Genomic DNA, 71853 nt, shown 5'->3' with positions numbered 1-71853 from the left:
CATGCAAAACATTAGCTATTTTTTGAGCAGTTGGAACCTGGACCTAATTTCTTCTGACCCTGCAACCCTCCTATTTTTTTAAATAGGTTTACAAACCCACATATGAATAACCAAATAAAAAATAGGAGGGACGTAGGATCATAGCAAACTCGAACTAACATATGTCGTTTACAGAAACAACACATCACATACCTCATTCAGTCAACATAGTCATTCACTATATAGATTGAAGAGCTTGGGAAATTTGGATAAACTGGGAAATTGATGAAGTGTTGATCTAAAAATATGTTTCCGAAGGTTGCGACAGAAGATCCATTCTATTTAGAAACTTGAAACAGACAAAGTTATTCCGCAAATAAATGAAATTAGTGTTTCGACATTTTAAGAAATGAAAAGCATTTGTTTGTACTATGCGTGAGTGTAATAATTTCTTTTGATATAAATGAACACTATACTCGGAGTTGCGGCTTTGCTATTATGTGTATTTTGCCTCTTCCCTAAAAGTTTATTTTAAAGTAATTACTGTGTGTTTAAAATGTGAGAGTTAATGATTTTATAAATTAATATTATATTGGAATTAAATAGTTTTTCAATTTTAAAAAAATATATGAGCGATTAAAAACACAAGGAAACAACAAAATACATACTACAACATAGAAATACTTTGTGGACCCAACTCCTCTGATATAACTGATTAGATTTTGATTAAACTTTGAAGGGTTGTTAGTAACCATGTGTAGTTTACCATATCAAATTATCATTTGGATTCGATAAATTTTACGAAAGTTGTGTGATTTTATCAACTTTCTGCAAACTACAATATAGGAATACTTTGTGAACGCTACTCCTCGGAGACCGAAATTTCATCCACTTTGCTCAGCAGATGTTTCTTGGGTAGCAAGAATATCAACACAAGTCCAACATAAGGCCGCCCTGACACTCATTTTCCATACGAACCACTCAGATTATGGTTCAAATCTCAGCCATTATAAGGGATTTAGTGATGATAATTTTCTGTCTGGGCATTCGCCGACCAAAAGTGGTGAGAAATTTAAATTGAAATAAATCTGTAGACAGCCCAAGATAAGTGTAAAAATTTTTTATGCAGGTAAGTACATATAGTGATATAAACATCGTTTTACTTGTAAAAAAACATCAATCCCCACAATTATTAGTGCTGGAGGAGTGGTCTTTGGTCAGTGCATGCATCTTGGGTTGTAAGCAACATCCAACAAAAAATTATGTCGCATTGACACACATGAACTACTCTGTTTGAAGTTTCGGTTCTTTAAGTATTGGAAGGATGAAAATTTGCTAGTGAATTGATGTATGGTACTAAGCAACATCCCTACCAGATATAGATAATCTTGACTTACATTTTCTGCTTTATTTACTTTGGCAAAGATTCATATCTTAGCAACTACAAGTATTAACGCATGATATTTTATCTCTTAGGGCAACAACATCCATACTCTATATTTCCATGATATTAATCAAAGAACTGTAAGAGGGTCATAATGAACAGACCTGATATACCGTTAAAATAAGCCAGAATTTTTATAGTACTAATACTAATACTTCGAACTGTCTAACTTCAATATTCATTCTAATTTAAGTCTTGAAAACTATTTCTTCTCACTTTTCATTCCTTATAAATTTTAAGTTTCCCTCAAATATGCTAAATGAATGACCTCGGCTTTTTTAAAAAGCTAATCTTGTTAAGATAAGTGAACAATTCTGTGGACGCAAGGACGCACAAAATTAATCTATGAATTACTTATCTAGAATAAGGTAGATTATAGACATTATTTATTTTGCTGTTTTAAAGACTAAAACAAAAGAAAAGAAGTACAAACCTAACACTTTAAGATTTCTATCAAATAAAAGTCAATCATTATTGTGCAAGAGATTCTCTAAAGTGTGTTATGATTTGATTTGATTTACTTGTTTGTAACCTTTATCAGTTCTAATTATTCGTGTTTACACATTACTCTTTAGTTTATGATGTACTTTCTTCAATTATTTGGTCATTTAAAAATTAACTATATTTTTTACATTTAGAATAAACTCAGTGTTTCAAGGTAGATAACTCAGAAAGTTACATAAACTAATATGGGTTATGTGTAAATAGTACTGTTTTAACACAATAACAAATGTGACATTACATTCTTGAAGTATATTTCAACTAAATAAAATTGTACAAGTTGCACTAATGCAAAAACTATCATTGCCATTTTCTCCTATTCTTGTAATTTGTAAGTCGGACTGAATCTATATGGCTAAACCAGAAGACTTTGTACTTTTAATATTCATTTGAATATAACGCTGAGTATAACATAGGACTTAACTTTTAAAAGTACAGTCCGAGACAAAACCATAACTCGACAATTGAAAACAAATCATTTTGTTGGTGTTTCATTCAGACCCAATACAAATTTGTCATGGACTGATGCTATGAAAAAATACACAGGGCTGTAGTATAACAAAACGAATAACTATGATAATGGCTGAGTATTTGGTGCATTCTCTATTACTCAACCAAAAACCTACGTCAAACATTAAAATCTATTTCTTTGACAAGGGAAGATAAAACTATTATCTAAAGTTTATGACCAATTGTAAGAAATAATTGTACACGTTTTATTTTGCCGTTAACGACTGTATTATGATAATATGAGAATGAAATAGGACCTAATATTTGTATTTATAGCCATCCGCTAGCACCTTAAAAAACACCTATGGCACTCTCATTGTATTCATTTGTTCTGTTTGAATTAATCTAAAGACACAAGTCTTTTATCTTCATTTAAAGAAAAAAAATAACGTGTAGATGAAAAAAATGATAAATCTATAAAATAACGAAAGTATGTTCCTTTTACTACACAACTTGATAATATTACCGATCATAAACTATACATAAATAAGTAGTGCATCGCTACATGTATGTAGAAGTTTGGATCAGAGTTCATGATTGTATTATGATAATTAAGAAACTGATATTGTTGATTTTTGTACTTGCCTTAGCGTACTTGTAATTGTTTATGGCAAATATTATATGCTACAATATATAGAAACTATCTGAACAATGGCAAATATTTTATTTGCTTTAAGTGGCAGTCTTAATAAAAGTCCAGACTTGGAGGTTGTTCATGCATTAAAAAACCCACCAAAGTCATTTTTATTTTTAATTCAGAAACAGTTACAGACCACATAACAAGCCTTAGTGTGTTGTACTATATAGATTATGTATGGAATTGTCACTGTGCAAAAGTCATGGTTGTTAATGTGGTTGATTTTAGTTAGAGGATGAATGTTGATTTTCTCAAGAAGACATAAATCTGAATACAGAAAGGACTATCGTTATGTTTAAATATGGCACATGTATATCGTATATCGTATGTTCGGTGTTTTTTTTTTTTTTTTTCTACACCGTGAATCACTTCAACCATAGGTTATACCACAATCAATCAATCGACCAACCCCGGACAGTGCCTTCATTGTATATGGATTGATTATTACTTATAAGAAATACAAAAAAGTATGCATTTGAATTCGATCACATTGATATCACTGTTTGATGCTTAAATCGGTTTTTATTGGGTTATGCAAGTGACATATTGGGATCACATAAAGCTTCAGTCATAGAGTACTACACTCGATTCATTGAAAGAATATGCAAAGCGTTAAAATTATCTGGGTACATGGCCACTGATTTTGACTAGTACATGCAAGGGCCCCGTTCAGGTCCGGGTTTCAAAAGAATAGGCCTGCAGCAGCGCTAAGCGTGTCGTAAAAGGTGACTAAATAGTGCTCAGAACCCTAGCCGGGGGCTAGGGCGCTCTGCCACAGAGCAAGTGGGTTGTGTGCCCCAGGTGGTGGAATGGGGTACCCCTGGTGTGTAACATGCTGGGGTTGTCAGGCTATAATACGGAAAGCCTGACCGCAAACCATAGTCTTGCACCGTGTTGGGAAAGATGCCACATTCCTCGCTCGCACGTTAAAGAACCCTACTGTGGTATTCTCCCGGAGTAGAAACCATAGGGCTCCGCCACAGGAGGCTAAATTTTCCGACCGTACCCATCTCTCCCTATTTCCAGTGGCAATCAAAATTTGTCGACCCCATTAACCTTTTGTCCCATCCCATTTGTCATCATCATTTCATGTTCATCGCCTGAATATAGCTGAAGTATTGCTGGTCGGGCATTAAACCCCAACAAACAAACAAAGTATATGCAAGGGTTTTTTTCGTTATTAATTTTTTTAATACCTTACACTATATACTAAAACTTTTTTTTAAATACCAATGCATTTAAAAATCTAGTAACGATGTAAAAGAACTGAATAAATGTAATTTAGGATAAATTCAATTGAGATCTCTTAAGCTTAGAGCCAGTATGTTAAATTTGCTTTACTTTTAAGTGCATTGTAATAAAAACCTTATGATATTTGTCATCGAACATGTGTTTTATCTGTATTAACTGATATTTACGTTATTCAAATGAGAAGTACATCTGTATACTACAGTACATACTAGTTCATGACCGGCAACAGTTCTCACTTCTAAGGCTTCACTTCTACTTCGACGTCTGGTGCACGCGAAACATTTTTCGTAAATTACAAAATATGCATTAAACTCATCTGATAATTTTACAACGAACATCATTTTTACAGAAAAGATAACTTGTACTGAAATATACATTTTTGACGAACAAATAGTATTTGGTACAATGCAAAATTAAAAATTAAAATTATTTGAAGGTTTAAACAAAAATCGCAAACCAATAAAATACAACTTTTTAAAGTACTTTATAAGTAAGATAATTAGCGGGAAACGCGTAATTTTTTGTTTTTGCTACTAAAAGAGAAAAAAGAGTTATGACCCTAAGGAATGGTTCGTTTCACAATTTTACAAAACTACATTTTTTTCCAGTTTTCACCACGAATGAGATAATGCATACAGTACAATGATTTTAAGCAAACCAACGAAACTATGTTTGTAGTTTGGTTGCGGCCTCATCTGTTCAGCAATCTCACTATTTCAGCGATTTCACCTGTTCTGCAATCTCACTATTTCAGCGATCTCACCAGTTCAGCAATCTCACTAGGTGAGTGATCTTACCTATTCAGCAATCTCACTATTTCAGCGATCTCACCTGTTCAGTCATCTCACTAGTTAAGAGATCTTACATGTTTATTTATTTCACTAGCTAAGCGATCTCACCTGTTTAGCAATCTCACTAGCTGAGCAATCTTACCTGTTCAGCAATCTCACTATTTCAGCGATCTCACCTGTTCAGCAATCTCACTAGGTGAGCGATTTTACCCGTTTAGCAAGCTCACTATTTTAGCGATCTCACCAATTCAGCAATCTCACTAGGTGAGCGATTTCATCTATTCAGCAATTTCATTATGTGCGCGATCTTACCACTTGCAATTTCAATCTCGCAAGCGAAAACATTACTGAACATGCATATTAATGGTTTGATTTCTGACTTATCGAACAACACAATTATATAACATCTAGTTTCGATACTCTTGGGATCTGGGATCTAAAAGTATCACCCTACCATTAAGAATATACTTTCAATTGAGATTTTTACCTTCAGTTAGTATTAATGCTGTCGTACCAATGCTTTTCCAGGTGTGCAAACAGTTCAGAAATTTAACAATACTGCACATTTTGTATTTTTTTTTTCATCTTTTCTATCTTTTCAGAAGCTGCATTTCGAATCTTACCAATGTAATAGATGCTTCCCACCGGCAACTGGGAAGCTGACACCAATTGATTTGATTATAACTTTCGCATCTTGCTTCCTATTTGTCCCTACATGACTTTGATGTAAATGTTAAACACGTATATATAAGTTTCATTACCTTGCAGCCTGGATGATCAGATCCAAGAGTTTCTTCAAAAAGCGGTCCATTTCATTGAACCCTAATCAAGCTAGTCGCCCAACAAGACTTTCTTGTTTAAAATCAACGATGTAAGCAAACTGTTGAACGGCACAATGATGATTAAACAGAATTTGTCACCTAGATAGGGAGGACTTGGGGTCCTCATATAAAAAACATAAAACAACCCAAGCAAATTTTATACATTTAGTATTTAAAAAACGGAATTCGCTTTACTGAGTTCACATTTTTATGGTTATAACGAGAGATAAAGACTAAATCAGACTAAATGGTTCTGGAAATCGTTGACGCTACGTCTACGTCATTGTTGAAACGGTCAGGGCCATGATGTACATCAATACCTTCTACAAGTTAAATTGTTCAAAGTTGTTCCCTTTTTCTTTTTCAAAGTTCGAAAAAAAAAATAAAGTCTAATAGAGATGGTATTTACAAATGAAAAATGTTTTTTTTTACAAATCAAACAAAACATGAACATCGTTTAAGGGGAAATGTAACATAAGAATCAATGTCACAATTTTAAATTCATTTCAATATTCGCCATTTTAGGTCGCACAGCTTAGGGAATGGTTGTAATCGGCTGAAGAGGGGCACAGAGTTGGTAAAGTTCGCGATCGACTCCGGAGTTTGCAGTGGTTTCACTTCAGTATTCGCCACCAGATGAGGATATTAGTCCTAAAATCACTAAATTTATCAAAAGCAACTGCATATTAATTTGTTAAGATATTAACCGAAATCCGTGAAATAAAGCCCTTTGCAAAAGATTTCTAGTTCATCAACTGACAAGAACCTGTAATCATTAGCTAATTGTGTTAAGAATGATTAAGTGATCTTTTATATCTCACCACAGCTTATATATATGTATACTCACACAATTATTTATGGCATTTTAATATTGTATCATTTTTTACAAATATTTTTTGTTTGCCGCAAAAGTATTTTATTCAGTATGGTTAAATTCAATAAAAAACACGCACACAGATTACTTGTAAAGTGTAGCAAATAATGTAGAACCCCCGAACTTTGCACTTCAGTATATAGCTTTGAACTAGCAATTTCATTGCGAAAATAAAGCTAAACACCAATTAGGATGTAAATAGTCCGTTCGTATTATACTTTAAAATTTGTTTTAGTCAGGAATTACTAATTTACGGTGTTAATTTTTTTTATTAAATGTGTCAATAATAGCCTGTATAAATAAATATATCTGAATCCGCCCCTGACCCTTGTGCATTTTCAAAATTAATTTAGTGATGTAAAAATATCAAAGCTTCACTTTTATAAAAATGAGATAAGAGTTAAAATCTAAGACCATCAATGCAGACCTAAACCCGCCGTGTATTTTGACAGTCGAACAGACGAATGCGTTATCCATTTAGTGAAGATACTACGGTAGAATTGGTCAAGAAACGAAAGTCACAGGTTTGATTATTTATTTACCCAGAAAGCAATATTAAGCTGATGCTTCCTTCTTAAAATGACAGATTGTGATCTAACAGTTTTACTTTCTGTAAACAATCATTAAAAGCAATCTATGTAAATACAAAAGGTTCATCTCTTTTTCTTTTGGCTTAAAAGAACTATGTATTCAATATTTTTCCAACTAATAAGATCTTTTAGATCAATGATAACGTTTTTGGTGTACATCAGCTGTATACGGTACCAAATACAATTGCACGTTGCTCGCTTGTGGTATACGTGAAACATTGTAAAACATAAATACAAATCATTTTAAACCCAAAAACCGGTAAAATGATTATCATCTTCAAATCGACAAAGAAGTTAAAGGAAACGATCGCTTTAAATATTAGCGATTACATGACAAGAAACGATCGCTCTAAACATTAGCGATTACATGACAAGAAACGATCGCTCTAAACATTAACAATCACACGACCCTAACAACAAGCCGATTGTATTAATGTTGCTACCCTTCTGATATATATATAATGCTATTAGCTACCCATCTGATATATATATAATGCTATTAGCTACCCTTCTGATATATATATAATGCTATTAGCTACCCATCTGATATATATATAATGCTATTAGCTGCTACCCTTCTGATATATATATAGGTTACAGACCACCAATTCAACCAATGAGCATTCGGAACGTACACAAAAATAGTCCTACGCAGAAATTACCCCTGTTCCTCATAGTGCTGTGAAAAAAGTTCTCATCTTATTTTAAAAATTTAAACAGTTTCTGAAAGGAAAAACATTTCTGTACATTTTATAGGTGCATTTTGCTTCTTGTGATGTGAAGCCTACTCTCCATAATGATTTTTAAATATACCCCTATCTTGTGAAAACACTGGGATTTCCCATGCTATTTATAGACCCTTCACTTCCGGTGACCAGTACTGCACTGCAAGTCTGCTAACCCCACATGCCATTCTGAGGATTGTGAGCTGACATATGTAGAATCATGCTGATATATAGTCATCTGCAGGTTAAAGTTAAGGTAAAGTCCAGAGAAGCCATTGAATATTGTGAAATTAGCATAGAAGCCTATGGGAAGTGGAATTAGTGGTTTTTAGCCTTAAGCTGAAGCCATGGCAAAATGAAAAGTTTCTTGAAATAGCTTTAAACTACTTGAAGATCTTGTTAACTTTGCCATGAGAGGAATACACTACAAAAATCCTTCAAAATATGCATTTTTTTAAGTTATAGGTCCAAATTATGGAAAATTGGTCTTTTTGGCTGATTTTTATGTCCTATCTTGTAAAAAGTGTAGAAAATTTAGTAAAAATATCAAATATTAAACTTTGAGGGCTATATTTACCTAAATATGGTAGTAATAAGCACTTGAAATCAAGTTTTGTGTAGATTTGAGCAAAAATTAGGTTAGAAATGAGGAAAAACTCACTTTCATTACTGCGGTTAAGGCCATATAAGCATTCCCCTATGGCAACATGGAAAATCCATTATTGAGCACTTTTTTTGCTTTAGGTGCCCTTTACTGGTCATGTTTTAATGTGAAAACACTGTATTTACAAATTTAAAGCCAAATATATCACCTTTTGTGAAAATTTAAAGATTTAGGATTTTTGACATGTGATCAAGAAAAAGGGGGAGGCAAGTCAGAAATAAATTTTTAAAAATAGACCAATTTCTCAGAAAATGATTACTTTTAAAACTATTTCTTCATTAATATTGTTAAAAAACAAGTTGTGATTGATATTTTTTATTTGAAAAGTCAGAAAAAGTTCTTTGCAAATATTTAATGCATTTCAGTATGGTAGAATATTTTCACTTTTTTGCTCGCACAACTTGGTTACCCTATATTTAAAAATCAAATATTTAAAAAAGTGCTTGTCACATTTCACTGAAACTTTGCAAATGCATTCAGTATGTGTGTAGGAAGATACCTGTATAGTTATTTATTTTTTCTAAGACAAAAAGTGACTCTTTAGCTGAAGCCATGGCAAAATGAAAAGTTTCTTGAAATAGCTTTAAACTACTTGAAGATCTTGTTAACTTTGCCATGAGAGGAATACACTACAAAAATCCTTCAAAATATGCATTTTTTTAAGTTATAGGTCCAAATTATGGAAAATTGGTCTTTTTGGCTGATTTTTATGTCCTATCTTGTAAAAAGTGTAGAAAATTTAGTAAAAATATCAAATATTAAACTTTGAGGGCTACATTTACCTAAATATGGTAGTAATAAGCACTTGAAATCAAGTTTTGTGTAGATTTGAGCAAAAATTAGGTTAGAAATGAGGAAAAACTCACTTTCATTACTGCGGTTAAGGCCATATAAGCATTCCCCTATGGCAACATGGAAAATCCATTATTGAGCACTTTTTTTGCTTTAGGTGCCCTTTACTGGTCATGTTTTAATGTGAAAACACTGTATTTACAAATTTAAAGCCAAATATATCACCTTTTGTGAAAATTTAAAGATTTAGGATTTTTGACATGTGATCAAGAAAAAGGGGGAGGCAAGTCAGAAATAAATTTTTAAAAATAGACCAATTTCTCAGAAAATGATTACTTTTAAAACTATTTCTTCATTAATATTGTTAAAAAACAAGTTGTGATTGATATTTTTTATTTGAAAAGTCAGAAAAAGTTCTTTGCAAATATTTAATGCATTTCAGTATGGTAGAATATTTTCACTTTTTTGCTCGCACAACTTGGTTACCCTATATTTAAAAATCAAATATTTAAAAAAGTGCTTGTCACATTTCACTGAAACTTTGCAAATGCATTCAGTATGTGTGTAGGAAGATACCTGTATAGTTATTTATTTTTTCTAAGACAAAAAGTGACTCTTTAGGTTACAGACCACCAATTCAACCAATGAGCATTCGGAACGTACGCAAAAATAGTCCTACGCAGAAATTACCCCTGTTCCTCATAGTGCTGTGAAAAAAGTTCTCATCTTATTTAAAAAATTTAAACAGTTTCTGAAAGGAAAAACATTTCTGTACATTTTATAGGTGCATTTTGCTTCTTGTGATGTGAAGCCTACTCTCCATAATGATTTTTAAATATACCCCTATCTTGTGAAAACACTGGGATTTCCCATGCTATTTATAGACCCTTCACTTCCGGTGACCAGTACTGCACTGCAAGTCTGCTAACCCCACATGCCATTCTGAGGATTGTGAGCTGACATATGTAGAATCATGCTGATATATAGTCATCTGCAGGTTAAAGTTAAGGTAAAGTCCAGAGAAGCCATTGAATATTGTGAAATTAGCATAGAAGCCTATGGGAAGTGGAATTAGTGGTTTTTAGCCTTAAGCTGAAGCCATGGCAAAATGAAAAGTTTCTTGAAATAGCTTTAAACTACTTGAAGATCTTGTTAACTTTGCCATGAGAGGAATACACTACAAAAATCCTTCAAAATATGCATTTTTTTAAGTTATAGGTCCAAATTATGGAAAATTGGTCTTTTTGGCTGATTTTTATGTCCTATCTTGTAAAAAGTGTAGAAAATTTAGTAAAAATATCAAATATTAAACTTTGAGGGCTATATTTACCTAAATATGGTAGTAATAAGCACTTGAAATCAAGTTTTGTGTAGATTTGAGCAAAAATTAGGTTAGAAATGAGGAAAAACTCACTTTCATTACTGCGGTTAAGGCCATATAAGCATTCCCCTATGGCAACATGGAAAATCCATTATTGAGCACTTTTTTTGCTTTAGGTGCCCTTTACTGGTCATGTTTTAATGTGAAAACACTGTATTTACAAATTTAAAGCCAAATATATCACCTTTTGTGAAAATTTAAAGATTTAGGATTTTTGACATGTGATCAAGAAAAAGGGGGAGGCAAGTCAGAAATAAATTTTTAAAAATAGACCAATTTCTCAGAAAATGATTACTTTTAAAACTATTTCTTCATTAATATTGTTAAAAAACAAGTTGTGATTGATATTTTTTATTTGAAAAGTCAGAAAAAGTTCTTTGCAAATATTTAATGCATTTCAGTATGGTAGAATATTTTCACTTTTTTGCTCGCACAACTTGGTTACCCTATATTTAAAAATCAAATATTTAAAAAAGTGCTTGTCACATTTCACTGAAACTTTGCAAATGCATTCAGTATGTGTGTAGGAAGATACCTGTATAGTTATTTATTTTTTCTAAGACAAAAAGTGACTCTTTAGCTGAAGCCATGGCAAAATGAAAAGTTTCTTGAAATAGCTTTAAACTACTTGAAGATCTTGTTAACTTTGCCATGAGAGGAATACACTACAAAAATCCTTCAAAATATGCATTTTTTTAAGTTATAGGTCCAAATTATGGAAAATTGGTCTTTTTGGCTGATTTTTATGTCCTATCTTGTAAAAAGTGTTGAAAATTTAGTAAAAATATCAAATATTAAACTTTGAGGGCTACATTTACCTAAATATGGTAGTAATAAGCACTTGAAATCAAGTTTTGTGTAGATTTGAGCAAAAATTAGGTTAGAAATGAGGAAAAACTCACTTTCATTACTGCGGTTAAGGCCATATAAGCATTCCCCTATGGCAACATGGAAAATCCATTATTGAGCACTTTTTTTGCTTTAGGTGCCCTTTACTGGTCATGTTTTAATGTGAAAACACTGTATTTACAAATTTAAAGCCAAATATATCACCTTTTGTGAAAATTTAAAGATTTAGGATTTTTGACATGTGATCAAGAAAAAGGGGGAGGCAAGTCAGAAATAAATTTTTAAAAATAGACCAATTTCTCAGAAAATGATTACTTTTAAAACTATTTCTTCATTAATATTGTTAAAAAACAAGTTGTGATTGATATTTTTTATTTGAAAAGTCAGAAAAAGTTCTTTGCAAATATTTAATGCATTTCAGTATGGTAGAATATTTTCACTTTTTTGCTCGCACAACTTGGTTACCCTATATTTAAAAATCAAATATTTAAAAAAGTGCTTGTCACATTTCACTGAAACTTTGCAAATGCATTCAGTATGTGTGTAGGAAGATACCTGTATAGTTATTTATTTTTTCTAAGACAAAAAGTGACTCTTTAGGTTACAGACCACCAATTCAACCAATGAGCATTCGGAACGTATGCAAAAATAGTCCTACGCAGAAATTACCCCTGTTCCTCATAGTGCTGTGAAAAAAGTTCTCATCTTATTTAAAAAATTTAAACAGTTTCTGAAAGGAAAAACATTTCTGTACATTTTATAGGTGCATTTTGCTTCTTGTGATGTGAAGCCTACTCTCCATAATGATTTTTAAATATACCCCTATCTTGTGAAAACACTGGGATTTCCCATGCTATTTATAGACCCTTCACTTCCGGTGACCAGTACTGCACTGCAAGTCTGCTAACCCCACATGCCATTCTGAGGATTGTGAGCTGACATATGTAGAATCATGCTGATATATAGTCATCTGCAGGTTAAAGTTAAGGTAAAGTCCAGAGAAGCCATTGAATATTGTGAAATTAGCATAGAAGCCTATGGGAAGTGGAATTAGTGGTTTTTAGCCTTAAGCTGAAGCCATGGCAAAATGAAAAGTTTCTTGAAATAGCTTTAAACTACTTGAAGATCTTGTTAACTTTGCCATGAGAGGAATACACTACAAAAATCCTTCAAAATATGCATTTTTTTAAGTTATAGGTCCAAATTATGGAAAATTGGTCTTTTTGGCTGATTTTTATGTCCTATCTTGTAAAAAGTGTAGAAAATTTAGTAAAAATATCAAATATTAAACTTTGAGGGCTATATTTACCTAAATATGGTAGTAATAAGCACTTGAAATCAAGTTTTGTGTAGATTTGAGCAAAAATTAGGTTAGAAATGAGGAAAAACTCACTTTCATTACTGCGGTTAAGGCCATATAAGCATTCCCCTATGGCAACATGGAAAATCCATTATTGAGCACTTTTTTTGCTTTAGGTGCCCTTTACTGGTCATGTTTTAATGTGAAAACACTGTATTTACAAATTTAAAGCCAAATATATCACCTTTTGTGAAAATTTAAAGATTTAGGATTTTTGACATGTGATCAAGAAAAAGGGGGAGGCAAGTCAGAAATAAATTTTTAAAAATAGACCAATTTCTCAGAAAATGATTACTTTTAAAACTATTTCTTCATTAATATTGTTAAAAAACAAGTTGTGATTGATATTTTTTATTTGAAAAGTCAGAAAAAGTTCTTTGCAAATATTTAATGCATTTCAGTATGGTAGAATATTTTCACTTTTTTGCTCGCACAACTTGGTTACCCTATATTTAAAAATCAAATATTTAAAAAAGTGCTTGTCACATTTCACTGAAACTTTGCAAATGCATTCAGTATGTGTGTAGGAAGATACCTGTATAGTTATTTATTTTTTCTAAGACAAAAAGTGACTCTTTAGCTGAAGCCATGGCAAAATGAAAAGTTTCTTGAAATAGCTTTAAACTACTTGAAGATCTTGTTAACTTTGCCATGAGAGGAATACACTACAAAAATCCTTCAAAATATGCATTTTTTTAAGTTATAGGTCCAAATTATGGAAAATTGGTCTTTTTGGCTGATTTTTATGTCCTATCTTGTAAAAAGTGTTGAAAATTTAGTAAAAATATCAAATATTAAACTTTGAGGGCTACATTTACCTAAATATGGTAGTAATAAGCACTTGAAATCAAGTTTTGTGTAGATTTGAGCAAAAATTAGGTTAGAAATGAGGAAAAACTCACTTTCATTACTGCGGTTAAGGCCATATAAGCATTCCCCTATGGCAACATGGAAAATCCATTATTGAGCACTTTTTTTGCTTTAGGTGCCCTTTACTGGTCATGTTTTAATGTGAAAACACTGTATTTACAAATTTAAAGCCAAATATATCACCTTTTGTGAAAATTTAAAGATTTAGGATTTTTGACATGTGATCAAGAAAAAGGGGGAGGCAAGTCAGAAATAAATTTTTAAAAATAGACCAATTTCTCAGAAAATGATTACTTTTAAAACTATTTCTTCATTAATATTGTTAAAAAACAAGTTGTGATTGATATTTTTTATTTGAAAAGTCAGAAAAAGTTCTTTGCAAATATTTAATGCATTTCAGTATGGTAGAATATTTTCACTTTTTTGCTCGCACAACTTGGTTACCCTATATTTAAAAATCAAATATTTAAAAAAGTGCTTGTCACATTTCACTGAAACTTTGCAAATGCATTCAGTATGTGTGTAGGAAGATACCTGTATAGTTATTTATTTTTTCTAAGACAAAAAGTGACTCTTTAGCTGAAGCCATGGCAAAATGAAAAGTTTCTTGAAATAGCTTTAAACTACTTGAAGATCTTGTTAACTTTGCCATGAGAGGAATACACTACAAAAATCCTTCAAAATATGCATTTTTTTAAGTTATAGGTCCAAATTATGGAATATTGGTCTTTTTGGCTGATTTTTATGTCCTATCTTGTAAAAAGTGTTGAAAATTTAGTAAAAATATCAAATATTAAACTTTGAGGGCTACATTTACCTAAATATGGTAGTAATAAGCACTTGAAATCAAGTTTTGTGTAGATTTGAGCAAAAATTAGGTTAGAAATGAGGAAAAACTCACTTTCATTACTGCGGTTAAGGCCATATAAGCATTCCCCTATGGCAACATGGAAAATCCATTATTGAGCACTTTTTTTGCTTTAGGTGCCCTTTACTGGTCATGTTTTAATGTGAAAACACTGTATTTACAAATTTAAAGCCAAATATATCACCTTTTGTGAAAATTTAAAGATTTAGGATTTTTGACATGTGATCAAGAAAAAGGGGGAGGCAAGTCAGAAATAAATTTTTAAAAATAGACCAATTTCTCAGAAAATGATTACTTTTAAAACTATTTCTTCATTAATATTGTTAAAAAACAAGTTGTGATTGATATTTTTTATTTGAAAAGTCAGAAAAAGTTCTTTGCAAATATTTAATGCATTTCAGTATGGTAGAATATTTTCACTTTTTTGCTCGCACAACTTGGTTACCCTATATTTAAAAATCAAATATTTAAAAAAGTGCTTGTCACATTTCACTGAAACTTTGCAAATGCATTCAGTATGTGTGTAGGAAGATACCTGTATAGTTATTTATTTTTTCTAAGACAAAAAGTGACTCTTTAGCTGAAGCCATGGCAAAATGAAAAGTTTCTTGAAATAGCTTTAAACTACTTGAAGATCTTGTTAACTTTGCCATGAGAGGAATACACTACAAAAATCCTTCAAAATATGCATTTTTTTAAGTTATAGGTCCAAATTATGGAAAATTGGTCTTTTTGGCTGATTTTTATGTCCTATCTTGTAAAAAGTGTTGAAAATTTAGTAAAAATATCAAATATTAAACTTTGAGGGCTACATTTACCTAAATATGGTAGTAATAAGCACTTGAAATCAAGTTTTGTGTAGATTTGAGCAAAAATTAGGTTAGAAATGAGGAAAAACTCACTTTCATTACTGCGGTTAAGGCCATATAAGCATTCCCCTATGGCAACATGGAAAATCCATTATTGAGCACTTTTTTTGCTTTAGGTGCCCTTTACTGGTCATGTTTTAATGTGAAAACACTGTATTTACAAATTTAAAGCCAAATATATCACCTTTTGTGAAAATTTAAAGATTTAGGATTTTTGACATGTGATCAAGAAAAAGGGGGAGGCAAGTCAGAAATAAATTTTTAAAAATAGACCAATTTCTCAGAAAATGATTACTTTTAAAACTATTTCTTCATTAATATTGTTAAAAAAACAAGTTGTGATTGATATTTTTTATTTGAAAAGTCAGAAAAAGTTCTTTGCAAATATTTAATGCATTTCAGTATGGTAGAATATTTTCACTTTTTTGCTCGCACAACTTGGTTACCCTATATTTAAAAATCAAATATTTAAAAAAGTGCTTGTCACATTTCACTGAAACTTTGCAAATGCATTCAGTATGTGTGTAGGAAGATACCTGTATAGTTATTTATTTTTTCTAAGACAAAAAGTGACTCTTTAGGTTACAGACCACCAATTCAACCAATGAGCATTCGGAACGTACGCAAAAATAGTCCTACGCAGAAATTACCCCTGTTCCTCATAGTGCTGTGAAAAAAGTTCTCATCTTATTTAAAAAATTTAAACAGTTTCTGAAAGGAAAAACATTTCTGTACATTTTATAGGTGCATTTTGCTTCTTGTGATGTGAAGCCTAATCTCCATAATGATTTTTGAATATACCCCTATCTTGTGAAAACACTGGGATTTCCCATGCTATTTATAGACCCTTCACTTCCGGTGACCAGTACTGCACTGCAAGTCTGCTAACCCCACATGCCATTCTGAGGATTGTGAGCTGACATCTGTAGAATCATGCTGATATATAGTCATCTGCAGGTTAAAGTTAAGGTAAAGTCCAGAGAAGCCATTGAATATTGTGAAATTAGCATAGAAGCCTATGGGAAGTGGAATTAGTGGTTTTTAGCCTATAATGCTATTAGCTACCCATCTGATATATATATAATGCTATTAGCTACCCATCTGATATATATATAATGCTATTAGCTACCCTTCTGATATATATATAATGCTATTAGCTACCCATCTGATATATATATATAATGCTATTAGCTACCCTTCTGATATATTTTAAAAGCGACTACATGATAGAAAGAAAACGATCATATAAAGTCAGTTCTTTTTATCTTAATTTTCAGTCCATCGAAATATTTCACTTGGTTGTCCGGTAAACGTACAAACATATAATTGTTCTGTTTAATTCACATGCTTTGTGAGCCACATTTCTTACTTGGCATACAACATGTCATTCTGTTAAACATTTACAGAATGAACACGTGACAAGATTTAACTTATACACCCGATGATTTTATATAAATGTATAATAACAATCTACTAGTTCATAAATACTGATTATGGTGTCTTGACATGTATGTTTCAGAATTTTGCCATTTGCCCCGACTCTAAGAGACTTTGACCTTTGGTACTGGACCGGAAACTTGCTAACACACTAGCGGAATATCGTTGTTACCAACCAGGAGCTCCAATATTATAGAAGTCTGAAATAACTTGAAATAGCTTCCACATCCCGCTTTAGACAATATCTCCTTTTGAGACATTTAAAGTAGATACAACTCAATGAAAGGTGATATCAGCTTGTGTTTAGTAGGTAATATTCTCCTGGATTTCTTTCTTTCGTATTGTCCTTTACCATGTCAGAAGTCTCCGCACAATGAAAATTACTGCTGTCTAACAAGGGAAATCCAGACCCTCTACTGGACTGGCCCTATAACAGACATTGATATACATAGAAAATGTAGGTAAACCATAAGTAAAAATATCGCCTTATTAGTCTCGGGGTAGCGTTCTCGCTTCGAGTGTGGGAGGCCGTAGGTTCAATCGCCGATCGAGTCATACCAAGTACTTTAGATTGGTAGTCACTGCTTCTCCGCCAACCACAAAGCATATAGGAGATAAGTGATAACTGGTTGTCTAAGAGTCAGACTTCTCCGCTAACCACACAACATTTAGGAGATAAAGTGGCAACTGGTTGTCTCGGAGTCAGAAAAATGTGTCCCAGTAGGGTAACATGCCTACTTGCAGTTTTTTTTTCATTTCTGTGTGCTAGCACATTAAAATTTGGCTGAGAGTGTCGGACTGATGTAACGCAGGATTAGTTCAAATGGAAAAACGCTCTCGTCCTGAAATCCATTATATTTCCGCTATAGGACGTTAAACTATAATCAATCAATCACTATACGTGAGACAAACTATTAGATTGAATTACTTGGTTTTGTTTACATTCACCATACTTAGGAAGCGCAGAGTCATTAAATTGAGGCTACGAGTTTATTGTTTCAAATTAAAAAAAAAACTGATTTTAGAATACGCAGAACTTGATAACACAAACAGTCACCTAAAAGCAGATTGTACCAAATTGAAAATGTTACATTACAGGAAATCATGAACCATTTATGGACAATAAAGCTCCATAAACTGTGTTTAATAATTAAATCAAAGACTGAAGTCTTCAGAGTCGCTAATCGTCAAATATTCTCTGCCACTGATGTTGGCTTACTTTCAACATCCGAAATAGCACGAATGCGATATGCCTTTCACTAGAATCTTGGTTCCCTTGATATGTATACTCTTTCGTTACCGTGATGACCAGAATGATTTTAATCAAAAGAACTGGTTACCATGAACCTGATTAAACAACTGACAATGCTTACATATAGATATCGGGGTCATGATAATGTATATAACCTATATAGTCAAATGTAATGAGCCCCTTTGTTCGAATCGGAAACTGGGTAATATTTCATGCATTCAATACTAACCGATCATTTCATCTTTCAATATAAACTTCCCGTTCTCATACAAGCAAAAAATACACAAAGTCATGTGTATGATATTTTTTAAAAGCGGTACATTCTAGCGATCTTTGGGTCGCTTATGATATAGACCAGGGAACCAGATTAGGAACTAGATTAAACAACTGGCAATGAATACTTGGGCCTTGCTAATGTATATGACATATTAAGTGTTGTAACGAGCCCTTGTGCCAGAACCGGAAATTGGACAATGTTCAATGCTAACCGATCATTTTGTGTAAACTTCCTGTTCTAACATACCAAAACACGTACAACGCACGAGTATGTTATTTAAGAGGTACATTTTTATCTCGTATGAAGCCAAAACCATGACGCTGTGTCAATCTACAAAGCACAGATCTGCAATATAAGGTGGAGTAGTAATATGTAATTACACAAATCATATGCGAATATAAAGTATTGAAATTACGAGTGCAAGAAGTCGCTAACAATATTAGCGACTTAAACAAGAGGCTCGCAGGAGCCTGAATCGCTCACCTGGTTAAATTTTGTCTTTCAATGGCAATAATTCTAACAAGAAGTAGTCTAACAGTTTTGACTCAAGAAGACCTTGGAAGGACTTAGCATGAGGATCATTTCAGCTATGGAAAGTTTCTTTCTATCTATTAAAGTTTTCAAGATATCGGCTGAAAACTGTATAAAAAAAGTCATTTTTCATCTTTCAAGGGCAATAACTCTTACAAGCATCGTCTGACAACTTTGATCCCTGGATACTTTTGTAGGCCTTATACAGGATAAGTGTCAGAGGAGAAGATTTTGAAAGAAATAACATTAAAAATAGCAAAAACGTCGAAAAAGGACAATAAGCCCGACATGGCTTCACAGATTAAAATGAAAATTTGACCGCAGATAGATCTTATCATGCTGAACACTTTTACAGAGTCGGTCAAAATTTGGCTAAACCTAACGGTTTTGGAGATATATGCGATAAACTACTGCCTGGCACTTATGTTCTATTTTTAGTAACGGCGGTCATGTTTTTGGACAGATAAAAAATCTAATCACAACTTTTGTGCAAGATACCCTATGGAACATCTGTGCAAAGTTTCATATAATTCCGCTCAGTAGTTTCAGAGAAGATGTTTTTTTAAATTGTTAACGGATGACGACAACAGGCGCCAAATGATTGCAATAACTCACTTGGCCGAAGCCAGGTGAGCTTAAAACTGAAACTTACAGCAACCATTGGCATGTCAAATGTATATGGCCTCTCAATAGTTTTCACAGTCTTGCGTAATTTCCTGAAAAATATCAAAATAAAAACTTAGTAAATATCATTTAGTCATTTCCATAGTAAAAAAATGTATATAAGTCTTTTGAATAGTTTTTAGTTTAAACATATTTATTCAAATATAAGCCAAGCAAATACAGTACACACATTTACATACAAACTCATGGTAGGATTCGGAAAGAAGCTAGATAGCTTATACAAAGTTCCGTGTCCTTCAGAGTAAACTTGCAAGAATATTCTTATAAATAAGATGCATGTGGAATGATTTTCATAATTGACTAGTAAATAAGACAAACGAATAGAAAACAAAAATGGAATCACAAAATTAGTGTAGAGATGCAGTACATGGAAGTCATACATTTATAAACCTTTTACTTTCGATAATAAACTTCTGAAGTTTAAGAAAAACTTCTACATTTTGTTCAACATTTAGAATATTTGAGCCATACAACAATACATTACAGTAATAGGTACATCAAGTGCCATATAAAATATGATTTCGTTTCGTAATAAAGTATATTTTGGACAAAAGAGCAAAAAATGGGAAGTTGATTCGACATGACCACAGATGCAATTAGGGGAATCAACAAGGTTACGACTGAACAGATGTTCGTTGAGTGAAGCACTGTTCATTCGCAGTCTGGCATGTAATATTTGCCCTAGTCGTGTACCAATAAAGTAAAGATTCGGACATTTTATCAAAATTTACTGAATAGTTTTTGCCACATCAAAATAAGGAAACTAATGGAAACAAAGTTGCATCACTATATACACTGTTAAAGGACATGGTACTAATATTCGAGAAGCAGTTGAAGCACTAACTTCCACACTCGAGAGTCATTGGATGACTTATTTGTTTAAATTGGTATGTACAAAATGTATAGCGGTCAAAATTGAAATTTTAATATGACGTGCTTCGAGGGTCTTAAGACCGTAGTCGTTATTAAAAAAAGTCCGATACATAGATTTGATTGTCTTGTTTCCGTTTTACCCAATATAATGGCAGTCACAGCTGAACTTTACTCCATAATGATTACTACTTCATGCAACTCATCTATGTCTACACGATGCGTCCTTCCATCAACATAAAGAAACTAATTATATTTGAATCGAAAAAATTCACGGAGACTCCATTTAATCCCTGTTTTACAACCGTCTTGCTAATGCGGGGATCTAAATGGCAATTCCGAGGTAAAACATGAAGTTTCTGTGAATTATTTCTTTAATTTCCACAATTCCTTCTCAGTAATTAAATTTGATTCTCAGTGTATTACAAATGTTTATAGAAACCTGTATTTGAATTGAACGCTATTGTTTATGTTGATTATGACACAAAAACGAATTATCAGATTATATGAGTGAAAATATTCAGACAAATAAATGTCACGGTATAGAAAAAAACATAATGGTAAAAACATGAACATATCTACAATAGAAAAATGGATAATTGTCCAAAATAATAATCAATTGGTTGCTCGATCTCTTTGTTATATCTAAATACAAATGATGCCCTTTTTAATGCAATTTATTGTTACGTCACATTAGTCCTTTCCATATTCAGATCTGTTCTATATAAAGAAAACCATACATTCATCTCATTAATTTGGTGGATTTTTACATGCATGAAATACTTCCTTTTTGATTTTTATGAAGACTGCTTATACATATTTATACAGATCTCACCTTGCAACCATGAAGCACCCGAAGATGGATAACGTAACGAGTATCAATCCAATAATTATTATTACTGCAACTGGCATTTCTGCAAATAAACAACGGTATATTTCAACCTATTTTATAGGACTCGCGTTTTATTGAAAGTGCTTCGTAAGCCTTTTAAACTGGCTAATTTAAAATTAGTTTAAATTATTGTAATACTAGTATATTTTTAAATGACTTTAATATTAATTTTATATTACTAGTATATTTAAAAATAAACGTCTCCAAAACATCGTGCTGGAAAGCCTTCAAGAAAAAAAGAATTGCATTTAATGAATTAAGTACCATTCTGTGTAAGATTCAGGACAGGAGTGGCACATCATTTTTCTCAATTTGGTCTTTTTTTTTGCCTCAAACATGTTTAAATACATCTAGAAAACAAATGAGAAGCTTTTAAAATTTATCCTGAAGCATTGGTGAGGTAGATATTTTTTGACTGCTTATAAAAAGAAAAAGTCCGTGAAAATTTTCCCGCCATTTTACCGTAGTGCATTTCAACTAAATTTGACCTATCAATATTTTAAAAAGGCAAACTTTACAAACACCTTGACAGTTATTTCTTGAGATTATGGAGTATAAATACTTGGATAATGCAATAAAATATATGTTTATTGTTTCTTCATGTGCCACACCTTATACACATTTTGCCTGATTCTCAGACGGAGAACTACTTAAAAGGTCGAAATAATAATCTGTCATAGCGAAATATGGGCACCAATCTCTGTTGATATTGAATTTTTGTTGGTTTCAAAATTGATTTCATTTTTTACACAAATATTTAAAGTCAGCATAAGTAAAACATAAAAATATCAAAACATAACTAGTTTATAGTTTGATTTTGTTATTGGTATTTAATCAACGGTTCTTCCTGAGGACTTTTATAGTCTGTATCTCGCTTACTAACTGTTCTTCATGAGGACTTTTATTTATAGTCTGTATCTCCCTTACTAACGGTTCTTTCTGAGGACTTTTATAGTCTGTATCTCCCTTACCAACGGTTCTTTTCTGAGGACGTTTATAGTCTGTATCTCGCTTACTAACGGTTCTTTCTGAGGACTTTTATAGTCTGTATCTCCCTTACTAACGGTTCTTTCTGAGGACTTTATAGTCTGTATCTCGTTTACTAACGGTTCTTTCTGAGGGCGTTTATAGTCTATATCTCCCTTACTAACGGTTCTTTCTGAGGACTTTTATAGTCTGTATCTCCCTTACCAACGGTTCTTATCTGAGGACGTTTATAGTCTGTATCTCGCTTACTAACGGTTCTTTCTGAGGACTTTTATAGTCTGTATCTCGCTTACTAACGGTTCTTTATGAGGACTTTTATAGTCTGTATCTCCCTTACTAACGGCTCTTTCTGAACTTACATGTACGATTAACTAACGGCTCTTCCTGAGGACTTTAATAGTATGTATCTCCCTTACTAATGGTTCTTCTGAGGACGTTTATAGTCTGTATCTCCCATACTAACGGTTCTTTCTGAGGACTTTTATAGTCTGTATCTCCATTGCTAATGGTTCTTTCTGAACTTACATGTACAATTAACTAACGGTTCTTTCAGAGGACTTTTATAGTCTGTATCTCCCTTACTAACGGTTCTTTCTGAGGACTTTTATAGTCTGTATCTCCCTTACTAACGGTTCTTTCTGAGGACTTTTATAGTATGTATCTCCCTTACTAAAGGCTCTTTATGAACTTACATGTACGATTAACTAACGGCTCTTTCTGAGGACTTTTATAGTCTGTATCACCCTTACTAACGGTTCTTTCTGAGGACGTTTATAGTCTGTATCTCCCTTACTAACGGCTCTTTCTGAACTTACATGTACGATTAACTAACGGTTCTTTCTGGGGACTTTTATAGTCTGTGTCTCCCTTACTAACGGCTCTTTCTGAACTTACATGTACGATTAACTAACGGTTCTTTCTGAGGACTTTTATGGTCTATATCTCGCTTACTAACGGTTCTTTCTGGGGACTTTTATAGTCTGTATTACTAACGGTTCTTTCTGAACTTACATGTGCGATTAACTAACGGTTCTTTCTGAGGACTTTTATAGTCTGTATCTCCCTTACTAACGGCTCTTTCTGAGGACTTTTATAGTCTGTATCTCCCTTACTAACGGTTCTTCCTGAGGACTTTTATAGTCTGTATCTCCCTTACTAACGTTCTTTCTGAGGGCGTATATAGTCTATATCTCCCTTACTAACGGTTCCTTCTGAACTTACTTGTACAATTAACTAACTGTTCTTTATGAGGACTTTTATAGTCTGTATCTCCCTTAATAACGGTTCTTTCTGAACGTACATGTACGATTAACTAACGGTTCTTTCTGAGGGCGTTTATAGTCTGTATCTCCCTTACTAACGGTTCTTTCTGAGGACTTTTATAGTCTGTATCTCCCATACTAACGGTTCTTTCTGAGGACTTTTATAGTCTGTATCTCCCTTACTAATGGTTCTTTCTGAACTTACATGTACAATTAACTAACAGTTCTTTCAGAGGACTTTTATAGTCTGTATTTCACTTACTAACGGTTCTTTCTGAGGACTTTTATAGCCTGTATCTCCCTTACTAAAGGCTCTTTCTGAGGACTTTTATAGTCTGTATCTCCCTTACTAAAGGCTCTTTCTGAACTTACATGTACGATTAACTAACGGCTCTTCCTGAGGACTTTAATAGTATGTATCTCCCTTACTAATGGTTCTTCTGAGGACGTTTATAGTCTGTATCTCCCATACTAACGGTTCTTTCTGAGGACTTTTATAGTCTGTATCTCCATTGCTAATGGTTCTTTCTGAACTTACATGTACAATTAACTAACGGTTCTTTCAGAGGACTTTTATAGTCTGTATCTTCCTTACTAACGGTTCTTTCTGAGGACTTTTATAGTCTGTATCTCCCTTGCTAACGGTTCTTTCTGAGGACTTTTATAGTATGTATCTCCCTTACTAAAGGCTCTTTATGAACTTACATGTACGATTAACTAACGGCTCTTTCTGGGGACTTTTATAGTCTGTTTCTCCCTTACATGTACGATTAACTAACGGTTCTTTCTGAGGACCTTGATAGTCTGTATCTCCCTTACATGTACTTATACAGATCTTATACTAATGGTTCTTCTGAGGACGTTTATAGTCTGTATCTCCCATACTAACGGTTCTTTCTGAGGACTTTTATAGTCTGTATCTCCATTGCTAATGGTTCTTTCTGAACTTACATGTACAATTAACTAACGGTTCTTTCAGAGGACTTTAATAGTATGTATCTCCCTTACTAATGGTTCTTCCTGAGGACTTTTATAGTCTGTATCACCCTTACTAACGGTTCTTTCTGAGGACTTTTATAGTCTGTATCTCCCTTACTAACGGCTCTTTCTGAACTTACATGTACGATTAACTAACGGTTCTTTCTGGGGACTTTTATAGTCTGTATCTCGCTTACTAACGGTTCTTTCTGATGACTTTTATAGTCTGTATCTCCCTTACTAACGGCTCTTTCTGAACTTACATGTACGATTAACTAACGGTTCTTTCTAAGGACGTTTATAGTCTGTTTCTCCCTTACATGTACGATTAACTAACGGTTCTTTCTGAGGACCTTGATAGTCTGTATCTCCCTTACATGTACTTATACAGATCTTAAACAGTATTATTTCGTAGAATGTAAGACACTGCCAATATAAAAACCAGGAAGATCATATGATGTGGATGGCACTAAGTAAAATATTATTATGTTCTTTGTTCCAATGTTACGTTAAACGAATTATTTTGTCAGCCAGATAGCAAAAGTAGATGACGCAGGAAGTATTTTCAAAGTCCCTTAAGAATTATCTGAATCAAAATTACAGCAAAGAGATATTTCTCTTTATTTTACAATAATTATTTTTAGCGTTTTCTGTGTATTTTTTTAAATTCTTGTCTTTTCAGCATTCATTTTAGAAAACATAAATATGTAATCTCTTATGAATTTTATTTATAAAAATAAATCGGAATGTGCCACCCACTGCCTGGTCCTCTAAATGATCATACTTGTATCTTGTGGTATGACGATACACTCAGTTGAAGAAGATTTGCCGTCAGTATTATTCCAGTTTGGGTAAACTCTTACACAAACAGTCTTCATCGATGTCCTTAAAACAAGGCTATTACTATTAGAGCCATACTCTTCGAAATCTGAAATATTCCCAAACATTTGGTGTCGTCAATATCACAAATTCCAATGTTTATGATTTTATACAATTCAATTCAGTGTTTGAATAGGTACAAAATTGGTACATTTAAGCTAATTACCACACGGTGTAATTCAGTAGATTTAAGATTTAATATTTTATTTAAGTCTCACCACTTGTACAATATATAAAATACCATAATTTATACAGCATACTTATGCTTAAAAGTCAACAATAAAAGACATAAAAGTATGAAAAGCAGTATACAAGTGTCATTCTATTAAAAATTATGAGAGACTATTAAGATATATTCACATATGTATACATGCAAAATAAAATACAAGAAGAAATATGCAGCACATTTATAAAAAGTTAACTATTTATATAAAAAACTAGTCCTCCTACATAAAATATTATAGCAGGTTTTACAAGCTAATTGGCACAATTCTTCACATTAAAAATATAAGTAAAGTGTGTTACTCAACTAAATATCTTGTCGAGTGCAAAATCTTATTCACATGAATTGCATATGAATCAATCGAGAAAAAGGTTTTGTTTTCCATTAAAATATCGTAGTGTTATAACCTGAAAATGGGAATCAAAATATAATCTCCGGTTTCTATTCGTAATTCATAAGTACACTTTTGATACATCATAGTCAGATATTCTATATATTCATGCAGATTTTACGATTACACTTTTTAACTAAAAATATCCCACACGTACCTGCGCAGCTTTCGTCGGTACACACTTGAACTATATAAAATCTTATCAATGATTTGAGCCTATCGTAACCACATTTTGGAAACCGCCATTTGATGAAGATATCATTTTTAACAGGCGTTGTCGTTATTTTCAATTTGATGGGGAACTCTGTAAAAAAAAAAGTAAAGACCCCTTCGTTCTGTGCAAGTAGTTCCTTATATTTCATCCTGCATCCATCGTCTTCTTTTACAAGTACAAGGCGTCACATACAGCTGTTGTGTGTTTTATCACAGAAATTTGACATTAAATTGAAATATTACAAAAATATTAAGAAATATATTGTCATTTTTAACTTAGTAACGACGCATATCAATTTTGTATGTGGGACCTGTTATCCATATTTCGATAAAGAGAACCCATATAAAAAGATTGAGATTGTGCTGAAAATCAACTTATATATGAACTACAATTCATTACTAAACAGTTTTGCAATGTTTAAATAAATAGTTCCGTCGGTCGCATGTAAACATTTGCAATTGAAAAAAAAGGTATGATAGTTCGTAATAGCATCACTCTTAAAACTGCAAAATAGGATTTGGTTAAAAATAATCTTAATAGCCACCACAAACCTTTAGCGGTCCAGAAAATGCAATCAGACCAAATGAATCCAGTCGTATGGTTCTTTTCAGTAACGTATGATACACCAAGAAGATACGAAGCTTTGTCATCAGTCGCGTTCTTTATAATATAAGTATTATTATTCTCCGCCATATTTTTGTGTACTACGACTTTCTTAGGCGCCCTCTGTGGAAAATATAAAAATATCAAAGAAAAATTATTTATCATAAAAAAACAAAAGCAAGGGTATTAATACTAAAACATGAAAGTTGAACAGATTTAGCGTTAAAAAAAAACCCACACACAATTTTATAGAAAAAAACCAAATGAAGAATTCAACAATACAACAAATACAACTTTATTCAGATATCTATCGACAGTGGGGAAAAGTGAAGCTTTCCAGTTATCTAAATTCGGCAGAGTCTGTACCCTTCTTCGCGATTTGAGGAGAGAAGAGAGTTCACCCGAGGATTGGCAATTGTTATACTTTCAAACTTAAGCGACTTTTACAGGAACCACTATCGGTTCTGTATCGAATTTGTTTTATTTTGTTTTTTCTCACATTAAGATGATTTTTTTTTATTTCTGTGAAAATATTGTAATGAACAGTGGCATGAACAAATTTGGAAATATATTTTCAAAACAATCAATTTTTAAATGTGAACTACTATACAGACGTTATTTTTTCTTTGAACGATACCTTGCAAATGTCACCAAAAGCATGCTCGCACCAGAATATGATGCTTGATAATGTTTTAACACCCTCTATGGGTGTCCACATAACATGAAAGTTCTTTCTGTCATCGACTATGGCGAATGCGTCTTCAATAAACAGTGAGTCTGAAACAAACCAAAAAAACCCCTGATTAGACTATGATTTCAAAACATTCTAAAACACCTTTATTTAATTTGATGTTTACAGTAAAGATCAGATTAAAAAGCGAAAAAAACATTCAAAACTTAAATATCAAGGGTCATTGTCAAGACAATTTGTTATTTTTACGACAGAACTAAAAACCACTTTGGAAGAAACGCCAAGAAAACAGAGGTCCTTCATTACGTCTTATTGTTATGACAAACCAAGACCATTTCGACATGATTTTTTTCAACATGAAAAACTATGACAATATAATATAATCTTAGTATAATTTGTAGACAAATGTTTGTATTCATTGCCATTTTTTTTTGTGTGTTGTTACCTTCATAAGGGGGTACTCGGACTTCCGTCGGTGTGGAATTGCCAATATCATTGTATGCTACTAATATTCCGTTGTATGTGAAATTCCTATTCACTTCAAATGTGGCGTAAAAACCTCCCCTCCCTTTAGGCAGTATAAATCCTAGTGTAGATTTGAGAAAAATATTGTAAAATATTCTATCACTGTTCCATCTCATCTGATCGAGTGGCTATAAAACGACAAAAAAGTGCATTTACGACAAGTTTAAAATAAGAACGACAACGGTAAATACTGGTATTCCTAAAGTGTGAGAAATACAACAAGGAAACATGAGAACTGAGTGCCTCGTATGATTATCTCCAAGCTGAACAGAATCGCATTGGTCACACTGTTTGTTCTTTTAAGTTATGTTATTGTTCTTCTGTTGGTTAATGTGTTCCCGGTTTTGCATTATAATTTCTGATTGAAAACTGCGCATTTCTACTTTTAAGTTACTAATTCATTTTTTTTTTTATATTTGTACCGCGATATTAGAGTTTTGTTTGTTCTACTTTTGTTAGTAAAGGTCAGCAATATTTTAATACCACAATTCTATATAACCAATGTTTAGAAACCGTATGTCATATTAATTTGTCGAAAAAATCTGTTCATGTTCATAGAAACCCACCTGCCAGTACAAGGTAAGGTTTGTTGTTGGATTTGGCGAAGCTCTCCTCCAAGAAAACCCTCCATTTACCAGCCCCGAGGAACTTGCAGGCACTGTAAAACATAACATTCTGTATAAATACATTTTGTATATATATTTAAGTGTACACCAAGGCAGACGATAATAAGACCAGTGTTTTGTGATATACCAAGGCAGATGATAACAATCCCAGTGTTTTGTGGAACACTTTTTATCATCATTTGCATATTTGCGTCCAAATTTAATATAAAATTATTAACTGGATTTTTCCCAAACTTTGGGTTCTAACCTCCCGAAGGTGTCAGTCGTTTTCCTATTCAAAACTTATGTTACTTACCGGACTTTCGGGTAATTATGGCAATTCTAGCATTGTTACTCCAGAATCCCAACACAACCGGCTTGCATGTTATAGTAACGGTGTAATTGGTATAAGGGATAAGATTACAAATAGTCTTCTCTAAGAAGTCATTATCAGAATATAGCTCCACCATCTAAAATTAAAAGTGAACAATAGTGCAAAACTCCAAGAAAAGAATGGTTTTCAATTTTCAAATTCCAAATCTGTTTACAGCTTATGAGACAATAAAGTTTTGTCTTCTTATAAGCAAGTTGATTTGCTGGCATTATCTAGTCCATGACGACCAAATAATGCATCTGATTTATTTATAATTTTCATATTCCATGTGATATTGTCATATCAACTTGACGAGTGTTTTCAAAGGAAGGATGTATGCTTACCCGTACTGAGCACAGACTCCCGGCAAGTTACAAAGGAAGGATGTATGCTTACCCGTACTGAGCACAGACTCCCGGCAAGTTCCAAAGGAAGGATGTATGCTTACATGTACTGAACACAGTCTCCCGGCAAGTTACAAAGGAAGGATGTATGCTTACCTGTACTGAGCACAGACTCCCGGCAAGTTACAAAGGAAGGATGTATGCTTACCCGTACTGAGCAGAGTCTCCCGGCAAGTTACCGATTTACTGTTAGCTTTATGTTTTCATTTAGTTTTTTCTTTTGTTTTTTTGTTTGTTGATTATTCATAGAAATTCGGATTTCACTCTAAATATAGTTATTCTACATTTATATTCCCACTGCAATCCAGAGGAACATAGTTACCATGGTGCATGTCCGTCTGTTCGTCAAACCACACCTTTTCCGTTGACTTTCTTCACAAATTTTTATCAAAACCACTTGAATTTTTCGATAGAAGCTTTGTATCGTGAAATTTAGTTTCAGACTTGATTGACTTTTCGTATGACGATGATTTAATTTGATTTCTAAAAAGCTTTTTGAGTGGATGGTTGAGCAAACTGTCTTTATCATTGATTGGTCCGCACTCCGTGATTCATATAACCCCAAAACAAAATTACGTTTTGATTACGAATCAATTATTAAAAATTAGTAATTAAATTACATGGAAAGTTTCTAGTTTATGAACAGATTATATCTAATAGTCTAGTATAGATCAATTTACGCTTTTCGCGGTTTAGAGTATTAATTGCCGCAAACCACGTAATTTCGTAACCTGTTTATAAATTTGTAAAATACAAAATTTTGGTTTCATTTTTCTTTGCGAGTTATTAACACAGCCACTTAATATTTAGACAGAAGCTTTGAATGGATATGTATATTGTGGGATGATTCGACTGCAGACTAGATTATTGTACATAATTCGACCTTATAATACATAATGTCTTATAACAAATGCTAAATACGGTCTTTGCCATGTTACAGATAAAAGAAACTTATTTTAAATACATAAAGTAATATGGGGATATGAAACTAGGAGTACTAAGGAACTCTCATATCCAATGCAAGTGGTCACCATTCATAAGTAAATAGGAAAAAAAGTGGTGACTTACAAGTTTCCTCTGATCCTTTTCTGAAGTTAATGTTATTCTGTGTGTTTTGTTGTAGATGTAGTTGCTGTGACTCCACTGCAGTGAAACACAAGATTTGTTGATCCCGTTGGTCTGAATACCAAAAACTGGGTCTGGTAGAACTGAAAATAATACATCTTTTTTTTCACAAGAATTCAACAAAAATTGTACTTACGTGTAGATTGATTTGTTTCTTTTCACACGAAGTTCGTAGATACTGATAGATTATACTTGGACTAGCGGTTTGAACTCGACTCGATATCATATTGTAATAGATAATTTAGACTGTAGATTGTGTTCATATCAAGACGTGTCTGAAGAATAAACTGCTAATACAGTTAATCCTGTCTAAACTGAAATTCCACCCCCACATTCCCACCATATTACTACTATTCGGTTATATCATAGAAAAGGAAAATACTAAGTGGGGGAAAGGTGGAAAACATGTACAAATGATTATACTGTAAGATTAAAGTGTAGAAAGAGAAAACAATTTTAAGCAAAATTTAAACATTTGGCTATATATTAGTACAAACTGGGGTTAAAGTCAAGGTTGCATGACGTAACTATTTCACATTACTAATACATTGAAGATCCACAAAAAGCTATCGTATTTTCTATGTGCAGAATACTCAGTTAAACTTCCGTTATGAATTTAATGATGCCATATAGTAATTAGTTACTGTACTTAATAAATAAGTGTATTGAGTACAGTTTAACACCACAGTAAAAGGTAATAATTGACCTTTTTTGGCCTCTAAGGTCCACAACTCAGTGTTCATTCGGAGTACTTAGTTGAGGGTCTTGGATGTTCGTGTGGACTAAAAAATTCAAATACCCTCCTTTTTCTCAGCTATGATTATCATTTTCCTTGTGAATAAAATGATTGTTTTTCTGTTTGCTGAATGTGGACCAGAATATGTTTTCTAAAAACAATCTCAGAACCACCACCCAAAAAAAAAACACAAAATTTTCAAATTTAAAAAAAATAACGACACACATATACTCAGTGTTACATACCATAGTTGCTCCACTGTATTATAAAGTGCTTTGTATGACCGCCACTTTTTAAAATGATGTTATATTGCCTTTCTATATCGATACCATCATCGATAATATCCAACTCACACGACGTGTTTGTCGGTGTCGGACATCGATACCAATGTGGACGGAAAAGAGAAACATCAGGTGACCTAAATTTAAGAAAGACCATGGTCAGAATACATGTACCATTAATCTGATGAAGAGTATATATATCCTAGCTGGCCGAGTTGTCTAAGGCGCTGGACTTTGTGTAGGCGGTGTTGCCATAGATGACACAGCGGTATGAGTCCCGCAAAGGGAACGAACAAACGATATTAAAACTGTCAAATTTGCAAAGCAAATTTTTTGTCGTTCCCTCCGCGGGACTCGAACTCGTATCGCTGTGACATCTATGGCAACATCGCCTGCACAAAGTCCAGCGCCCTAGACCACTCGGTCAGCTAGGCTATATAAAATATAGCTTTCGCTGGTCGGGTCTTTCTCTTTGTAGGATTAATCAAGGGCTGTAACTTCGTCCACGATGTATGGTAGTATGGGACAGCTCATCTAGGTGTTGTTATGTAGGATAGAGGATCAGTGTCACAACAAATCAATATTATACAAACGTCTCAGAATGTGATGGCTCTATTCCCTAAACTGCTCCATCGGATCAAACTGACACAGGGAAGATAATGTAAGTATAGAAGGGTCTGAATCCCAACAATGTTAGAACTGTCAAATTTGTGAAGCAAATTTTTAGTCGTTCCCTCCGCGAGACTCGGCCAGCGAAAGCTATATTTTTATATAGCCTAGCTGGCCGATTGGTCTAGGGCGCTGGACTCGGTGCAGGCGGTATTGCCACAGTCAGATGTCACAGTGGTATGAGTTCGAGTCCCGCGGAGGGAATGACCAAAAATTTGTTTCGCAAATTAGACAGTTCTAACTTCGCTGGGAATTGTTCAGACCGTGCTACATAGAAATTAAACCATTCGGACGAAGCAGTTTGTTTAGAAAAGGAAAATTAATTTCTTATAGTAGAGCAGTCGTATTTCTAAAATCTAACATTTAAGGAAAATGTTAAGTTTGCACAGGCGTAGGACAAAAATGTAATATATAACCAACTTAAATTAACGTCGATTGGTCTGCAATGCAGTCTGGGATTCAAATAATTCATTTCAGCAAGTAAGTTATACAACCTTCTTTTTCCGGCAAAAATTATAAATAAAATTAGAAAAAAAAAGTTTATTTTTCATGATAGATATTGGAATCTAATTGCACGTCATCTCATCAACTGAATAAAAATAAATGTGTTGGTGCAATAAAGCCATTAATTGGCCTAGATACGGACCAGTTTCTAAGTTTAACTTCATAGTTCAATTTTGTTAGAAAACCATGCATGTATATCTCACATACAAAAAGAACAATAAATATAGAATAGTATCAATTTCATACACAATCTATATTAAGTTTTATCTAAAAAAGTTCAACAACCGACAGACTGGTTATGTGGTCTGTAAATGTTTCTGGGTTTTAGACATGCATGAATCAACTGCAGTCTTGTAGACTGTAACATTACTTGTCATTAGGGACTGCAGTCTTGTAGACTGTAACATTACTTGTCATTAGGGACTGCAGGCCAACGTTAGTGAGCAGTTAAATGAAATAATCTGGATTGCCTCCTCCGCCAAATAATAAAAAATGATGTTAATAAAAGCTTGTTATATATTGTATATAAATAATCCAGATGTCATGTATATACAGGTCAATAATACATTGCACTACATGATGTCATAAGATATGTTAATGGTACATTTTTGTATAATCTGCAATATACAATAATGAATTGAATTCTGATTTATACGCAGAACATTCGATTCAGCAATTAAATATTTGAATAGCACAGAAAAAAAAGACTGAACTGACTACGTAATGACTCACCAGATGAGGGTATCATCGGTACCATTAGTGTACCAATTACACACAATCTTCTTCCAATTGAAGGTTGTACAGGAAAAATTTCTGATGAAACTAAATTTTTCTACGGAAAAGAAATTTCATGTATAATATTTTTTTTTAAATTAGTATTATTTAATAAACTAAATTAAAAACGAAAAGTGCATGTACATGAATTATTAAAAAAAATTGTTTTGTTTAGAACACCATTACACTACAAAGAAAATAAAGAAACTAATTACAGGTAAAAAGATGCATAAGGGGATAATTGTAGTCGAATTATGAAGATATAGCTATAACACGTTAGAACTTTGTTGTATGCTTGGATAAATTAAACGGAATGCAAAAAAAAACTTACCCTGCAATATGGATTGACTAAGGAATTCCACGTTGTTTATATAAAACAAGAATAATGTCAATTTCAAAGTGTAAGACTACCACTATCAAAATTACCTTGCAAGGTTGGTAGAGCTATCCCGATGATAATGATTAAACAGGAAGGCTGGATTGTGTATAGAGTCAACATAATATGAACAGAGCCTAAAAAGACCATAACGGGAACTTGATTAAGCACGAATAGACGACGAAAAAGTAGCTATCAGAATAGGAATGCAAAAGGGAATTAAATGTAAATAGTATCTTACAAACTTGTGTAAACCTTTATTATTCGAAAAACTAATCTTTTTGAAACGGATATTAATTGTTTTCATTATTTTCAATTTTATTATGGAAATGGTTCTCTTCCATAAAGAAGGGTCTGCATCCCTGTAGACTGTATGCGGTTTTATAAATCTTTAAGAATCTATTTACACTGACTTTTAATTCAAATTGATTAATTAGTGTAAAATATCTCTATTCCAATTTAAAGTTATTTCCACAGAGAGCGATTATTTCAATGTGACTGAATAAACAATATATACGTTAAAGTAGAAAAGGGGGGTTGAAAGTATTTTTGTCTCGTACATACGCTGTATGAATGATAAAATACGACATGTATCCCTAATGATTTTTAATTATCATTGCAACTTTTAATGTTAAAAATTTTCGCGGAGATGGAACTCAAATTTAAACCTTTTAACTCTCAAACCCCATTCATATACGTGTAAACAAACGAAACCAAAATTATTAATCTGTATATGATTCAACAAATTGAACTTCAGTTTGTTAAATCACTAACGATAGTCGATTATATCTATAAACATATTTCATGTTCATAGCTTAATTTTCAGTTTCGCGCTTAATAAAAGAAAAGCAAAAACAAGCATTTAGCTTTGTCATGCTGTCTCAATAAATTCTCTTTAATTTTGTATTAAAATATTTCTCTAGATGTCAGTGAAATCGATTTAATTGGTCTTGCTTCGATAAATTTGATTTAAAATACCTATATCGTCCTTTTAAGAATATTTTTAATATAAAGTAAACGGTAAACATTTGTGTCTGGCAGATTTCTATTTTTATGTTTTTTATTCTCAAAGATTCAATTTAGAAATGATGATGGTAGTACAATGTTAACTTACCCCAAATAGTCCAAGCTCAGACCTCTCTCAGGTCAGAGTGAGTCTTAAATATGACACAAGTAATGACACACGTGGTCCTAACTTCATCGCAACGCAATCGAAACCACTGATTTAAAAAATAAAAGGTTATGCTTTGATACTTCATCAATAATCAACAAATAAAATTGCTAAACCATGCGTAGTTCTTTCCACAGGTTGAAACATATTAGGGTTAATTTTAATAATACATGCTGAAGTAGTAAGGCTTTAATAATAGGTTTTGTACAGGAACAGGAGATTAATTTCATTTTAAATTCCAGTTTTAATCCTTCGAAAGTCGAATGAATTGACCAAGAAAATAACTTATAATTTTCGTTTGCTTACTATAACTATAATAAAATACTAGTAACTTGTTCAATACTTTAGATTGTTTTGGGCCCGGTCGCCGGGACGGAGTAACTTGTTCAATACTTTAGATTTGTTTGGGCATACAACCGGTCACCGGGACGGAGTGACTTGCGTGGATCAACAAGTACATATAACAGTAAAAAAAATCGCAGACAACGATTAAAACGTGAAATGTGGAACTAAAGCTTAGTATATGATATAAATTGCATATGAAAATAGTAGCTCACGCAAATTGAATGTTTGTGTCTTGAAAATTCACAAATAAAACTGTAATGGAAAAATTAGAACAACTCACATGAAACCACTGTAATGAAAGAACTAAATAACTTACATGAAAACACTTCCTCCCAATTCGTTAACAATGTTAACCTCTTTCAATCAGTTCCAAAATGTTACATGACATAAAAATTGTTACAGTCTCAATTTCGAAATGATATTGGTTTTAGAATCCGAGAGAAAAATATGGCAACAGCTGGAATTGTACATGACCTAAAATTAAACAAATTATTGAACCTTTGCTTTAATGTCTATAGCTTGATAATATCAGTTTCTAAACTTACAAAGCAATGCAAGTATTGTCGAATTCTGATAAACGATTACTTGGGAAGCCTCTCCTGCGGTAGCGCCGACACGGCTCGGGTGGCCACCCACTGCCGTCGACTTTGTACGGCTCTGGAAGCCATCTACTGTCGTAATCCAGGTACGGCCCAATCAGCCTTCCACTATCGTTGCCCCGACACAAGGCTCGGAAAAATCCCCGGTCTTACCACCGGCACCGCTTGGGCAATATCCGCTGCAACGAAATCGCACCGGTACGGCTCGGAAAAATACCCTGGTCTTGTCCCCGCTACCGCTCTAATAACCACCGCTGCAGTCGCTCCGATGCGGCTTGGAAAAGTCCGGTTTTGTCCCCAGAATCGCTCGGACAACTTTCACTGCGGTAGCTCCGATACGGTTCGGGGAAGTTCATCGCTCTCCAAGAAAGCGCAAGTTGTTATTTTGTGAATATATAAGTAATTTTATCAATAATTTTGAGTATGCGGATTTTTGAAGAAAATGCAACCAATACATCAGTCGAACGTCAAAACATGTCCAACTAGAAAAAAACAGTGAAGAAGCTCACTCGGTGATACCGTCCGCTTCCCTCCCAGAAACCAAATAGGATACCCCATAAGTATTCAGATAGAAATCAAAATAGCAGGTGCACAATGGCGCCATGTAAAAAAGAATCTGCGAAAGCTTCATTAAATTCCATTCTGCGGTTTCAGATAAGTTGCTAATTTGAAGAGGGTCTCCCTTTGGTCATCAAATGACAAAGTCAGTATTTTGCAGGAAACCACAACTTTCAGATGAAAAAAAAACAAAATAGGAAGTGCGCAATGGCATCATGTAAGAATCTGTGAAAGTTAAATCAAATTCCATTCATCAGTTTTAGAGGAGTTGCGGATTAGAAGAAGGTCCACCTGGTGGATAAATGAAAAAGCCAATATTTTGCAGCAGGAAACCCCAAAAGGCATTCAGATAGAAAAACTAACTAGGAGGTGCACAATGGTATAATGTAATAAAGAAAGTGAAAGAATGTTAAAGTTTCATCAAATTCCATTAAGCGATTTACGATGAGTTGCGGATTAGATAAGGGAACAGATAAACGGACTGACGAACGGTTCCGGACGGACGGACACCATGATCACTATATACCTCCCGCTTTTAAAGCGGGGTATAAAATCAACCAACCAATCAGTCGGTCCAATGATTTCGCTCTGACTAATTCGTTACTTCTAAGAAGGAACAACAAGATAAGTAAAGTGTAGAATGAAGTAAAAAGAAGTCCAAACAACTTTGTGGTCAGCGGATTTGTAACAGTGACCACAAATAATCCCTTGGTTCTTTTTAGGTCACTAAAATGATATGTTTTTCTGCTTTTATTGTAGAATTAGAACAGTTATTGATCCAATGTTGTTCGAGGGCACGTTTTACGTTTGTAACTTAATAAAATAAGTAATAAGAAAAACAAAGCTTCAATTCAATAATTGAAATGCATAAAAGGCCTCGCGAAAATTGTGGATTTAATTGGTTATTTAATGCTCAAGCAAATACCTTAATTTGAAAAGGAACATAAATTGATGAAAATTGACTTAATGTAAAAATTCTTCCACGAGGGTACATTTTAACCGTAACATAATCCCAAACCTATGTGAAAATGAAATTTTATTGGTATTTTCAATGCAATTCTTGCCATAATTTTATTGGGGTGGTCTCAATAGTTCCGAACATTTTTTCGAACTTAAAAATCGTTATAATTCTTCATCGACGATTTCTAAATAAGAAAAAGAGTAGTAAACGTGAATCAAATTCGCCTAAAATTGTACACCCGGGATACAGCGAATAATTGGACTGTTATTGGAAAATACGGCCAGGTTAGTTTTAACATATTAATTCAGAATAAAAAGTAAAAAATATCAGAACAACAAAACATAACTGAAAGGATTTGGAAACGGCCATGTAGTGTCCTAGTTTCCCACTGGACAAATGAATCATTGTTGTGTCTGCAGTTGTTTTGAATTTAAAGTCTTAAAAGCGATGCATTTATGTCAACTACGACCCAAACAAATGCAAGGAATGTTTATACGGAAGCTATAAACCGAACTACGACCGAAACGTTGTTTGTAAGATAGCTGTAAACCGAAATTCCCGTTCCAATTTCATCGCTCTATTTACAGAAGACTCAGTGTTTTTAATTCAAAACAGCAATACACTGTCTGTTGTCAAAGAAAAGAACAATTAAACACAACTAAAACACAAAATCAAAAGAAAGCAAATGGAACGAAGAATAGCCCTCCCTTGATTACGTTGTACTATATGGGTTAATGAATATTTTTATTACCGCTCTTGACCAATCATGAGAAATGTTCGTGGTACCGGAAGTGATTTTTTTATAACAAAAACAAACAAATCAGTTTTTAATTGAATTTGGAAACGGCTTTCTTGGATCATGGAAGGCCTTTAATACAATACATGTACCTGTAGTTAGTATAGGTTGGTGAAGAACAAGTGTAATTTGCAGGTATTTGTATTTGACCTTATTCTATGTTACTTGTAAATGATTTTTTAATTAAAAACTTTTCTAATTCCATTTTTCATTTGGTTGAATATTCCATGTGTGCTACTAAAACTTCTTAAGATATCTATTTGTATTATACGACTTTCTGTTTATGTTAAAGAAGTGTAATGACACAGCAGTTAAAACAGTTCAGGAATAAACAGGGATTATTTTGCTTTGTCTTTTGATGAAAGAAAGTTTGAAAGTGTGGTTGGCAATTGCTTAATAGGCAAAATCAGAAAGAAAAAAAAACGCGCCTGTATCATCTACGAGCTACTTCATATGATGTATCATCATTTGTATATACTAAGTTATCGACTGGTACCGATTCAGTCTAGAGTGACGTAACGCACGTTCTTGCGGTTGTGTTGAAAAAAAACATACCTATTTTAACTGTAAATGACTATTGTAAACAATAAATCTGTTAAATAAATATGTGCTAACCACACTTTCAACTAAATCACTATGTAACTAATAATATTCGAACGTCAATCAATAAATCTTCATAATCAATAAAACTTGTCAAAACCCCATAAAACAATTCGCCTGTTAGGTGTAACAAAATGTGAGTCTAAAAACCCAAAACAGTAAATTGCGCTCCTGCAGAGGGTATAAGATTCGCCAAATTTTGCATGGAAGAATAACGTCATATGTTCTTTTGGGGTTAATTATCGAATTTGCATTTATTTTAGGCAACAAAAAATATTCAATGCAAAAATGAAAGCGTTTGTAAATGGTCAGATTTTAATAGTGTTCAGTAATCAAATTTTATTATTTAAGTAAGTACTTATTTACACAATATAAATGTACATACTTTTAGCAATAATACGTCGGCATTTAATAAAATTTTCAGTACAAACAAAGAAGTTGCAGCTTTTTGAAAATTTATTAAGAAATATCTGAAGTTAATTCGCGTTTGTTGGGAAAATGTCATTCTCCAACGTAATTCTACAATCAATTGGCAATTTCTTCTATGAGATTGATACTTTGTAATTGTACATGCACTTAAGAATTCATTTTTCATGATTTAAATAGTTTAAAACGAAAAAATTCGAACCAAACAAATGTCTAGAAATCTGTCATATTTTCACTTTTTTAACGTTTCGAATGTTTTCCATTGATTGGACAATTGGGGGAATAATATGGAAATAAGAATTTAGATAACCAGGACCTGACACTAAATCTTGTCTTTGCATTACTATTAATATAGAATATGCAACCGAAAGAGCGAAAAAAATATCAAAATCGATGGTAAAAAAAATAACTTCATTTTGACTTTTTAATGAACAAAAGAAGAAATCAACAACACAAGAAAAGTATTGAAATTCTTAATTCTGACACAAGGATCGGAGTGGAATGACTGAAACAACTTTTTTCTAAGAATTGTTTGAGATGTATGAATTGCTACCAACCATATAATTATTGTATTATTTTGCTATAGTGTACACGTGTTTCAATAAGCGAACAAGCAAGAGTAATCACGAAAACCAAGGTTATAGTATCCTCCAAAGTCAGGATTTTGAGTCCACCCTCGCTCCCTCAAAGCCCTGACGTCACTCTTTCATATTTAGCGGGTATCGTCCAGCGCCATCTAGTGAGTTACCTAAATTTAACTCGGATCCAAAATCCAACCACTCGTAATAGAAACTCTTCGATATAGCTTACAAAATGGCTACATACACATAACGTCATTTTGTTCGCTGAAGACTCTAAACAGAATCTACAGTTATCATTTTTGGTCATATTGAATCATTTGTGACATCTTACAACTATGAGTTACTCGTTTCCACAGACCTTTTATGTCAAATCAATTTGCATTAGTGCTTCGCACCCAGAGATGCAACCAATCGGAATTGACTGGACGATACCCGCTAAATATGAAGGAGTGATGTCAGGGGTTTGAGGGAGCGAGAGTGGACTCGAAACCCTGACTTGGGAGGATGAGGTTATAGCGATAATCAAAAAATGTAATCCAGGGACAAAGACCAGACATGGAAAACATAAATACAAAGTAACAAAAGCAAATGAGCAATTCGGACTTAACTAAAAACTGGGAGCATGGACCAGGTGCACCGGTAGGGTAAACAAGAAAGGAAAAGTGTTACCACAAAAAAAATAGAGAAACCCAGTTACATTATAAACAGGCATTTGCAAAAAAATAAAAATACATTAACAATTATTTCGAGACGCAAACAATTATACATGTTTAAGAATCATATATATTCTCATAATCAGTAGAAAATGAGCCAATCGGAAAACATGTAATTTAAATTAAGTAATATTGGACCCTTCTTTGAGAACATCATATGGTATTTATTGATAAGAGGTAAGCTCTTGTCGAACAGTAGATCTTGAAGATCACCATGTGTTAACTTAAGCTTGCCTCGCCTTGTCATACCATAATTTCTTCTATCTTCTTGTTTAGACTTGGAATTTCAATTGGTCAATATTTCTAAATACATTCCTGCCTATGTCATTTGCAGTTTAAAGAGCTCGCTCTGCATACATCCAAGAATGAACAATGTAGATAAATTGTCTTTGCCGAAGTATCAAACAAAATGTTCAAGATTGCAATAATTTTATGCATATTTATTTACAACAAATAAATATCGAAAAAGTGAGAACAAATGAGATATAGCAGATTAATGCTGTAAAAGTGTAGTGAAAAGATTAAAACTTATGTTTATACAGTAGCATTTCTAAAAGTTCTAAAAAGCATGCATTACAAGAAAGAACATTGCAAAAAAAAAATAAATAAATAAACACCTAATGGGATAAGTGATAAAGAAATGGAAGATATAAAGATGATAATCAGCAATAAGAGAATCATTTTTTGTTGGTTAATAACTTTAAGATGGGGCGTCAAAGCTGTAGGCTGGTATGAGTCCACTTTTCTTCTTTGCTAGTTTTGTTTTCTTTGTAGCCATAACGAAACCATTGGCTTCCACTCGTCCAATGATTTTTACTTTTTCTCCTGACAAAAAAAGAAACATAAAGCTATTGAAAATAGGTAAATGTAAATTGTAATGTAGATAATCATACCAACTATAAGAAACCAAAATAAATTAACTGAAAATGTTAGCAATATCTTCGCGTCATTTTTCAGTCTAGTTCAGCAGTTGATGTCTTTTCCCGGACAGTGCTATTCGCCCCTGACAAAGGTCATTGAACCAAACATTTAGGCCTCTATTTCATCGTTTAATCACGTTTTATTTGTACTATGTATTAAGTCCATTTTTACCTTTTCAATGGGCTACTTTTCACTTAATAGTAACATCAAAGCATACAGATAGTGTCACTTATCTTTTACAAATTGTAATCAAAAGTATATTTCAAGTTCAGAATATTTCAACGACAAGACTATATAGAATTGAAAAAAATGTGAAAATCTTTTATCATAAACTCTACCTTTCTTGACGCCCATTTGTCCATCCATTTCTTTTTTGAAGGACTTCTTGATTTTTACCGAGTACGGATTGAATCGAGGTAGTTGTTGGCTGTCTGTGATTGCTGAAAATCACAACGTATATTATAAACAGGAGTAAGTAAACTTTTAAAACGAATTTTATTTCAATGAGCAAAAAAAATGCATCTGTCACTTTCTTGTTATACGTATTGACATATGACATTGATTTTGGAGGTCCAAGGTCAGCACATTGCATGTGTGTTTAATTGTTTGGTTTTAGGGGTTTAACGGCCAAGCAGCAATATTTCAGCTATATTCAGACGATGAACATGAAATTGATGATAAAATGAACATGAAATGATGATGAAATGAAAAAGGGATGGGACACACGGGCACAACTATGGTTTGCGGTCAGGTTTTCCGTATTATAGCCTGACAACCCCAGCATGTAACACGGCAGGGGTACCCCTATTCCACCACCTGGGGCACACATCCCAGTTGCTCTGTGGGCAGAGCGCCCTAGCCCCCGGCTAGGGTTCTGAGCACTATTTAGTCGCCTTTTACGACAAGCTTAGCTCTGCTCCAGGGCATATTCTTTTAACACCCGGACCTGCACGGGGCGCATGTGTGTTTAAGTTACGCCTGTAATGCTAGAGTACATGGTTAGCTATTTTCTTACTGTGTGTCGCTTCTAGAGGAACAAAATTCGTTTTCAATCAATTAAGTTAATAAGGGAAAACAACGCAAAAACAATATAAAATGCTTGATGCAATGATTATAATACTTCCATTTTACTTCCATCTTCTCTATAATGTGTGTCAACTAAGTGGTGTTAAAAAGAGAAGACGAAGGTTACCTTTGCTACAATAATACAATAAAAATACAAATAAACTTCTGATTCTAAAATAATTTACCATTTTGTTGAGTTGATTTAATTGATACGCTATGCACTTCTTGTGACTCCTCGTGTGATTTATGTGGCACTCTAGCTGATCTTGGGGCTTCTGATTGTGTAACTTTGTTGTCGGATCTACGTGAAGCCTCTCCCGATCTTATTTTTGTATTGAAGGACTCTTGGGACACATCGGTTGATTCTGTTAACTGTCGAGCAGATCCACATGAAAGTTTGGTTGATCCAGGTAAAATGTTTGCGAGATTCGTGTCTTCGTCATTTGACCTTGCATTAGTCGTTTGTGATGTTCTATTTCCATTTGATGTTCTTTTAGGTGGCAGAGGAAGTGGTCTGGGCCTAGCTCTTGCTTTAGCTTCTTTACAGTCTTTAAGACTAATTTCCTCAATCGCATTTTCATGGTCTTTCTCACACCATGACTGTTTAATAGGCTTTAGTGGTCTTTCAGTGTAGTCATCTGAAAAATCCGTAACAGAAAAAGGCTTCTGTATTTGAGTTGTTTTAAATGTTTTACCTACGAATAGTACAAATGATTCGACCTTGTCGAAATTCAGATGAAGATCACACTGTTTAATTTATACACCAAACTAATAATAAAATTTTAATCCCTACAAACCTTCATCATGAAAGGGCTTCACTATTGTTTCTTGTTCTGTTGGAGTTTCTTTTTCGTTATTTTCAATTTCTTTATCATTCTGTTCTTTGCTGTTTTTTGTTTGATCTTCTATGTGTAGTTCTGAGATTTCAGTCTCAGCCTCACGTGTTTCCTTTATAGGCTCATCTTGTTCCTGTTCAGGACTGTGTGGTGTTTTATTTTGTTCTTGACGCAGATCATTTACTTCCTCGACTCCAAGGTAATTCCAGCAAATTTCGTTTGCTTGCAACAGATCAACTACTCTCTGTAAATTATAAAACAGCGTGCAATGTAGATGACTTAAATTTAAGAAAAAGAATGAAGGCGATTGATATTTTTACTCGTGAAAATTCGCCAAAATTAAAATTGAGCAATTTAGCGTTCAAAATTTGGAATAGAGGACGAAATCCTCGTAATGATAGTCCACGTTTATTTCATAAGCTTAGAATCACCGACGTCTGACCAGCCTGTTTGAAAAATTAACAACAATATACAATCTTTACAACTATCTTACTTGGAATGACTGAATCTTTGTAGTTTTCTGTCTGTTCGTCTTTCCGACTTCGACAATGGTGTCAATTTCAACTTCTGTTGCTTTAACTAAGCCCCCTTTATTAAGGTGGACAGACTTTCTGAATTCCCGTAAACTTTTATCAAGGCTTGAAATCGTATCCTTCCATTTGTTAAAAATTGCGTTGGTCTTTTCTTTCTCTATTTCCTGGTATTTTTTCAAAACAGCGTCCGATTTCTGTATAAGGAAACAAGCAGTAAGAACAAAATGCAGTTTTTCTCATTGTAAGACCGATTTTAATTTGTGTCTTACCATATATTGCTCATTTTCATGTTACTTTGAATAACACGTACAAAGTAAAATTACTTCTATTTAATTTTGATGAACTTTCGTCGCGTGCAGTTTCTATTATGAAATCCGAAATGAAAGTAACAGATTAAAACAAACAAACCAACCTGTTCAACATCGGTAGATCTAGTATCACGTTCCTTTCGCATTTTCTCATAGCTACATGCAATTTTGAGGACTTTATTCGCCTTTTCATTCGTTCCCTCTGAAGACGACATGATCATATTTTCAAGGCGATTCAGTTTTCCACCTAAATGCTGAAAGTAGAATTATATTGTGAAACATAGAACGCATAATTTTGTATAACTTTGATCAATTCCGTTTGGAGGTTCCCGACAGAGCAAGTAAAACCGCGCCAAAAATAAACTCAAAATTATTCTTGTGCTTTAGTTTTTAAGTGTTACATGAAATAAACCATAATACAAATGTACAAGAAGGGTTCAAACTTCCAAAAACAAAATTTATACACTTCTTTACTTTCAAATAAATCCATAATTTTTCGTACCATCTTCTCCTCTCTTAACTTCTTTGTTAATTTTCTGCACTCTTCTTGAAGTACTTTAAGTTCATGTTTCATCTTATTAAAGGATTCGTCTTCTTCCTTCCTTCTATCATCATACCTAAAACAACGCAGCACACATAATACAAAGCGATTAAAAACGGACACTGCATTTGACCCAATATTAAGGACGAGCTAATGAGGTTTGTGAGCCATGGAATTTCTGTAGCGCCAGGGTATCTCAAATCCACCGAATCGTTCTCTCAATTATTCAGCAACCATGTGAGGTACGCAATAGACCTTTATTATCTCCCAAGCTTGTAAAAATCGACAAACCTATTGGGAGAATAACTGTTCTTTCCAAAACCTCTTCAACTAGACGAGGCATAGCAGACGTGCTTCCTTTATAAACTGGGCAAATCATGGATGAAAACAGAAAAATCAAAGCACAAATTGATTAACAAACTAAGGTAAAAATGTAAAACATTCTGCATTCTTTCAATGGGGCAATTGATAAAGATTTGTTTACAAAAATTGTTTCTGTACTTGGCTGGTAAATTGAATCCCTTTAACTTCCATCTTTGATCCGTCCCATTGCATAGTCTTTTTTAGCAGAACAATACACGTGCAGCTATATTTTATATGAACTTCTGAATCTGATCTTGTGTATCTATGAATATTTCGGACGATTTAAAGACACACTGATGATGTACTAATACCAAATACTTAAATATATTAAATCAATACTTACTCTCTCAATTTGGCAGATAATTCTCCGTATATCATTCTATAAGACTTGAAAAGATCTAGTTGAGCCCGCTCCCGAGCTAGTTCAGCTTCAACAGATTTTTTCCAAGCCTCCTCTGTAAACAAATGGAAACGAGAAATGGGTATAGTGCATGGTCTCTTGAAACAGGTGTAGTCCTCGCATGGCAGATTATCTAGGAATTAATATAGTAACATGCAAAAGTGATCATCCCTTCAAGGACGCTGTTCATTATTTACTTAGATGCCCCTTTGATACTGGTCTGTCTGATAAAGAAATAAATGGGATTCTTACTCTTTGATAACGATCAGTGAATAAAATTCAAAAACATTTGAAAATATGCACCTATTTTTCAAATATCCAAAACTCCTTTTAACGTCGTAGGTGGCTTCCGTAGTCACTTCTCACATGATACAAACCTATCCCCACTCTCTTGTATTATAAGCTTTCTCTACAGGAGAAGTTTCATGTAATTCCGTATACTAATATATGTGTTTTACTGTTGCTAATTAATATTCGTGGTATTTTTTTCAAAGAAGGGGGCTTGTTAACTTTAGTCTAATCCTGATAAAAATGTTTAACCTAACTAAAAATAAATGAATTGTACATCTTAAAAGCCATTCTAAATAAAAGCTTAACATCTATTTAAATATGAAAGCGAAAGCGAAAAGAATAATAATCAACACAATTCTGTTTGAACCTCGATGGGGAGTTCAAGTAGTTTTAGTGGAATCTGCATTCTAATACCGATTCTGGCTTGCTTTCAACATCCGAAATGAAATGGTACAAATGCAATATGCTCTAACATCTGGTGACTTCCGCTAAAATCTTGGTTCCCTTGATATTATAGTGCACTCTTTCATAACCGTTATGACCCGAATGTTTTCAATCATCCGGAACAAGATTAAACAACTGGCATTGGCTATATATAGCTATTGGTGTCCTCATAATAGATATGACCTTTATATAGTCAATTATAACGAACGACTGTGTTTGAATCGGAAAGTGGGTAATATTACATTAATTCAATGCTAAGCGATCATTTTATCTTATAATGTAAACTTCCCGTTCTAATACATTGTACAGACAAAAACACGCGTAAACATGTGTATGATATGTTTAAAAACAAAGGTACGTTGTAGCGATCTTTGGGTCGCTTATGATATTGACTAGAGAACCAGTTTACGAACCAGACTAAGCAGCTGGCAATGAATATTCATAAATATCGGGGCGTGCTAATGTATATGACCTATATAGTCTTGTAACAAGCCTCAGTGCCTGAATCGAAAACTCGGTAATGTTCAAAGCTAAAAGATCATTTCATGTAAACTTCCCGTTCTCGTACCAGCAAGAAACACACGTACATTGTAGAACACACGTGTATGATACTAAAAAGGTACATTTTTATCTCGTATGAAGCTAGAACTCAACGTTATGGCGGTAAACACGGCGAAGATCTGCAGCATTACGTGACGTGTAACTTCATATTTGTGTAAATCGTATGCGAATGTTAAGTACTAAAATTACGAGTGCAAGAAGTCGCTAACAATATTAGCGACTTGAAAATCATCATTTCAGGATTTGATGGGAAGAGCAGATAATACGAGGATGTCAAAATGCACTGCATAGAAAATTGGTGCCAAGGATACCCTATTTTTAATGTACATATAATGCAATAAGCTAGTAATCCGTATCAAATTCCTGAATTTAACAAGACCAAATGCAATTACACAAAGGGTAAATTTACAATTTCAAAACGTTAACTATTTAATATTCGCTCAAATCAGGTCTGCAGAGGAGACTTCCAGCGTCGTAAGCTTCGAAAGTTCCACACAAACCGAAATCCGAGGCCTAGCTATCGGAACTACTCGACCATTGCCTGTGTAATAATGAGAAAGTCTGAGTACTTCCGATTAGAACTTCCTGGCCAATATCCACTGAGCTTCCGGTTCAAATCTCTTTGGCAATATATATACCGGTATACAACGTCATAGATGGCGATCGTATTCTAGTTAAAATACTTTAAAACAAAAATGCGTCCAGTTCGAGGTTTCAATGTATGGAAACGCCGAGTAAAAAGGGCCTATCAATTTTTTAATAAGATAATTTCTTGCATTCCGGCCACACTGACTATAATAGAAATCGATTTTTATTACTTAGATGGACTCATGTATTCTTACCACTAAGTTAAATTAGTAAGATAAACCAGAACATTGTACCTGATGGATCTGTAAACTGTGTTATCTCGGTCTCAAATTCACCCAATTTCGGTTCAAAGAAATGAATATGTCTACTGTATCCCTCAACGCGCATTTCAGAGAAACGTCTCCAAAACTTCGTGCTGGAAAGCCTTCAAGTAAAAAAGAATGCATTTAATGAAATAAAAGTATCGTTTTCAAAGGTTGAAATAACAATCTGTGATAGCGAAATATGGTCATCAACCTCTGTTGATATTGAAATTTTGTTGATTTCAAAACTGATTTACATTTTTCACACACATATATAAGGTCAAAATAAGTAAAAACAAAAAAATATCATGATATAACGAGTATATATAGCTTTTTGATGTTGTTTTTGCTATTTGATTAATTCTTACGGTTCTTTCTGAGGACTTTTATAGTCTGGATCAAAGACTGTCATGGTGTAAGATCCTTGATTCTGTGTTAGTAAAGCCATTGCTGCCGAACACAAAATGCGGCAAACGCTGCAATGCGATCTCTTGGAGACGGGATTAGAAACGTCATAGTCTGTTTGACTCGGAGACGTTTGGTTGGTTCATCCACTGCGACGTTACAACCGGATTCCTTACTCATTTGTAAAAAAAAAACTAATGACCGAAACTACAATATTTTGTTGATACCAAAAGCTCCCGAAACAAAGTGGATAAACAATCTTCAGACAGTAGTGATATCTATGTAAAGAAAAAAGTCTTAAAATTGTAATCGGACGAAAATTAGGGAAACATACTTAAAAAACTTTATAATGGGTGTAGTTTAGTTGACTACACCCAAGTTTCAACAAATGTGTTCCAAAGAATTGGAAAATTTATAGTCAAATATTTGACAACCATCTCAGACTACTGTTTAATCAACTGTTGTCTATTTACATGTTTCCAAGACAAAGACAAATAAAGATAACTTAGATTATTTCCCTGGAAAATTTATATTAGACAATCAAGCAATCGAAAAGTACAAAGCTAATGTTCAAAGTGCACCAATAAAACTTAAAATTAATTTTTAACTGAGACTGGAGAAAACTCTAATATAACAGTGAAAACCTTTATCAGAAACATGCATGTCAAAACCCCACCGATCTGACATATGATTTCCCCTGATTACTCTTTTACTCAAGGACGCTTTCTTTATTTAAAAAAAAACATTATTTGATCTCAGCATCATCAGCATCACTGGATTTGTTCAGAAATTTTTCAATAAAATCTTAGAAAAATGAGTTAACTGCCCTTGAAACGTTCATTTTCAGTGTATTTCAAGGGCGCTGGACTTTGTGCAGGCGGTGTTGCCATAGATGTCACAGCAGTACAAGTTCGAGTCCCGCGGAGGGAACGACCAAATCGCAAATTTGACAGTTCTAACATCTTTGGGAATTTTTCAGACCTTTATATATATACATATATACATATACTTTATTCTGATAAACCGTTGTTGAAACAATGGTATACAGACATACATATCAGTCATTACAAATGAAATTGTATTACAGAGGTAAGCAACACATAAACAAAAAACAGTCAAGAACAACAAAAGAAAACAGATAAAAATACAGTGAAACTTCTCCAAACCGGACCCTCAGAAAACCGGTCTTTCCTTCAAAACGGCCGTTTTCAAAAGTCCCGGACGATATACCTTAAAACCTGTGTGTTTTTTTCAAACCATGTTTCACTTACTGCTTGATTCTTACACGGACTGACAATTAACTAAATAGAAGTTCCATTAATTATAATGATTAAGTTTTTAACTCAGAAGACTTTATTAACTTCTTTGAAAAAAATTAATAAACACTCCGAGAACATTCCAAATAATAATTTTCATAACTCAGTTCCTTAAAAAAAATAATTAGTTCAAATAAAGTTTCTGATAAAGAGAAGAAATCTAACCAACAAAAATATGGTGATTATTTTAGGAAAGATGAAATATTAAAAGCTGTTAAAACTATTAAAAATGGGAAATCGACAGCCAGACCTAATAACATATGAAATTATTAAATAGGGTATAGACGAACTTATAGAGCCCGTATGTAAACTATTTAATGTGATTTTCATAAATGGACAATTTTGAAAACTATGGAATGAAAATTCACAAAAAAGGGGACGAGTCCATCTCACCTAATTTTAGAGGAATTTCCCTAACATCTATTTTAGGAAATTTTTTCAACAAAGTTTTATTAGATAGAATTAAAATTAAATTGGATTTAAAGAAAAATCTAGAACTACAGATTATATATTTATAATTAAGTCCATTGTCGAGATAAAAAAAATTCCTCTTCGGTTTCTTAATGTATCATAATCCCTCTTGTAGACTAAAATTTATACAAGGTTTGAGTGAGAAGTTTATCCCCCGGAGTAAAACAAGGGGAAACATTCTATTCAATCTGTACATCAATGACTTCCAACCTTAATGAAGGTCGTTCCAATTATAATTGGCAATACATGAATACCTATTCATTGTTGTGTACTGTTATATAGCACCAAAAATTGTCTTCTAAACTCTCTCAATATATGGAATAAATTCTGTGTTTCGTTGAAACTAGAGGTTAACCAGCATAAGTCTAAATTTATAGTTTTTAACTACAACGGAAAATCCTTTTTGAATAATTTTAAATTAAACGAAAATTGTCCCGAAACAGTAAAATCATTTTGTTATGTAGATGTAAACATAAAATATACTGGTAATTTGAACACCTCCAGCACAATATTAATGGAAAAATGTCGCAAGGCATGGTTCTAAGTACAGAAATATGTAGGATTGGGTAATCAATGCGCACTACTTGGAAACTATTTGATATGCAAATCAACCCATTATTCTTACGGTTGTGAAATTTGGGGTACTGGTAGCAAATCTAAAGATACAGAGCCCGTTGAACATCGAATTAATAAAAGAGATTCTTGAAGTTCACAGCAGGGCAACTTCAGTTACATGCTTAGCAGAACTCAACAGACATCCCCTTATAGTTAAAATAATAGCCCAGGCAATTAAATTCTTGAAACATATTTTACTTCCAATAATACACCTGTAAATGCAATCTATATTAATATTTCCCCAAATAACAATTGGCTGGTTACAGTACATATATGAATCAATGACGAGGATTTGGTTTCCTATTATCAAATACAAATCTTCTTACATGTAACATAACCTTCATAAAACAAAGAATCATTGATCAGGGTACTCAAACTCAACACAACAGTTTAAAAGAAAGCAGAAAACTTCTATTTTTAAATAAAATTTTAAAGTTAAAAACCATAAACCATCTTACGTAGATGCTCGTAAATACAAATCACAGATTTACAATCTGTAAATTCAGAATAAGTGTCCACTCTCTTGCAATTGAGAGAGGGCGGTATGAAAATATCCCTGTAAATAACAGAATTTGCAAGTCATGCAGTACAAACCAAATTGAAGATGAAATCCATTTCTTTTTCATGTATTGTCCTGCATAGTATAAACACGAGTTTGTTAAAATGAAAAATAGCATCTGACACGCTGAAAGCATGCACCGCAAATGGGAATTACCTTAACAAGTGTTTTAAAACATTTTAAGTCTTTTATTCACATAAAAGAACTTTCACCTACTGGAAATCGAGCCATAAAAATCCTAAATATTTGTTAAATACCTAGAAAACATTTGTAATAAGGACAGTTGTCAAAATGACCAGCAATTTTGAATTAGGTCACTAATTTTACGGAATACAATATATTTTTAACAAAACGAACTTGGAGTTGGTAAAGGCAATTCGTTGTTTAATTTGATATGTTCGTTTCGCAAATTTTAAAATTCGTAATTTTATCAACCAGAATTACACACTCAAAAAGCTAAAAACCGAATATGAATTCATTTTAACTGCATTTACAAAGGGTTTCCAGGATTGCTGGATTTTCTAATCAGGTAGGTCATTTGTTTTTCTTCAGTTTAGTCACCTTCTACCGTATTATGGTAACTGTATAAAACGTTTTAAATGGTAAATAGTTTACTTTAATTCTGCCGATTTCAAAGAACGTCGGAACGAGCGTTATGCAATATGACGCTCGGAAGTAAGAGGTTGGGGTATGGAGGAACGGAATTCCAACCTCTTACGTTGTAGGAATACGTATAAGTCAACTAGAATATAGCAATAACAGTTTGAAATGTCTGTGTCATAAAAATCAATATAAATTAGTGCTGTGTTTACAGGAAGGAGAAATATATTTATCGATACCAGAGGAAAACAGGTTTGTAATGATAAAATAAACAAACTTATCTGATCATCCCAACTTACACATATAAGCCAGCTTAGAAAACAATAGTCATACGTGACTTATGCACTACAAAAATGTTTTTATTGTCGCGAAATTCTGTTTTATTTGCCAATAACTTTTACATTAAAATGTACAGGACAACTCTATTAGCGGTTGTTGTCAAAAATGATTTCTATAAATAACATGCATGAATCAGGCTTATTCAATATTGATATACTGGAAATTTACAATGTGTATACAATTGTACCTAAATAACGAGAGTAGAAGTACTTAGAAAGTAACCCTTTGTTTCATATGGGATCAGTTCAGGAAAATTTAAAAACTTTACTTTTTTGGTATACATGCGGTCCCTGCTTTATATTCTATCTTTGAAATCCGTTATCATTTCAATTACTGGATTTCAGCCCCCTTCCCCACCCCACAATAAAATCAAATTGGAGCCTTGGTAAGAAATGTGAACCATTATCAGTAGTACAATGTTGTTTAGTGCACAGGTTTAATAAAGCAGTATAATTGGGGAGTAGAGATATAACCGTTTAATTTTTATTATTTATACAAAAATGTTTGGAAAATAGAGGGGAAATAATTAATCTTTGGGAAAACGGGCTAATTATGACATATAATGTTGGAAGCAATATGTTCCTGATTTATCACCATTTTCCGCACAAAGGTTTATAATTAGTAAGTCAGGATTATGATGTACCATGTCTTGAGTACTGTCTGAATTAGATATTTAATTTTTTTCAAATGGCTTCACATAAAACTTAATAGACAACAAAAACAATTTATTATTTAGATAAAAATACATTTTATAGACATAAAAAGCACAAAAATTGCAGTAGAGATATGTACACAGTGAGCATTTACAGTAATGGTCTTTCTAAAAATAATTTTAAATTTTCTATATTGTGTATTTTGTTGTAATTTTATATAATACATGTATATATTTCAATGAATGATATTATAAATAACCTGCCTGATTTTCAGAAAGACTGTCTAACAGTAACAAAATAATGTACCCTAGGAAACAAGGCACATATGGTCATCATGCATTTTATGCTGAACACAACAGAATAAGAGACATTTAAAGTACTTGACACACACTGAATATCACAGGTTAAAAAACTATCTGCTTATCATGTTTTGCCAGGGAATTGAAATCTGTTTTACTGGGAAGGTAATCAGCATTACAAAGAGGAAAGAAAATTTTTGTAGATATACTACTTTTCATCAAAAATAAACCAAATATATTAGTGCCATTCGTTCATGAACTGTGTGAATTTTAAATATCCCTACTATCTTTGGCATCATTTTTTAATTTAAGAATATATGACTCCTTCTCAACTTACATCTTAATATAATAACAACTTGACTATGACAAAACACGGGAATCAGATCGTTCATTTAATTTTATATACTAAGTACTAGTAAGGACTGTCTAGTCTATTGTAGTGCTGTAAAGGACAACTTGTGTCTACTGTTTTAGTATCAATAGGTTAGTACAATACAGAAAATATTACAGTCATTCATATTGTACTGGAACCCAGTATTGATTGAGCCACATATGCCTAACAATTCTAAACCAGTAGCCACAAGTATACAAGTAGCCATTTACAGTACACACATGCGTGGCTCTACTAATATGAATTTCTCATACAATTAAAAACTTATACAATATTTTCATGTATTGATCACTTAACTGTTCAATGACATATGAATATCTAAACAGCACACAAGTAGCAATTTACAACATTACAGTATATATAAAAATCTAAATAGAAGTTAAACAGACAATAATTCGGTAGACAATACAGTCATTAACAGTGCTTAGTAGAAAAGGCAGTCATTAACAGGGCTTAGTAGAAAAGGCAGTCATTGACAGTGCTTAGTAGAAAAGAGTCGTTAACAGTGCTTAGTAGAAAAGGCAGTCATTGACAGTGCTTAGTAGAAAAGAGTCGTTAACAGTGCTTAGTAGAAAAGACATTAAGTAGAGAATACAGACAAACAGTGCTTAGTCGATAATGTAGTTATAAACAGTTTTCAGTAGATAAGATCATCATTTCCAGTACTTCATTAGATAAGTGTCATTCACAGTACTTCAGTACATAAGGAAATCATCAACAGTACTTCAGTAGGTAAGGAAATCATTAAAAGCACTTCAGTAGAAAAGTTCACAGATCATGGCACTTGTGTAGATAAGTAGAGAATACAGTCATCAACAGTGTTTAGTAGGAAGGATAGTCACAAATAGTACTTCAGTAGCAGAGAATACAGTCATTTACAGTTCTTAAGTCTAGAATACACCCATTAACAATGATTAGTAGGTAAGAAGTCATTATCAGTACTTGAGTAGAGAATAGTCATTTCCAATGCTCAAGTAGAGAAAACAGCCATTAACAGTGTTTAGTATATAGCTGTGTCATTTACAATACTTCAGTAAATAAGAAGTCATTTACAGTGCTTGGCAGATAAGACAGTCATTAACATTACTTCAGTAAATAAGATCAATTATCAGTACTTCGGTAGATAAGATAGTCATTAACAGTACTCAAGAAGAGAATACGGTAGATAAGATAGTCATTAATAGTTCTCAAGTAAAGAATACGGTAGATAAGATAGTCATTAACAGTTCTTAAGTAGAGAATACGGTAGATAAGATAGTCATTAACAGTATCTAAGTAGCGAATATAGTAAAACAGTACTTAGTAGATAAGACAGTCATTAACAGTAATTCAGTATATTACAATTATCAAATGTTCTTAAGTAGAGAATAGTCACATACAGTTCATAAGTAAATAAAATCAAAACAAGTAACAGTACTTCAGTAGAGAATCTAGTCATTAACAGTTCTAAGTAGATAAAACAGGCATTATCAATACTTAAGTAGAAAGTAGAAAATACAGTCATTTACAGTTTTTTAAGTAGAGAATATGGTCATTAACAGTACTTAGGCACATGATACAGTCAGAAACAGTGCGTAGAAGATAAGACAGTCATTAACATTACTTAAGTAGAAAATATTCATTACCAATTCTCAAGTAGGGTATACAGTCATTAACAGTGCTCAATAGATAAAGACAGTCATTAACAATATTTCAGTAGAGAATACAGTCAAATAGTGCTTAGTAGATAGGAAGTCATTTACATTACTTCAGTAAAGAATACAGTAATTAACAGTCCTTAAGTAGAGAATACAGTCATAAAAAGTTCTTCAGTAGATAAGGCAATTACCAACAGTACTTCACAAGATACATTTTCCTCAATTCAAGAAAATTAAAATGATTCAAATGATAGATAAGTACATGTATATGCAAAAATACAGTTATAATGAATATAAATATGGTTCTCTCACCTTCAATTGTATAACCTTAGCAAAATTTACATGCATTATAGAATCATACACATTAGTAATTAGATATCATGAAACCCTATTATTTAAAATATTTGACACCCTGGTTGCTATATACATGTATTATGATGAAATGACAACCATTTATGGTGAGAAATGAATAGCTATCTCAATAAATTAACTTGGGACTATATTTAAAGTAGCACCACCAAAATATAATGTACACATACACTTTTTGTTCTAATCCTGTGTCACTAATACTACAAATGTAAGATATTAAGAATCTAATACTTCTGATGGTGCAAGACAGAAAAAATATTAGATGTCCAAAGTTAAGATTTCAGGTTCTTTACTGAGGTTCTATCGATAATAGAACATACAAATCTTACCTGAGGGTGTCTGAGATTTCCTAGCCTTGCATTATCTAACAGAGATCACTAATCACTTCTTAAATAAAATTTGTGATAAGTATGCAAATTCATAAGCCCTAATTGCCTCCATTCCTTTATATTTACAAGATATCATGAATGTCATGTGTTATCCTGATGGTATGTAAGAATCTAACACTGTGTTGAAAGTAATATTATGCTGGTAAAATAAGCTTCAAACTACAAGAATTACAAATTGGATCATAACATTATATCTCCTGACTCAACTCTTACCAGTAAATTGATGTATTTGTATGTCTCCTTATCAATGTTCAATCTTTATTAAAATGCAACTCTTCAATTATGATCAGCTAAACAGTTGCTATGAAGAGAAAGTGATTCCTATATACTTCTTCTCCAGTGAAGCTTGAGGTTACTGGCAAGCTAGTGTCAGTCACCTAAATATGTTGGAAAATGGAGGGACTGAATTCCAGGTTTTTATTTTATAGGACTAATATATTTAACACTTTTTCTGTATAATTATAAAAAAAAAAACATGTAAAGTACAATGTGAATAAATTGTATAAATAATTATAAAGCACATTACTGGAAAATAAAGGTTTGGATACTGTGCTAGATAGAGTTACTGGCAAAATTATTAATCCTTAATAATGTATCTAATACATGTATAACATTTTCAACAAATGTTTTGAACACTTAAATTTATATTTTAACATACAAAAGTAACTGTACCAAGACTTCCAAATAAAATATGAAGAAATTTTTAATCCTAAACTAGCAACCCTTTTTCCAAGACTCAGGGTGAAAACAACAAAATGGTAATAATATAAACTCATATACAATGAAACACAATGAAAAAATATATACTCTAAAACATCAGTTTATGTAAATTGTAAAACACACATCAGTTTAAGTAAAAAGTAACAATGTTCTTAGATTTTCCATGTAAAAATTAAGGAACCTTAGTGAGCATGCTCACATACCCCATGCGTCCGCATGTTGGATACTCAAGTAAATTGTTTGTAAGAGAAATACATGCAGAAGGACCCCAATAAAAAGAGGAATAAGAATGTTTTTTAGGCTTTAGACCGTTATCTTCTAATTAAATTCTATTACTCAGAATGGTAGTTTCGAACTCCAGACTGTGATTTCTTTGAGTTTCAGTTAATTCAAAGTAAATATCATCATAGCGAAATAAAACATACACTTGACCTGTAACTTGTCATGGTGAACTTATATACCCAAAATCATATCAAAATCTGCAAGCGTTTAGAAAAAAAAGTCCAAAAAATGGTTATTTCTGTGAATTTAGCTAAGTTCAAGGCCCATAATTTTGGTAAAAATCATCGGAGCAGAACCAACTACAAACTTGTCCTGTAACTTATCATGGTTAATTTCTGAAGATGGACTGACGGATGGACTGACGGGTCAAAAACATACCCTTCGCAACTTCATTGCGTGGGGTATAATTAACAATAAACAAAAATGAAATAGATTTAAATACACACTATATGTGATAATTATTATTAACAAAACAAAACCCAGATCTATAAGTATATGATTACATTAGTAAGTAGTCTAAAGGTTCAGAAATAAATACATGCAAATGACTTTGGTAAATATTGCAACCATTTGGCAAAAAATATTGGCAGGGTGCAATTTTAACAACCAAAAATAAAAAAAAACAACATGATATTGCAACTTAAAATTAACCTCTGATGTTGTATTCTTGAAAAAAAAAAACCCTTAATGAACAATGTATCTTACAATTACCAAATTAATCTCAATAAAAATTCCCAGGTGTTGACCCAGAGACTTAAAGTAAACAACCAAGTAAATAAAACCCTATTTAAACAAACAATAAAATATATCAAAGTAATCTTATATCAATAAATGAAAGATGTATGTTCCTGTAACAACCCAGTGACTTGCATAGTTCAGAGATGACCATTTTCCTAGTGTATGGTCCATGCTGTAACCCTAAAAATTAAATATAAAAGACTTTACAATGCAAATGTTTGAAGGTGAATTTTAATACTATGAGATAGACATGCATCACCTCTGGGTTTCAAGAAGATGATTTTTGGAACACATATTTTTCTCTCTTGAAAGTTCTAATCTGTGAGTTTGTCATTTGACAAAAATCTAAGTATGTTGTAACAGGTATCTTGAAATTATGCCTGTTTTTTTTTTATTCATGAACAAAATCAACATCCTCACTAAAGCTTGAATGTGGTAAAATTGATGTTTCAAATCTTTAGTGAAATAATTATTCTTGAAAGAAAATCTATGTGCACATATTAACAAGCATTCTGAGAATATTGCAAAACAATACATAGTCCCCTTCATATCACTGATCCAAACACTACTTTAGATCATCAAGTATAAATGACAAACTGAGGAATTGACTTTGATTTTGAACAGAAGAAGGGATATGGACAAACACAAAAAGGATGTTCAAATCCATTTAATAGATGTAGATTTGCAAAGTCTTATGTACGGACAATTGGACAGATATGACTCAAATACCAAATATCTGCAAGCACTTAGAAAAAAAGTACAGAAAACTTAAATTTTGGTAAATTCAAGGGCCACAACTCGAAAAAAATTCAGCAAAAGGGAATGAAACCTAAATTTCATCTGTAACTCTTTAAGGTTGACTCACATACCAAAAATCAGCTCAATATCTGCAGGTGTTTAAAAAAAAAGGGCGGAAAACTTAAATTTTGGTAAATTTTTCAAAGTTCAAGGGCCATATCTTGAACAAAAATCAGTGAAGCAGAACAAAACGAAAACTTATCTGTAACTCGTCATGGTTGACTCACATACCAAAAAATCAGTGAAGCAGAACAAAATGACCACTTATCTGTAACTCGTCACGGTTGACTCACATACCAAAAAAAAACGCTAAAGATCTGATAGCATTTAGAAAAAAAATGTGAAAAACTTCAACTTTTTTTTTGGAGTGCAAATCTAAAACCCCTTTTGCCTAAAGCTGGTAGGGGACTAATAATTATCAAATGACTATACAAGTTAATGACTAACCTCCTCACTCAATGCACTAGTATCAAACATAAGACCCAAGTAGGCAAGATGAAACATGGATAAAGCACCAAAAATGAGGTTCACTACAATCACATAAGGATGACTCTGAAACACAATATTTATATCCTTTGTAACAGATATGATTTTCAGCATTTAGACTAGCAAAGTCTCTCATTTAGGATAACTCAGAGTCAAAATAGGTATTATCATTGGAAAAAGCCATTCAGAGGTACAGTAATTTACCACAAGTAATATCACTATATTATCAATGTTTGCACTGCTGTATTGAGACTTATCTGCCAGTAAATCTTTCAAAAGATTTTAATTTGTTGTTTTCTCTACTCACAACCTACAATATGGGTAGGTATTAAAAATAGGTACAGGAATTTTATTTTCTTTATCAATTAGATGAGAAATAATGGGTTTTTTTTTTTTTAAGCAAATTTAAATAGGTAGGTTTTTTGTAAATAAAAAGAATTAAACATGGTATTGTAAACCTATTTATCAAAATCAATCCATGTAAAACTTAGGACTTTTAGGACAGTGATATAATTCTAAGATCACAATAAGATTTACTTACATTTTTATACTCGTGTTCACAAATGTCTTTACATCTTCTTGCTTTAATACAAGCATTAAATATTCTAGATAGCTTACTTCTGAAAACTGAAGAAGAAAAAAAAAACAACATAAATATTGTATCTCCAGAAAGTTTTTATGTTTTTTTTTCAGGTTGAGAGCAAGTTAAATTTTCCCTGTGTTGAAGAAAACATGCAGAAAAACTTCCCTATTTAGATCACCGACCTTGAACTTCACGTCTTCCGAAATAGAAAGCATTTGATTTCTTCAAGAAACTGTAACATAAATCTTTAAAAGGGAACACAGGCAAGAGTAATCAAGGAAACCAAGATTCTAGTGGAATCCAGGGACAAAGACCAGACATGGAAAACAGACACACACAATGGAAAACAAAATAACCAAAATAACAGGTAAAAAGCAAAAAAAAAAGTAAATGAGCAACTCCACATGGACCAGGTGCACCAGTAGGGTAAGCATCCTTTGCTTTTATACAAACACCTGCTGAGCTGCTCATTAAAAGTCAAGTCCGGGGAAGAAGAAAGAGGAAAGGAAAACTATGACATGTTGCACAATCAGTTTCATGGTTCAAATGGATACATCATAACGATCCACGAATTCATGATGAAGACCATAAAACTTCTGTAGTGATGACTTAAATCTTGTAGCAACATAATCCTATTCCAGAGGCCTAATTGTTCGAAGTCTAGTGTGGTACAAAAAGTCAGCATAGTTATAGCATAATATATGAGTTTTGATATAAAAACTTCATACACAAGTGGTGAAAGGATGTTGCTGGAGTATCTTTTACTTCAAGTTCTTTGGGGTAGATGTGATGTATAAAATCCCCAATACTAGGATTGTTCAATGATAAGTCATCTATATATAGCGGAAACTGAGATAAAAGGATCTCGCTAAATGATGTTCCTTCCTTTGGATTAGACCTGTTTTATAGTCACCCAAATGAGGGTGAATGAATAGGTCAGTGAGTAGTGGAGAACAATTTGTTCCCACTGGAATGCCAACCATTTGTTGAACACGTCCACCATACTCAACAAATATGTTGTCAATGAAATATTCCAGCATTCTGAAAGCATCTTCTTTGGTAAATTTGGAAGATGATTTGGAATAGTTTTTTCACAAATTATAAAGAATCTCTACAAAGTACAAGATATCTGTACCTAGGTGTACCATATTTTTTGGAGTTAGAACGATGTATATTTTTGAGTCTGGATTTTAACTGAGTATTAGGAATAGAAGATCTGTCGAATTTTACAGGATCCACATTGAATTAATACCACTACAGGAATAACAAGTGTTGTGGTAGGACAATATCACATGAAGGTATGGTATTTAATCTAAGTACTTTATGCATCTGTCTCAAGTTTAGTCAAAACTTATTTTGATTCCAGACTGTTCACCAGAATGTTTTAAGAGAGCAGTGTTATCTTAACCAATATCAAATACATGTCAGAGAATTTATTTTGAACAAAGACTTACTAGATTCTACATATGTGTAAAAGCCTAGTGAAAATAATACTGCTGCTAGTTGAAAATTGAGACCCTGAAAAAAATAAAAAAGATTCAATTGTCAGATTGTCATTTACACTGACACCTATGATAAATATAACTAAAGAATATTCAAACCAACACCACCATCAACAGAAGACTAGAACTCAGAGTTCACTAAGTGATACAACCTGATAGCAATACGGAAATACTTGTTTATATATACATTTGACAATGTCACAATGTATATGAACAGACAAACTGACAGATGGGCACACAAAGGTCAGGAAGCGTAACAAGCATATCATATGCAAGCACTTCAATACATAAAATAAGTGTTTATGTAAAAATGTAATGACATAAATATTGTTTTATTGTTAAGGATATCCTAACCAACATTCTTGCCATGTTTGGCTACAATCCATCTACAAATTGTCTCATAGTTAAAGATTAAAAAAAAATCCATTTCAGGACCCAAAACCAATTCATCTGTCCAGATCTTCCTGAAAATTTCAGCATAGGTCCAACTTATCATGCTGATCAATTTTACTCCCTGCCAGATTTTAGCTAAACCCTTCTTTTTTTTTAATTATTTGCTTAACTCTGAAATTTGATCTGTATGGTCTTTTTTTATTAACGATGGTCATGTTTTTTTTTGCCAGATCAAAATCCAAACACATAGATTGTTAAAAATGTTTTACATGATGTTCATGCTAAGTTTTGTTTCAATCTATCAAGTGGTTTCAAAGGAGAACATTTTTAAAATTGAACCCATTTCAGGACCCATAACTCATTCATTCATCAAAAATCTTTCTGAAAATTTTACTTTGTTTATGACTGAAGGCAGCTTTCTATACCATTTTCATATAAATAAACCTTTTACCCTCTTCACAGTTTTCAATCAGTTAGCAATATACTTTTATGTAAATTTTTTCCACTTAGCAAAATTACCAAAAAAGTTTTAAAATATAACAACTGTGACTGTCAGTATTCTACAGAAGAATTTGTCAGTTCTACCTACTAATACTAAAGGAGGTTTAGTTCACTACGAAACCTGGTTTAATCTACCATTTCAATTAGAAATGCCAGTACAAAGTCAAGTGATGCAGTGGTTTCCAATTTTCTGTTTTTTTTACCCTGATATTGCCATTTGTTATATGGACTTTCCTTTAGAATAATGCCTAAAGTTTATCAGTTTGGTAATTTTATTATTACAATTTTTATAAGAGTAATTTTTTGGTGATATAGAGTTCTTAAAAAAAGACCCAACAAATATCGTAAGGTGTACATACACTAAGATGTTGATCATCTTTGTTGAAATTCATATTTAGCAGTATAAAAAAAAACTAGCAGGTAAAACAAATGATTGCTGACAAAGATTAAACAAATACATACAAAATATATAAAGACATATAAAGACATATTACTGAAGTTTCTACTGAAGAGAATACCTACATGTAAAAGACTACTTGCTGCATATGTAAGAAAGATTGCAATAAATGCACCATAAGGCTGGGCAACTAAAAATACATCTGTAAATAAAGGGAGAAATATTTCTGAAACACAAATAAGGCACTTATTTACATAGTTATAGCTGGAAAACAAACAGGTTGGAGTAAGCCCTAACACCTACTTCTTGTTTCCAACAAAAACTTTGGAAACTGCTGAATAAGAAACTCCAATGTGAAATAGAATTTAAAAGCCAATAAATATAAATTCACCAGAAAAAAAGAGAAATATGAGGCCAGTGATGAAATAGCATTTAAGTGATTTTAATCATGTTAATCACAGTTTATGTCAAATCAAAAGCCTCAAATTCTTAAGAGGAAAAGGTTTTGAATGCAAGGAAACAGGACAAGCATTTCAAATGGCTATGCATGCAAAACAAGAAAAATATTGAAGAATATTGTTATCTCTGGAAGAAAAATTATCAACTGAATAGAAAAATATAAGATATTACTTACAATTTTTCAACCAGAAATGCATAGGTAAATTCCAGTTTGCAACTACTTCAACTAAAGATCTAGGTAATTCAATACTGCTTGGTCGACTTACTGTCAAACCCCTGTGGAGAATCAAAATTACTTTATAAAGTAATGTAAAAACAAAGATATCTTAAGTCAGAAAACATTAAGTGTTAGAAAATTGTTTGACCAAATTTCAGTAATTATAAACCCCCCCCAAAAAAAAACAACTTTTTTTTTAATTTATCTACCAAGACAGACAAGTTCTTCAGTGTATGCACAATATGGTTGTTATTCAAACTACCTCCGGTTAAGCAATTAAAAATGTTGTTTGCAAGCCCCATTTCAAATGGTGTTATGTAGGAACCATTAATAACATAATCTGAAATTGTATTTACTATCCAGTTTCCCAAAAGACTTGAAAATGTGTGTATGTATAGATTAGGAACACAAAGAACCTAGCATGAAAATATAAAAATTAGATTTGTAAACAGAAACTTAACTTACATATTTTCAAATTGTGTATTTGCATTTACATAAAAACCTAACCTAACATCTGAACTAAAAACCAGCCAACTTCTGAAGTTTCGTGTAATAAATCAGAATTAGTGGTAGAATTAAAATTTGAAACAACAATCTAAAAAAAAAACTTATACTAAGGATAGTCAGTGATACTTAAATATTCCCTTAAGAAACACTGCAACTTACCAAGTGACTTCTTCAGTGAAGCCAAGGCCAGCTAGTATTGCTAAAGCTTCTGACGCATAGCTTACAAAATAATGACTAAATCTAAAAGACTGGGCATCTCTATAGGCCACTAACCATCTAAAATAGAATCATTCAAATTTTATTAATCACACTCATGTAGTGATAAGACAAAAAATAACAAATTATAAGTTTTTGTGAACGATGAAATATTTACATCTTTTTGTTTTTGTTTTTTTTTCATGATTTTTCATCAATCTATGCTAGCATAACTTTGAATTTGTAATCTTATATCATACATAGTAGTTAATCTTTTAATCTTCTTCGGCAAAAATATTCTATTAGTTTTATTTTTTTTAAATACATAGTTATGTGCTGTTAATTGGAAGATTTTTGGTCTTACTGATATAGAATATCAAAATATTGATTCTTTATTTTATAGTAATTTTGCCTCTTATTTTGCAGATTTCTTATTCCAGTTATGTTTATTGTATCTCATCTCTGGTGGAAATTCATGCCACTAAAATAATGCTGTTAGTTGATGTTCAGTTTCCTTTTCATTCAAAGAAAACCCCACATAAGATATGTTCTAAAATAAGAGTTAATAATTGTTATTTAAAGTTACTCACATGGTTTTGCACTAATTTCTGAACTTACAGTATATATGTCACTGACATGACCCCAAATGGAATATTATCCCTAAGGAGCATTCAAGATGAGGGACTAAGATTCATCTTAAATTACAATATCTTGCTTGGATCTATCACTTGTTATAATTGAAATTTATTAAGGCTATCAAACAAATGATTGAACAAATAACTTACTTTGGACTATCATCAATTATCAACCAATGTGAAAGACAGGTAGATATAACAACACAAACAAGACATAAAATACTGCTCCTAACAAGTTTTAGTATCCACTGCAATGTCTGAAATAAACGTCAGTAAAAACATGATTTTATTTCACAATACTTTTAAATAAGTTGACCAAATCAGACCAGTACATGTATTGGATATGTTAAAAGATGAGTACCATGTTTTGAAAAAGTTCAAGTAAAAAAAAAAACAATGAACTGGAATTACTCAGATGTAGTACTAGGTTGTTCTCACAATCTTTTTCTTTATTTATTGGATCAAACAATAACAACAAAAACAGGGCACTAATGGAACATTAAGTGATGCCCTGCAACCTAATGATAAAACAAGAGGCTCCCAGGAGCCAGAATCGCTCACCTTGTTGAATTTTGCCTTTCAAGGGCAATAAATTAAACAAGAAGTTGTCAAACAATTTTGACTCAAGAAAACTTTGATAGGACTTATCATAAAGATCATTTCAGTATATGAAAGTCCAAATCTACCATAGTTTTCAAGACATTGGCCAAAAACTGTAAAAAAAAAAAAAAAAAAAAAAAAAACCCTGTCATTTTCCCGTCAAGGGCAATAACTCTTATATGAAGGCGTCTGACAAATTTTATGCCTGAAGACTTTTGTAGTCCTAAAAATAAGGATCATTTCAGCTATTGAAAGAATTTGGCTAAACCTAACAGTTTTGGAGATAAATACAAAAAAACTAATGTCTGACCCCTATATTCTATTTTTAGTAACAGTGGCCATGTTTTTTGACAGATCAAAAAACCTCAATTCAATTCTAAGCATGATACCCCAAGGAACACCTATACAGAGTTTTGTTTCAATTGGTAAAATAGTGTCAGAGAAGATTTTTGAAAGAAATAACGTAAAAATAGCAAAAAAACATTGAAAAAAGGGCAATAACTTCAACATGGCTTAATAGATTATAATGAAAATTTGACCGCAGAAAGATCTCATCATGCTGAACACTTTTATCCCATCAAAATTTGGCTAAACCTAACCGTTTTTGGAGATATATGTGAAAAACTACTGTCTGATCCCTATGTTCTATATTTGGTAACGGTGCCCATGTTTATCAGATCAAAAATCCCCACATCAATTCTATGCAGGATACCCCAAGGAACATTCATACCAAGTATGGTTCCAATTGGTCAAGTAGTTTCAGAGGAGAAGAGTTTTGAAAAATTGTTAACAATGACGACCAATGACGATGATGGACGCCAAGTGATGGCAATAGCTCACATGGCCTTCGGCCAGGTGAGCTAAAAAGGGGGATGGCAACATGTTAAAAATGGTCAAACTCAAAAACTATATTTGGATTTAGATGAAAATTGACCTTAATCTGTATTTTATGGTACTTAAATGGTACATAAAAACTGTGCAGTTTCAAACAGTTCATTGCGCTGTTAACAAGTTATCATCAGGAAACTGTGGGTGCATACAGACAGACACACAACATTTTAGAGGGTATCACATAATACCTCACCAATTCGTGCAGTGGGGTATAAAAAGAACAAATATGGTAAAAAGAGCAAAATAAATGAAAAGGTCTCCACCCTTCCTAACAAAGTACAAATTTCTTCAAGTAAGTTACTTTCAAATAATTTTCTCAGAAGATAAACACATATCTAAGTGAATACTGTCAAGGTTTCATCCTTTAGAATTGGGATAATTAAATGTCTTATAATTATACTTAAAGCATCTACAAAACTCACAAAGCCTTTGGTACTATTGTTGTGATTAGCACTTATGTAGTCATGGTAACTGGTCCAAGGACCAAATATGACAGTCCCAACACAGAAAGCATATCCAAGATAGCCATCAAATCTTGGGATGTCATGCTTGTCACTAGCCACATCAAAACTTAATGCAATCACTTTCATAGACAACATTATCTGGGCACCTGTGAAATAAAATACATGTATTGAATAAAATACTTAACAAAAAGAACATCCTCCGACATCATTTCCAATTTTTCTTCACTGTTTAATCAGCTTTTGGGTACAGATGTACTTACCAAGATGAAAATAAAGCACTAAAAGCAAAACTGGTTTTTGTTTATTGTTCCAGGTACTTACTTTGGCTATATCTTAGACAAGTTTGATGTGTTTTTTGTTCCAGGTACTTACTTGGGCTATTTCTTAGACAAGTTTGATGTGTTTATTGTTCCAGGTACTTACTTGGGCTATATCTTAGACATGATTGATGTGTCTTTTAATAGTGATGTTAAGCTAGAATTAAAGTACATGTATCACATGTCTTCTCCTCCTCACTACCATACAGATGATGACAATCAAGAACAATAATGAATAGGAATCAAGATTCTAGTTTAAACAACATGAATTTCTACTTTATCATTTTTGTTGTTTTGTAAGAAAATTTTGCTTCTTTAAACCATTCTTTTAAATTCATACTACATTTGCCAAGGTGAAAACTGCAATAAAACACTGTGATATTTCTTCACCTCTTATTTTGTGCCATTCTTTACTGTCTACAAGGAAAAGCTCACTGAAAACAAAGTAGGTATATTGTATATAATACTCAAACAAAATTACTAGTATTTGGAAAAGTAACTGAAATTATCAATGTTATAACAATATGTTATCATATTTACCCTTGCCGATATTTTATAGACGACCATATCATAGAATTGGAATCGATAAATATATGTCTACACAAATCTTACAACATTATACTTAAAATCATTTTTGATATTTGTTATTCTGATTGATGTTAAATGAATATTCCTTTTGTCAGTATATATTTATAACCATTTTAAAATGTGTGTTTCATATTTTACATTGCACAATTATACACCACTTACCAAATAATTATGTAAATGGCAATAAATAAAGAAACCAATACACCACAGTATTTCCTATATAGCCAATATGACATCAACAACACAAGGTAAGCTAAGAGCCCACATATGAGAATTGAGACAATGTTTACATCAAATACTGTATATAAAGCCATAACACCAAATATTGCACTCGTCAGATGTGGGAACCATGTAGGCATATTTGATACCCCTTTGCTGTCTGAAAATGATAAGAAAAATAATTCAGGATACAAGCATAGAGCAGTAGAATTCTTCATAAACACCTGGCTTAACCAATCATGACCTAGAGCTCAAAATGTGGTATTGTCCAGTAATGAAAAAAATTAAAACCATAAATGTGATTTGATTTCTTTAATTTTTTTTAGTTGAGAACCATGTTTTCTGCTTTCTGGCAATCTCATAATTTTGTGAGTTTGTGACTCTGAATAGCCTTAAATCATAACAATTAAATTAGGCAAAACAACATATGCCAATTACATACCCCAAAAGATTTGGCGAAATAACTTATGCCAAAAGATATGGCAAAATAACTTACGCCGAAAGACACGGCAAAATAACATACATGTACATCAACAGAAATGGCAAAGTAGTTTTCACTCTTACCTGTACCACCAAGGAACAAAGTCATTCTAAATGCAAAACTGAGAAGATACAAGGGAAATAACATTTGTAATGTCTGTGTTATGGTCGGTATCATACAACTACTGAGCATGTCCCTCAAGGTTACCCTTGAATATTCTGGATAATCATCATATTCATAATCTCCATACTGTGCCATCATTTCTTGTAGAGCCTCATCATCATACATATCATCATACAGCATATCGTAGTCCATGGTGGTTCAAGTTTTGTTTCTGCAATAAAAAATCAATTCAATCTGAGATGGGTATAAATGTTATATCAACAACTCAAATTAAAGGGAAAAAAATCATATCATTGAAGAAAAAAACTGCTACCAAGGAATATGAGTAACCTGGACTTTGTTTCATATTATATTAAGTTAAAATTTATCATAATCAATGACACAACTGTTCATAATGGCATCATAAAATAAAACTTTTTACACTTCCATGTTCAATTTTTCTAAACCTATAAAAATCTAAGGCATAAACCAGGGCATCTTAGTCCAGATACATTGTAATTATGATCTTTGCTGATCATTTTTTAATCTAAAGTTTATGCCTCATTGTCAGGTGTGTATGCGCTGGTAATAATAAAAATAATATGAGAAACATTATTTCAGAGTGCAGGAAAATTCAATAATTTCGAATGGCACACTGTTCTGACCCCAACCCGACACATCAATATCCAATTAAATAAAAGGGGGTGGCAGAGCCAATCTCAGAAAAAAATGACTAATTTTCATAATTAATAAATGGTAAACAAATACTGGAATTGTGCATGTATTGAAACTCATGCTGACGAATCTGCACTTATTATTCTGTGTTTTGATTTGTTTGGCTCTTGAGAAGTCTTTAATAGGTTAATAATTGAATAAAAAATAATTGCTAAATTTGGAAGTACGAAGTGCGACCATTGAAAGTTGGACATAACGAATTGTCATGCATAAATATCCATGAAATTTAAATACAAGATGAAAAAGCTTTCAAAATATTATACATATTGATGCAGGTCCTCACAAACTGGTAATGTATACGTCAAAATGTCTACAAGTAAAATTTTCCACGCGAACTTTCTCTTCACCGGATGTTAGTGTCGTACATGTAAAATTCGGCCTGGTGCAGGTTAAGCACCGAAAAAATTCCGCGCAAGGCAAAATGACATTTTAACTTGTGATAAGTGCTAAATCCATCATTTTTTTCTTCAGAGATATTGTAATGAAATGGTATATTTCAATAATAAATCATCTGGTTCAATTAATGTGTAAAATAACATGGTTTTGTTTTAATCATTGTAATCTTTGCATTATTTTTTCTACCTGAGAGGGTCGACATAAAAGCATAAATAAAAAGTATAAGATTCATTTCAAGTCGGTTGTACATATAACAATACAACATAAGCTATGTATAGCTTTTATCCGACATACATATATGACAAGCACAATACATAAAACACACAAAACAGTAAGCACATGCAAAGAATAAATAATGTGGACAAGCTGATTTTTTATTAGTTCAATAATTTTGTTTTCCATTATATTTCATTTCTTTAAATTTGATCTGTTCTCTACAGTGTTCTGAGTCACTATACGCTTCATTGCATTTTGCATTTACTTCACATTGTGGCTAAAATCTATTCACTGACTGTTACTGGTAAAATTATATTAAGGGGTTGGAACTCCTAAATTTTCCACTCGTGAGTAGTATTTTATTTTGGTATAAATACTCAGGGTTTTGTACAGTATTTCAATGTGTACATATTAGAAAGCAGTATAGCCAGCAGAAGCAGATAAGGTTTTTATTGTGCTCATTTTTCCATCAACTTTTCATTTTTCGTACTGGCATTTTGCAAGTTAGAGCTTTCAGCAAGTTTCATTTAATTTTTTTATTATTATGATTTTGAATATAATTGAGTCAGTTTAATTGATTTGATGCTAAGGTACCTTGTTATAGTGAGTACTTTTAACGAACTTTAATGGTCATTTTGTGTAGTATTATAGTTAAATGTGGGTATTACATTTAACTGCTTGATTGTTGAGTTGTGCTCTATTTATGTGTTCAATCTGTTTTGAACATGCAAATGCAATCTGATTAATGTTATTTGTTTGAATATTTGCAATAATGTTCTTTAATTTGCATCTATTTAATAATTAAATTGTTTTGTAGTTGTATTATATGTCTCTTTGTTCTTATTTTGTAGATCTTTTCAATGTCTTCTGAATCTGAATTAAAATAATTCCATATTCATGTTTTCTTTGGGCCATTAATTGCTATCGAGCCCCACTTGGTCACACTATGTAGAGCTTTTATCCGACATGCATATATGACACGCACAATACATAAAACAGTAAACACATCATGCAAAGAATAAATGTTTTCAAGCACAGCAATTTGTAAGCAAAATTAAAGCATATAAAGTAAACATAAAATGCAGATAAACTAACATTCAACTAACATTCATGCAATAGCTTATATAAAGCACTAAAAGTAATTCAAGCATTTAAAACAGAAATAAAAAGTTATGTACATCAAAATTTAAAAGCCAGAGTATACAAGATAAATAAATAAATGATCTACAACTCACTGGGATTTGCAGGAGGAACACTGACACGAACTGCACTCCCAATTACCAACCAAACTTTTAAACTAACCCAAAGGCATTTCTTCCCTCATCTTATTCGGCAGTTCGTTCCACTGCTTGGCTCCTGCATATCTTAAAGAGTGTAGCCTATGGGTAGTTGTCCTTACCCTGGGAACATCTGCTATGTTGTTATTTCTAAAAGAGCAATTTACAATTTTTAATTTCAATAAGTTCATGTAGATATAATGGACACTGTTCATTAATAATTTTATACACCTCTATTGCTATCATTCTAATTCTTATGAACTTGGTAATTAAATTAAATTTCAAAGTACTACAATAGTCTTTATATATAAATCTTAGGGCACGCTCCTGTATTTTCTCTATTTTTCTGGTATCACAATCGCCACAGAAGTGCCATATTACAGGACAATAATTAAAATTTGACATGATAATTTTGTTAAATGTTTACCGACACGTTTAAGTACATGTAACTGTCTTGGTGCCTTTTTACAGATATTAGATATATGGGCATCAAAGCTGATATCAATTGTTACACAAAGTAATTTCACTTCTTTTTCACAGTGTATGATGTTACCATCTAGATTAAATGAAATATTTTTATGTTCAGTTTTCTAAGTACCTGGAAAGATATATATATACTTATACCTGTACCAACGTTTACACATTGTTGTCTTTTACTTAAATAGCTGTAGATATCAAGCTTAAAGCTGATTCAGATAATCCATATGCCTTTAGTTTTTAAATTAATAAATTATGAGGAAGGCAGTCGAAGGCTTTCGAGAGGTCCATCAACACAGCAGCAATATATTAATTATCATCAATAGCCTTCTTCTAATCCTCAATGATTTTCAGAAGGGCTGTCTGGCAGCCGTACCCTGCTCTAAAGACAGACAAATATGGTTGAAAAATA

General features: G+C 32.6%; 3 protein-coding genes across 5 annotated transcripts; all 3 read right to left on the bottom strand.

The window, feature by feature from the left end:
* Positions 1-7140: 7140 nt before the first annotated feature.
* LOC148630070 (uncharacterized) lies at positions 7141-36231 on the bottom strand. The gene is made up of 16 exons (XM_088560507.1): positions 36152-36231; positions 35434-35539; positions 34370-34456; positions 33902-34001; positions 31961-32133; positions 30923-31062; positions 29394-29547; positions 29039-29130; positions 28393-28600; positions 27894-28033; positions 27205-27379; positions 26597-26743; positions 25731-25874; positions 21663-21741; positions 19926-19989; positions 7141-17640 (listed from the first exon to the last, which is right to left on the bottom strand). Exons 3-16 carry the CDS (start codon positions 34440-34442, stop codon positions 17506-17508), a joined length of 1824 nt encoding a protein of 607 aa, XP_088416633.1. The 5' UTR covers positions 34443-34456; positions 35434-35539; positions 36152-36231; the 3' UTR covers positions 7141-17505.
* Positions 36232-41494: 5263 nt separating this feature from the next.
* LOC148630069 (uncharacterized) lies at positions 41495-48709 on the bottom strand. 2 transcript variants are annotated; one of them, XM_088564797.1, is made up of 10 exons: positions 48591-48709; positions 48214-48344; positions 45980-46091; positions 45235-45349; positions 44837-44986; positions 44385-44618; positions 43853-44135; positions 43241-43693; positions 42329-42430; positions 41495-41894 (listed from the first exon to the last, which is right to left on the bottom strand). In XM_088564797.1, the coding sequence occupies exons 1-10, from the start codon at positions 48668-48670 to the stop codon at positions 41770-41772; spliced, it is 1785 nt and encodes a 594-aa protein (XP_088420923.1). In that variant the 5' UTR covers positions 48671-48709; the 3' UTR covers positions 41495-41769. The 2 variants fall into 2 exon arrangements, with proteins under 2 accessions (XP_088420923.1, XP_088420924.1); XM_088564798.1 differs by lacking the exons at positions 48214-48344; positions 48591-48709 and adding an exon at positions 46742-46832.
* An 8034-nt stretch (positions 48710-56743) lies between these two features.
* Positions 56744-69437, bottom strand: LOC148630068 (protein-serine O-palmitoleoyltransferase porcupine-like). 2 transcript variants are annotated; one of them, XM_088560501.1, is made up of 13 exons: positions 69310-69437; positions 68322-68572; positions 67701-67917; positions 67341-67384; positions 66592-66779; positions 64829-64935; positions 64008-64124; positions 63300-63400; positions 62791-62867; positions 61327-61390; positions 59831-59916; positions 59251-59355; positions 56744-58185 (listed from the first exon to the last, which is right to left on the bottom strand). In XM_088560501.1, exons 2-13 carry the CDS (start codon positions 68551-68553, stop codon positions 58087-58089), a joined length of 1437 nt encoding a protein of 478 aa, XP_088416627.1. In that variant the 5' UTR covers positions 68554-68572; positions 69310-69437; the 3' UTR covers positions 56744-58086. The 2 variants fall into 2 exon arrangements, with proteins under 2 accessions (XP_088416627.1, XP_088416619.1); XM_088560493.1 differs by having other exon boundaries at positions 69339-69436.
* Positions 69438-71853: the final 2416 nt, after the last annotated feature.

The sequence above is a fragment of the Perna viridis genome, chromosome 1 (assembly GCF_037379345.1).
Source record: "Perna viridis isolate PV_CMFRI_1.1 ecotype Kerala chromosome 1, ASM3737934v1, whole genome shotgun sequence".
NCBI classification, from domain to species: domain Eukaryota; kingdom Metazoa; phylum Mollusca; class Bivalvia; order Mytilida; family Mytilidae; genus Perna; species Perna viridis.
Note: the sequence above shows the minus strand (reverse complement) of the source record. Positions and strands in the feature narration are given on the sequence as shown.

Bases quoted from the DNA above. Each gene is read 5' to 3' on its own strand.
- LOC148630068 (XM_088560501.1), bottom strand. From the start codon at position 68,553: ATGGACTACGATATGCTGTATGATGATATGTATGATGATGAGGCTCTA. The intron at 63,401-64,007 runs GTAAGTTGCAGT...GATTCTCCACAG, and splicing joins TTCACTGAAGAAGTCACTTG to GGGTTTGACAGTAAGTCGAC. The intron at 62,868-63,299 runs GTAAGTAATATC...CTTTATTTACAG, and splicing joins GCATTTCTGGTTGAAAAATT to ATGTATTTTTAGTTGCCCAG.
- LOC148630070 (XM_088560507.1), bottom strand. From the start codon at position 34,442: ATGTTGACTCTATACACAATCCAGCCTTCCTGTTTAATCATTATCATC. The intron at 26,744-27,204 runs GTTTGTGGTGGC...TTTTTTTTACAG, and splicing joins CATTTTCTGGACCGCTAAAG to AGTTCCCCATCAAATTGAAA. The intron at 17,641-19,925 runs GTAAGTTTCAGT...TGTCTGTTATAG, and splicing joins TTGACATGCCAATGGTTGCT to GGCCAGTCCAGTAGAGGGTC.
- LOC148630069 (XM_088564797.1), bottom strand. From the start codon at position 48,670: ATGGCTTTACTAACACAGAATCAAGGATCTTACACCATGACAGTCTTT. The intron at 42,431-43,240 runs GTAAATTATTTT...TGTGATTTTCAG, and splicing joins TAAATCAACTCAACAAAATG to CAATCACAGACAGCCAACAA. The intron at 41,895-42,328 runs GTAGAGTTTATG...TTTTTTTGTCAG, and splicing joins ACAAATGGGCGTCAAGAAAG to GAGAAAAAGTAAAAATCATT.